The 60,948-nt window shown below is 35.7% G+C and overlaps 2 protein-coding genes across 2 annotated transcripts; one reads left to right on the top strand and one right to left on the bottom strand.

Moving 5' to 3' along the window:
* Nucleotides 1-3,882: 3,882 nt before the first annotated feature.
* Nucleotides 3,883-53,302, bottom strand: Fam133a (family with sequence similarity 133 member A). Its single transcript, XM_047536463.1, is given in 5 exon segments — nucleotides 3,883-6,619; nucleotides 6,622-6,869; nucleotides 25,390-25,480; nucleotides 52,801-52,870; nucleotides 53,279-53,302. Coding segments are annotated over 2 exon segments (726 nt in total). The 5' UTR covers nucleotides 6,770-6,869; nucleotides 25,390-25,480; nucleotides 52,801-52,870; nucleotides 53,279-53,302; the 3' UTR covers nucleotides 3,883-6,041.
* Nucleotides 53,303-53,897: 595 nt separating this feature from the next.
* On the top strand, nucleotides 53,898-56,678 carry Nap1l3 (nucleosome assembly protein 1 like 3). The gene is given in 5 exon segments (XM_047536048.1): nucleotides 53,898-54,301; nucleotides 54,304-54,412; nucleotides 54,414-54,820; nucleotides 54,823-55,610; nucleotides 55,612-56,678. Coding segments are annotated over 5 exon segments (1,572 nt in total). The 5' UTR covers nucleotides 53,898-54,261; the 3' UTR covers nucleotides 55,840-56,678.
* The last annotated feature ends 4,270 nt before the right edge of the window (nucleotides 56,679-60,948 follow it).

Here is a 60,948-nt window from a genome sequence, read left to right as displayed (position 1 = left end):
AGAATGGGCCTTTTTCACATGTGGATCTGCATGGTATATCAATACCACTAAGAGATGGCTATGAAACGCAACTGGTGAAAGAAATTTTTCCCAGTGGGAAGAACATTCAATAGTATGTCCAATGACAAGAAGTCATGGCAGGGAGGTATTTGGATGAAACTCCTGGAATGGGCTAATAGTGTGAAAATATTCATGGCCCCTGGAAATGCTGACCAGAGGATTTCCATATCAGAGGAATGTCTCAATAATCAAATGGAGAAGACGATCTGTTCTACAGGTTAGTTAGCCTCTTTCCCTGATCACCTTGACACTCATTCAATGGAATAATGTACAGAACGCACATGGTAGCAGAGTTAGAAGCCATTTATGAACTCAACAATATTATCTTTGTCAGAGTTGACTTGATCATTGCCACCGCTTCTGAGTGTCCATCTGCTAACAGCACTGGTCAACACTTAGCCTCTAATATGGAATCATTTTCAATGGGTTAGCAGGCAATCGTGTGACAGATTGTTTACATTGGACCTTTCCCCTAACGAAAGAGGCAACACTTTGTTCTTGGTAGAATTGGCACATATTCTCGACATAAATTTTCCTTCTTTGCCTGGAGAGATTGTGTCAGCCCTATTGTTCATGGATTTATAGAATGTCTTAATCCATTGTCATGGTATCTATCACAGACAACATTATCTCTAACCAGGAGATGCATTTCACAGTCATGGTTTCATACCCACATAATTAATTGGTCTTATGTGCTTTATGTGACTTACTGGAGACTCATTTTTATGCCAAATAGGAGAAAACAACCTGTGAGTAGGATCTTACCCTAAAGGATGCAATATGTATCTACAACCAGTGACCAATTAATGTTGCCATTTCTCTCACAGTCAGGAATTAAAGGTTGGGTGGGATTGGTCCTTCTTACTAAGCTCATAACTTACTTGGCTTCCCTTTCTAGTATCTTGGTCTGAATGTATTTGGAAATCTTAGTGTAACAAGTTTTTGATGCAATTCCACTGCCTAAAACTACCAAGGAAAGTAGTCTTCAATGCAGTGAATACTAACCTCATACTCTGCAGGCTTGTCACAGAGTAAGATGCACAAGTCAAATGTAGAAACTATCAAACTACCTGGGCTTTTCTCCTTGTATGGATTTTATAAGGTCATATTTTCACTGGATATTTGACCAAGATTTTTTGAAAACTAATGTCAATTCAAATGGCAGAATGGATTATCACTTTGCAGTATATAATTCTACATATTCCATTTAAACTCAATTTCAAGGAAAAAAAATAAAAGACTTATTATTTCCTCCACATATGCAAAAAAATACTAACTCAATCAATAAGATTATTTCAAATGGCAATGTTACCAATAAATGATAATTACTAATTTTCATAGTCTCCATAAAAAGACATGCCAAAACACTACATAGGGTTCCTGATTAAACGAAAGTAGTAGTAGTCTACTGGAGGGAAAATCAGCATATTCATGCTCTCCTTAAAACGATTTTATACTTGCCAAATTTCTGAACAGGATTCATACTCATGCCAATTTAATGTTATCAGCCTTCATTATAAAAATGATCCCAATTTCTATGAATCCTCATTTGGACAACTTTATATCCAGGAAATATAACACCTCAATAATTTTCTGTATAATTCATATCTTTAAGTAGTGAAAATGAAGTTACTCACATATGTAAATATGGAAGATGGTGTTTCTCCTGGTTCTAGTGGAAATTCTATAGGATACACTAGATTTTCTTTCACTTTATCATTGTATAAATTTTCTGATACATACTACAAAATGGATGGAACTTGAAAATATTATGCTAAATGGAAGAAGCGAACCACAGAAGTTCACATATGGTATGATTTCACTTATATGAAATGTCCAGAGAAAAAGAGACAGAAAATATATCAGTAGTTACTTAGAGCTAGAGAGGCTATGGGAGTGGGGTCAAAGAGAATAAATAATATGGAATTTCTTTTTAAGTGATTATAATGTTCTAACATTGACTGTGGACTATGCTTGGATGTATTTGTAAATACACTGAAACCACTGGGATTTCTCTCCTTTGGGAGATAGCCCACATCCTTCTATAAGTATGTGTTCCTTGGTTTACTCCAAAAGTCTCTTACTCAAGATGGCTGGCATTCTCCCTTAAACATGTTATTTCTTCCTTTACACCCCCCCCAAAACTGTCTATTCCCTGAAAACCCACATCTCTCTTGAATGTGTATCTGCTTTCCTAAATAAATGTGTCTCAAAAAAAAAAGCAACAAAACAAACCATTGAATTGTATAAAGAGGTGAATGTTGAAGTGTATATCTCAAGTCATTGTAGAAAGTCAGGGAGCTAATATATAACATCTAACACACTGTATTCATTCAGTCTCTTTTCTCCCAGGGCCTGAAAAACTGCTTCAATTTAATGAAATTTAGGTGACACCCATCATAAGCAAAATATTAGGTATCATCATTACAAGGATTAAAGATGAATAGCCTCTACCTTTGTGTATGAAGTGACAATGTAATGATGATGATGATGATGATAATAATGGGAGAAGGAAAAAGAATAACATTTCGTGTGCATTTACTATGTGCCAGGCACTGTGTAAAATGCTTCAAGGGTTTTGTCTTGTACTAATAGTCTTAGAGATAGATAGATATTTCTTTCTTCCTGCTTCGGTGTATGAGAGGATTGAATCACAAAAAAGGTGAAATAATTTACTTAGGGTAACATACCAAGAAATGGTAGAAAAAGAATTTCAACCTAGTGCTTAGCTGAAATCTAGAGTCTTAACAACTAGAATCTGTAAGTACACAAAATACATAATTCAAGGCAAACTAAGTTAAGTGCCATGAAGGAGTCAAGAAAAAGTGCTAGAGCTATTTGATGAAAGAACACACCTTATTTGCAACTCTTGTTTGCATGAAAGACTGGTAAGTCAGTTCAGCACATAGGTGACCTGAAGGTCTGATAACAGTTTTCAAGGGGCATTGAATAGCTACATACAAATATCTCAGATTAAATATTTCTTTTAAAATAAATATGACAAATCATAATCACTACAGAAATGTCACAAGGTTGAATGTTTAATTTCCTCCTCAAATAAATTTTTATATTTTTATTACAAGATATAAAACCAAACCCTGAATTTTTATTCATTTTCCTTTTCCCTAATCTAAACCTTCATCTTTAGCCTGAGATTTTTCAGTCTTGTGATCTCAATTAAATTCCCAGTCTGGATTGAATCAATTTTTCTCATCTCCCTTCCTTTTCTTATTAACTTTCTCACTATTTCCCTTTCTATAGTTAAAGATACTTGAATCTTATGGCTAAATTTATTATTCTTTCTAATTATATAAAACAAATCAGTAATAACAACTTTAGGGCTTTTAACATAAGGAAAAAAATTTTGCTTTCAATCTGCTGGTCATGGCTTAAATATTCACCTAAACCTTAGTCTATTGTTCTTTATATATTCTTATAGTACTTTTCTCTATCAGAATTTCTACACTTAGATCTAAAAAATAGAATTCTTCTTCTCTATTAAGACTCAATGAGTGCTCTTAAAGTATTCTTCCTAAACACTTTACTGGAACATTGGGCTAATCAGAAAAATGAAATATGGTGCTAGGCTACCTCCTTCCTCAGTCAGCATGTAAAGTTCAATGCAAATGCACTTAACATTTCCTTCTACAATGGCATAAATTATCTCAGTGTGAACTTGCAAACTACAGGAAGATGTGATAATAGATGAGTTCCTTAAATGTTAACAATGAAAGAGACATTGCGAAGTCTGTGTTATTGGTCATATTAGGTTAGGTGATGCTGCAACAATAAAAAATGACCCAAAATTTCAATGGCTTAACACATAACTATTTATTTCTTATTCTCAAAAAAGTCCACTGCAAGTCCATCAGCTTTCCAGGGCAGGATGCTTCTAAACAAGGACATAAAGATACAGGTTGCATCCATCTGAAGGTAGGTGTCATTACTTTCAGATCATGGTGGCAGGTAAAGAGAAAGCTGGAGGGTCATTGCAGGACTTTTAACTGCTCCAGTATGGAAATGACACAGCACTTCTGTTTTCAATCCCTCTGCTAGAAGTAGTCAAATGGCATCACCTAACTACAAGGGTATGGAAAGTGAATGGGAGCACACAGATATATGATGAGCTGTAGGTGTCTTTACCATATTCTACAAATAATATAAGATTTTAAAAAACATTTTAATGAACAATAATCTTGAAAAACTCTATATGGATACAAAATATCCCTTAAATGTAATAGTTTTTATCAGCATATACATATAGATATATTTTTAAGAAAGAGCTAAAGTTACGAAGCTCCAAGGTAACCTAACATGGCATTACTATAATGCTCCAACAAACTTACTGAGAGATTCTGGTATTGTCACTGGAAAAGTTTTGAGAGCCAATATGTTTGTTATTCATCTATTAGATGTTTTCTGTCTTTATAATTTTGTGATTTAAGGAAGCCAAAATTAAATCAGCTATTGAAAAATAGCTACTGAGTCTCTCATCATATCAACATACTTTGTACCTAGGACATTACAGTTGGCATATCCTCTGTAATAGGTATTTTCAAGACATAAATTTATAATTTGTTACTCTGATATATAAAATGTAAAGTAAAAATAAGTTTTTCAACTAATTTTTAACATTAGTAGTAAACATGAAACAGGAAGAGACACAAGGCACCAAATCTTAGTAAAATATGGACAGAGGGAGATAAAGAATGTCTTTATCACATGAATTTAACTCCTATTTTAATTCAATATAAATGCTTAAGACAAGAAATTTTTAAATAACATACTAAGATTTTGGCAGTAGTTTTATGTAACAAGATACACAGCGTACTAGAGGTCTGGCACTCAACTTGCTTACAGTAAACCAGCTTCAATATGAAGGCATTAAATATTTTTTAAAAACCTTCTTTTACAGGCTAAGTGTTTTGGCAAGTGTGCAATTAAACACAGAGTAATGAAATTAATATAGCAAGATTAAGAAACTACAAACTTGAAATTCTTATCCTAAGCATAAATCATATTAAAAAAGGATCATTGGTTATAAAGAATAGTATTGGATAATTAAAACTTAACTGTATAAAAAATGCAAAAAAATTTCAGAATTTTGCTAAGCAAAAATACCAGAAACTGTTTAAAATGATTCCCCTTTGGTGGGTATCAAAGTTAATTCAATCTATGTAATAACCTAATGCTAAATATTATTCAGTACTATATAGTGAATAGTGCTAAAATGGAGGTAAATGTCACAGTTTGGGGGGCTTACTTATGCTGTAACTTGCTGATTTTCTTGTTCACCTGAAGCAGCATACAACAACATCCCAGAACTTCACTAAGTAAGAAAAAAATGGCTGCTGCACTGGCAAACATAGGATGTTAAGGATCAAAGGCACACTATTCAGCTAGCCAGAGTAGCAAACACACTCCCCCATTGCTTGCTGTAAGCCCTTTCTCCATGTAAACAAAAATTTATCGAAGAAAAAACAGTAAAATAAAATAAACATCTACAAAAGTAAGGATTTTGAGACATCAATATTAAGTCCTTGCTTCAAAAATGTTAACTATATTGTCAGGATAGTTCTGATTATATTTTAAAGATGTATACAAATTAGATATATTTAACCTTAGACACACTTTTTTGGTCAGGATTATTCATTATCTAAAACATTTTACTTTCATTCTAAATGTTATAACCACTAGTATTACAACAGAGTTTTAGCTCCCATAGGAATAACCACTGGGAGGAAAGACAAACAAACAAAACCCAATAGTTAAGTTGCAGGCAAAAAGTATGGCCCTTTCTGGCACAGTGGCATTTGAATGGCAACTCAAAGTTCAGGGATAACTCTACTAACACAGGGAAACTCATGCATTTTGGTAAATATGCCCTAACTTTCACAGTTGAAGTTTCCTTCAGACTTTGCTATTTTTAAAAAATATATGAAGGTTTGCTTTTTTTCTTGATGTTATCCTGACTTGTGACTTTAACCAGACTTCTTTTTCTTCTTTTTACTACGTTTCTTGTGCTGTTTCTTTTTCTTCTTCTTTACTTTTTCCATTGCTTTTTCTTGCTCTTCACGCTTTCTCTTCTTTTTGGCTTGTACCTCCTCTTCATGATCTGATTCTAATGAGGACTCTGGTGATGATGGTTTATCTTCAGGATAAGTCTTCTTTCTCTTTTTGCTGAGACTTCTAATATACTTTTCTTTCCCTATTTCTACCTTTGACTTCTTTTTCTTTTTTACAGATTCCTTGCTCTCTGATCCTGGTTCAGATGTAGAGCATTCTGATGATTTGTGTGATCTGTTCTTCTTTTTCTTTCTCTTTTTTCCTTGTTTCTTTTCCTCATTTTCTGAATCTGAAGAACTGCTTGAAGAATCAGCACTTGATGAAGAAGATAACAACCGACAAGATTTCTTCTTTTTCTTTTTCTTTTTTTCTCTCTTTTTGGATGAGCTCTCACTTCCACTTAATAATTTCTCTCTGCTTTTTTCAAGCTCTTTCTTCCAACTTTCATTCATTTTTTCTTCAAATTCAGCTAAGGCCTTCGAGCCTTTCTTTTATTTTCTAATTGTTTCTTTACTTCTTCCCAGGTGGGCCTTGGTCGATTCAGATAATCTTGTATTGTTGGGCCTGCAGACTGAGTTGGGCCCCTCCACCTGGCCATTGCTATAGGATTCATGTAGGCCACCCGGTTATCCCGCTTCCCCATGGTGCCTGACCGTTCTCAGAGCAGACTCAGTTGCCAAGGAGAACAAGATAGACACTCTCCTTAAATTCTTCATCTGATAGTATACCAAGCATGTTCCATTCTGTGAAAGAAGCAAATAGAATGATTACAAAACACCTTTAATATAAGACAAAATAAAAACACAAACTTTATTCTGCACTGCCTATCATGTATAGTATGTAGAAACTTCCAAAATCTTATGTATTGGGAACAAACAAAATATACATTTAAGATTTTTGCAATTACAGACACTATGGTATGAATATAGCATAAAGTGTTTTATATATTTCATGTAATGTTCTGACAGGTATCTAAAATGTTTATTTCCTTTTATATGATATGACAGACACATATCATTTTCCTCTCATTCTTGCCTCATATGCTACATATGGGTAAATTTATAGAGTTAAAATCTGTACCAGTTAGACCTTCTCCAATTTAGGAAATTGCAGCAAAATCCACTCCATAACATTTGACAGAAACCTGAGAGTAATACCAGAAAAATCCTTCTCCCTCAAATCTCACATCCAATACATTACTAAATCTTGCTGTTTAAACTTCTATGATAGTTTCCACATCCCTTCACTTCTCTCTAAATATATTTTCATCAACTATCATCTCTCACTTGGACTATTATTTTTTAGTATCTATTTTTTATTATCTGACAGAGACCGCTTAGTGCTTTGCAATGGATTATCTAATTCAATCACTAGACTAAAACCTATGAAGTCAATTCTATTATTATCCCTATTTTATGGATGGAGAAACTGAGGCTTGGAGAATTTGGTTATAACTTGCATAAAGTAAAGGGCTAATAAATGAAGTATTCAGGATTTAAATCAAGGTTACCTGATTCCAGACCCATCACATATAGCACATTATATTGACTCTTTACATTAATCATAATTGGCAGTTCTATTTCTACGCTCATTCCCTTCCATTTCAGTCCCAAACTACAATTACAGAGATCATAAAACACTCCAGTGGCTTTGCATTTCAATGAGAATCAAATAAAAACTCCTATAAATGTCTTATATTATCCTCTTTTCTTCTCTTACTTACTTTAACCTAGTCAGTCACTTTTCTCAATTATATTTCCTCCTGTCTTCTCCTGGTTTGTGAAACATGCCAATCTCCAAGCTTCAGGTCTCAGTTTAAATGTCAGTGCCTCAGAAGGGCAACTATTAAATTTAATTACATAAACCATCTTATTTTATAAGACATAAACATTTCAAACATCAACAATTTCATATAGCTCAACCTTACACTCAAGCAGGTTCCCTCTGTCAATGCCTTACCCTCATTCTTTACATCCTAGCTCTTTGTTTCTTTAATGTAAAAAACTTATTAAATTGGTAATTTCATTTTTTTCTGTGGTTGTGCATGTGCATTGATAAATGCAAGACCAAGATGGGTAAAAGCCATGTTTGGTCCATCTTATTCATCATGATGTTCCCAATATATAACAGAATGGGGCTCATTCTAAATACTTAATAAATATTTGCTCAGTAATAAACAAATTGATGGATGGATGGGGTAAATCTGGGAGAGAGGAAAATTCAGAGGAAGGCTCTGGAGTTAGTGGCCTCTGTACAAGATTTTGAAGGATGAACAGGAGTTTACCCAGGAAATATAGAATTGAAGGACCTCTCAGGAAGAGAAAACAGTATGTTGATAAACATAGGGATTTGAAAGAGCATCATGTAATTAGTGTTGATGAACCCTAAAGTGAAAGAGGGCAGGGACAGGATGTAAGGCTATATAAACAGGAAGAAGTCTGATTATGGAGGCCCTCTTGGGTCATTTTAACTCATGTATTTTGTTCTGTAGTTGATAGGGAGCCAACAAAGTATTTTTTAAAGAGAAAGATGGTCTGAAATAGCAAATATTTTGCTGTCAGTCTCCCATCTTGACTCTGACTCTTTAAGTCAACGTGACATACCTACCCTTCATAAGTTCAATGCCACAAACATTTCAGTAAATTTGGTGATGCTTTCCTGTATTTGATTTGCTGTTTTCTTCATCTTATTCTCCTTCCCTTCAGTTCTGTCCAGTTCCTCTTAGATCTTTCTGTTGTTTTCATTCTTACTCTTCCCATCAAATATTATTGTGTCCTTGCCTTGATCAACATCAGAAGCCCTTAAGGATTTTAGTTTATATTCAACTTGCTGGTTCTTTCTGCTACTTGACATTTACAATAGCATTGTTCATTTTAATTTCAGTTCCTTTGGACCTAATCCTGATATCATCTAGAAAGACAGGCAAAGGCCAGTTCACAAAGGCCTTGGATGCTATACTAAGGACACTGGAATTTACCCTGTGGGACTTACAGGGAAGCTAATGGTGATAAATTAATTATTTTAAGCAGGAAAGTGATATGTCATCTTTGAGTATTTAAGAAACAATTATTTCAAGTTGAAAAATGGACTAGAGTCAGGTAACACTTGAGGCAATGAGACCATCTAATTATTCATGTAGATAAGAATAAAAAAGTCTGAATTAAAACCATGATGTTGTGAATAAAGAAAGGAGAAAATATATGAGAGATAAAGACTATTCTATGAAATTAGTGACCAATTGGATACAAAGGATGAGAGAGAAAATGGAATCTAGGGAAAGGTTCCAACTTGAGACACTAGATAAAGAAAATGCCAAAGACTAGATGATATACATAATGGCAGAGACTTTGAGAAAAGGTTCTAGGTTCCATTTTGGTTCCACAAAGTCAGAAGTACCTTTGAGACATCTGGATTAATCTGTATATAAGAAATTTGAGGTATGGGTGTTGGCACTCTGGAAAGTGATTTATGTTAGAGATATAGGAACAGCAGTCACAGAGTGATGGTGGGAGTCATGAAAGAAAAAGTATCTTGAAGAAGGGATTTAACTGAAAAAGAAATGTTTAAGCCTTATATCTAACAAACAACATATTAACAGTGAAAGAAAAGCCCATTAAGACCACTTTAGAAAATTATTCAGCATATAAAAGCTATATCAGTATCAGAAAACAAAGTAAGAAACACAGAAACATAGGTAGAATAAAGTTTCAAAGCAATTACAATTATTCCTCATTACTCTGTGATTCTTACATGTTCTATTAGTAGCAGATATTATCTTTTTTTGTGGTACTGGGGATTGAACTCAGGGCCTTGTGCTTGCAAGTTAAACACTCTACCAACTGAGCTATATTCCCAGCCCACAGGTATTATCTTTACCTTTTGTTCGAATCAGTTTTTTCTCCACTGTGATCCCCCCCACAAAAAAAAACAAAAACTGAAAAGAGTAATTATAGAAGGAAAAGCTTATTTGGTTCATGATTTCTGAGGTCTCAGTCCATGAATGGTAAACTCTATAGATTTGGGCTTAAGTGAGGCAGAACAACAACACAGAAGGGTGTGGAAGAAGAAAACAGCTAATGGCAATCAGAAAGCAAAGAGAGAGCTCTGCTACCAGGGACAAAATGTGAACCCCAAAGGAATATATCCAGTGACATACTTCCTCCAGCCACACCCTGCCCTCCTACAGTTATCACCCAGTTAATCCACTCAAGTAGATTAGGTTAAGAATCTCATAACCCAATCATTTTACCTCTAAATTTCGTTGCATCATCTCACATATGAATTATTAGGGGACACCTCATATCTAAACCATAATACATTAAAAAATCTAGAAAAAAACAAAGAAAGAATGTCATAGACACCAATATAAAATGTAAAATGTAGATCAAGTAAACTATAATCTGAAAAATTCATTATACTTAGATACTAAGAAGTCATTAGTAATCATTGATAATGCAATTACAAATAAGTAGTGAGGAAAGATGACAGTGAGTTAAAGAATGGGAGGTGAGAGGATAGAGATCTAGAGTACATAGACTCAATAAAGAAGGAAAATAAGGAGAAGGTAAACATGATGAATGCAGAGTTAGAGAAAAAATTTGTTCTTTGTTTTTAGCATGGAAGAGAATTGAACACATTCACAGGATATTTAGAATAGGAGAGTACAAAGAGAAAAAGGTAAAAAAAGGTAAGAGAGGGGATAACTGATGTGACAAGAAAAGAAAGTATGGATGCAGGTATTTTTTGATAAGTGATAGGAGGTAAAAGGAAGAAAACTGAAGTATTGCTCATATAATAGCCTTTGTTTTCACTCCCTGGTAGGTGCTAAGTTCATCTGCTAAGACCAGAAGAGCATAGGCGTTTTCGGACAGTAATTAAAAGTTGGAATAATAGCAGAGGCTAATGGGAGAGGGAAATGACAGTATGCAAGTGTTTCAGAGGCCTTTGGAATTGCAGAGTATATGTGATCCTTTCCCAAAAGATAAAGAGAAAATGACATCAACAAAGTCTCTTCCCAGAAACACTGTGTTTCTCTACTTCTATTATAGAACAAACCCCCCCCCCTTGATTTATATCTCTACTGGCATGGAACATGGTAACATACCATATTGCTTAAATTGTGACATCCATCCTTATAAACAAGGTGTTATAATAGAGTGTGTTTACAAATTCTTATAACAATTCTCTTTGTATCACCTATTATATGTCAGATGCTATGTTATATGTCATGGAGAGTATGGTCTGGTAATTTATACAAATATAAAACAAATGAAGATATAATAATTGTGATTGGAAATATAAAAGTACAAGACACTATTAAATAGTACAAGATACTATTATTGATACATAATGTGAGACCTAATGGGTATAATCAAAGCTAGCAAGAAGAAGGGGTTAAACAGAATGGAAGTAAAAAAGAGCCATAGTTGATTGCATATTCCAAGCAAAAGAAATATCTCATGCTAAGGCTTTCAGGTAAAAACCAAAAGCTGAGGTCAATGCAAAATATTCATATACTATAATAAACTAGTTCATCTCAATTTCTCCTTCTTTTTATCACTTGTCACAGAACATGTTCAGGCAAATGTTAATATGAATGTAAGCTTATTAAAAGCATATTTCAAAGCTTTATATTGTAGTCTCTATTGCAAATACCAACAAATCTAGTTATTTTATAGAGCTCTATTTTATAAATCATTTCATTGAATTTTAGTGAGAGGTATAATTGTTGATGAATTCTCACAGACACATGCACTTGAGTGAAAATCTTTTTCAATCAAAATGCAGTCTGTGAAAAATAAAAAAAATTAATAAAAGATACTTGACAAATCTCACTGATACTTAATCTAAAGCACCCAACTCTTCTATAAATATCTGGACATTTGAATGAGGCCCTTGTGATAAAAATCATAATTTTTTTTTGTTCCTCCTAGCTCATATAAGTAACATGCTACTGAATGAAATGCTTTTTGGAAAGTTATTTAAAGAATTCAACGTAGCAACATATCTAAATTTTAAAATGATAACAATTTTCACATATATACTAATAAAACCTTTAATTACCATACATTTGGGCCACATTTTGTTGTGGATGACAACACAGAGAACAACTACAGCCCAATCTAATTCAGAAGCCAAATAAGAGATAAAGAGCATTTGTAGTGAAACTTAATAATGCTTTGCAAATTCCTGGAAATACTTAGATACTTAGCTCTAGCAACCATGTATAATATGACATCTTTTCTACTATATAAAACTCTAGTATGAACACATCCTATTTTAATTATTAACACGAGTGTTCTGAAGGAGGAATCATTGCTCTTATCTTGAGAGGGATCAACGTGATAGAAAACTATACTGTGTTGAAGCTATCCTCCTCAGGTGAATTCCCTCCAGCACAGTTGTGTCATGGAGCATTTGTCATTCTAGGGAAAATAGCAGAATTTAAAATGCTGCTTCCTCTTTCTTCCCTGTACAGAATTGTCTTCAAATGACAAGGGATGGTTCTGTAATCTTAAGTATGATACCAGAAAGCTTAGAGCAGCAAACAGAATACTACAGACGCAAGTGATAAAATAGAAAAGGATGGCTTTAGGAGAGGCCCCAAATACAAATTTTATTCAAGTGTTTGTTGTAAGAAAATGAGTATATAACCCTCTTATTCATCTTAACATTGTAATTTATTTTTTATTTTATAGTCATAAAACAATCATTATTGTTTAGTTTTAATGCTAATGAAGCAAAATGCCTTAAACTACAAAAAAATATTTTAATTTCAAAATTGACAAATCATAGGTGTATAAACCTATGGGGTACAAAGAAATGTTATGACTTATAAAAACAATGTAGAATAATTACCTCAACATATCCATCACTGCAAATACTAAACCAACTTTTTATTTAAAATGGCTTTAGAATTACTGGGAAGACAGGGCTCAAGAGGTTTTAGAGGAAAAGGAATACACAATTGGTAACAGGATTAGAGACCATTCATGTTACATTCTGGCTGAGAAGTTGCCTGCATTTTGTCCATGTCCTGAGACTTTCTGTGAGGCTGATTTCAAAAGCCACAATGAACTCTTTAATCTGGAGGAAGAAATTTCTAGGCAGCATAGCATTCAGGTGATGGCATGGATATTGTTGGAGGCTTTTAGCCAAGTTTATTTTGATATTCAGGAGCAGAAAGCAGAGCAGAAATACTTGAAAAACTTGGACTTGATGGGTGGGAATAAAACAGGCACTAAGGAAGTAGCAGTTATTAAAGACATTATTGCCACCTTAAGAAAGATGGCTTGAGGGCATCTCAGGAGCTGACAATACCACACCATCTCAGACTCATACCACACCATCTCAGACTCAAGGAAGTAAAAGTAAAAATTCTCTTGAGAAGAGACCAGTGGAGTGCTCTTCTTGCACAAGGGGGCCTACTAAGTTCTTTCAACATGCTCAGCTACCCAGGAACTCAGAGCTACTGCAGCCAAGGATCCTGGAAACTTGGCTACTGTCAAGATGGACACAAACCTTGGTGTCAACCATGTGGTGCTTGTTATGCAGGAATGCAGGAAGCTGGAGTTAGGGGTCATGGGGGCTTCCACCAAGATTTCAAAGGAAGGCCTGGTAAGCCAGGCAAAGTGCAGCAGGGTCAGAGTCCCTGAGGGCAGTCCCTGAGAAAGTGAGGTACAGGGAGGTGAAGAGGAAGCCAAAGCTGCAGTGGAGATCCCTGAGATTAAGAAATACCTGTAATGTGGGAAACTGTCCTAGGAAAGTTGCAGGAATTGAGCAGAGGCAAGACAACAGAAAGACCACTTGGGCCATAACCAACAAGGCCACAGGGGAAGAACTACATAAGCCTTTCAGAGAGAACATTACGATGCCATGTGTTCCAGATGCTGAACATGGAACTATAGGCTTGTTTGCCTGTAGTCTCAGTCTTTCTTTGGTCCCATCCCTTCTTTCGATGCCCCTATTTTTGTGAATGTAAATGTTTACTCTGTACCTTTATAAATTGGATACTTTAAATCACTTTTGATTTGTACAGGAGCTCACAATGAGAGCTCTCCCTGAATCTCAGAGGAGACATTAGACTTGGGCTTTGGGGCAATCTTGGAACTGTTGGGACTATGGGGACTTGTAGATATGGACAAAACGTATTTTGCATTGTTAGATGACCATGAGCTTTTGAGGGCCAGGGGTGCAATGTTATAGTTTGGATGTGAGGTATTTCTCAAAAACTCATGTATGAGACAAAGCCAGATGACTTAGAGTAGAAATGATGGGTTATGAGAGCCTTAACCCAATCAGTGAGTTAATCCCCATAAGCGGTAACTGAAGGTGGGTAGGGTGTGGCTAGAGGACATGGCTCATGGGGGAGTGCCTTTGGGGTATATTTGTTTATCTGGTGAGTGGAGTCTCTCTCTGTTTCCTGATTGTCATGTGAGCTGTTTCCCTCTGCCATACTCTCCCACCATGCTGTTCTGACTCACCTCAAGCTGTGAGGAATTGATCCGCCTGTGTATGGACTGAGACCTCTGAAACCATGAGCCCTCAAATGAACTTTTCCTCCTCTACAATTGTTCTGGTCAGGTATTTTAGTTACATCAGTGAAAAAGCTGACTAAAACACTCCCCTAGTCTCTCATAGTTTCTCAGAGTGTCATTCTGATGAACAATGATCAATTACTTATTTTGTAGCATGTTTTTATATTTGAATTTTACTGATTTTTTTATAGTTAGGCTTATATTTGAAGTTCTTAGGAAGAACACACAGGTAAAGTATCATTCTCATCATATAATATCTAGGATACATACCACTAATGTGACTTATCACTAATATTGTTATCTAAGGTAATATGTCTTTTTTATACACTTTAAGTTTATTTCTCTTCCCTTTCCCCAATGTACTCCTCTGGGAGGAAGTCACTATGTGCAGTCCATACTTAGGAATGGGGAGTTAGGTTCCATCCACTGAATGAATGGAAGAGTATCTACATATATTATTTGGAATTCCTCTGTATAGGAGACTCATCTTTTCATCTCCATTAATTAATTCATTCAATCATTTATTTATATCACCATGGATTCATCATTATTCACTTCATCCTTTGGGAAATACTATTTTATTTTGTTTCTCAAATTGTTCCACCTTTGGCCATTCGGAGTTTTTTTAGTTGGCTCCCTTTGACATATCACCATTATTTGTTTTTAAGCAATTCATTTTCTTGCTCTCAAAAGGATCATTTTGTATATGTCTTACATTGGCCCTAGAATAAGCCATTTCTACAAAGATTTCTTGTTCATTTTAGTGTAGAACAAATTTATAAAAGAAGACCAGGGTACTGGTGTGCTCATTGCTTTTAGGGTATTATTTCTTTAGGCCTTGTCAGCAGACAGAGCCAGGAAATACATGATATGCTTTTAATTTAATCACAAATTAAGTTTGAATTAAATATCTGGCACCAGCAATAAAGATATGAATTATTTATAGATAGTATAAGAACCCTATGCTGACTAGAATGAAATACCTAGTTGACATGACTGACTTGTCATCAACAGAGGAGAACTTACAGGAATGGATCTTTTCTACATACAGTTCTGGCACTGTTTAAAATGACCTGGAGCACAAACTAAACATCAAAGGTCTTCAGAAGAAATAAATTCATATGATTTGTACATTTAGCATTTTGCCATAATGAAGAAGTGTTTTAGTCAGCTTTTTTGTTGCTGTGACTAAATGATCTGAACAGCAACAATTATAGAGGAGGAAAAGTTCATTTGAGGGCTCACAGTTTCAGAGGTCTTAGTCCATAGAAGGCCAGCTCTATTTCTTGGGGTTCAAGATGAGGCAGAACATCATCGTGGAAGAGTGGGGCAGAGGGAAGCAGCTCACATCATCAGGAAGCAGAGAGAGAGAGACACTACTTTCCAGATACCAAAGCCAAGCCCTAATTCCCACTTCCTCTAGCCATAACCTACCACTAGGGAACCACTCAGTTAATCCCTAACAGGGGATTAATTCACTGATTGTGTTAGACTCTCACAATCCAATCATTTTTCCTCGAAACCTTCTTGCATTGTCTCACCTATGAGCTTTTGGGGGACACCTCACATCCAAACCATAACAAGAAGTCAAGAAAAAAAGTAACAGTATTTTCTATAGTGCCAGTGTCAATGTTTAAGAAAATCTACATAAAACGAGTATATGCCTAAGTACCAAATTCAATTAAGCATTTGTCAAGAAGGTAGTTATTTCATTAGTGCATTAGATATGTTTTGGACACTCAATGTCATCTTTCTTTATTCTTCCTTAATAACTGACTTTTCTCCAGAATATTGTTTTTAGAAGTGTTAAGGCTTGACTTTGCAAGATATACCAAAATGTCCTAGAGTCCTGGAAATACCAATCCCTTTAATCAAGGGGTTATCTTACATAAGCCAAAGCTAAATGAATACTAATTTCTTACCATATGTGTGATATGAGTACCACTATAAAAATAAACCTTAAAAATAAAGTTTGTCCCATATACTATGCCCATTGTCCCAGTTTCTATTTAACAAAAATGAACTTCGCAGAAATCCCCGACAAGATCCTCAAACCAGAAAGCTCACTGAGTGAGTGTTGTTGAGCACTGAACATCTAAAATCAATTTAATTCATGAGCAATATGCAAATGGAATATTACTTTTGACTTTCAAAGTGAGATAAAAATGTATCTTTCAGTTATAATTTTATCTACATTTTGGTGTTAAGTTAAAGTGATATATTTTATAGTTGAAGACCATATGATAACCCTTGAAGCAAGGCACAGTACACCCAAACTGATTTATACTAAAAAATCTGTCAACTTTTCCCTAGGATCTAGTTGTACAAAGATGCGCTTGTCATGTCCTCTAACAATGCATAAAAGATAAGGCCTTGGGTACAGGAAGCAAATTACCAGGGTAGTTCCTTACTATTTTTCCAGAGAAAACAGTTCAAAACACATGTATTTATGCATGACTTTGTACAACCTTACTTGGTTTTACATTTGTCAATGCTTCAATATTAGCTTCTGAAACTTATCACCCATTCATGAGTTTTTTATTTGTTTCTGAAAATGGAGAACAGAAAAAAATGTGATGTGTACGTATGATTATACTGGCTATGAAACAGTTAAAACCACCAGTTATTTATTAAAGCGAGGTACACTTACATGAGTCACATATCTTATCATATTAGAAATGACTATGTATATGAATTTCCTTAAAATTCAAAGGCCAGAGCATATAGACGTATTTGATTAAATTACAGATTTCTACTGGAAATAATAGTAGGGAGTGAACTAAAGCATCATAAACTATGCAAATTAGTATTAATATACTTTATTAAGCTGGAATCAAAAGGGACTATACTTCCATGTCTGGCCTGGTTTGAAAAACCAAGTGGCAAGATCACTCACTATTCCTCAGGGGGGAAAACAGCTTTCAATTCCAGGAAGAGCTCTAAGGAAGAGATGGCCAGATGAAGGGAGATAAAAGATCTTAAGAAATTTCACTATGCAGCTATATTAACTTCACTCATGCAGCAAATCATCATTAGGGTTCATTATCATTAAAGTTAAGGCCCAGTTGCCCCATTACTTGCTGAGTGCTCTCAGGCAAATCATATAACCTTTCTGTGTCTCAGTTCTCATTTGTGAAAATAGAGTTCGTATAGGCTAATTTTCTTTTACAATCCCATTCCCTGCCCCCAAGTTCAAATAAATACTCTTTGGGCATGGTTTGAAATTTGTAAAAGTCTATAAAAATGTAAAGATTTGATATTCCTATGGCTATTATCATTAATCATATAATAATGACTTTATGTAGCACTCACCATGAACAGGTACTATTCCAAGTGGTTTGCATACATTATCTCATTTAATTCTTAACACCAACATGAAGTACTTACTATTATTTTCCCTATTTGTAATATGAGGAAAATGTTTCATAAAGGTTAAGTAATCTGTCCAAGGACACACAGTTAGTAGGGGCTAAAGACAAGATTACATCTCTAGTAGACTGACTTAGATCCTATACTATTAAAGAATGTTAGAATAGGAGAAGTGGCTGTGTTACAGTTTGGATGTGAGGTATCCCCCAAAAACTCATATGCAAGAAAGTTTAGAGAATAAATGATTGGATTATGAAGCCTTAACCCAATCTTTACATTAATTTCCTGATGGGAAACAACTGAGTGGTAACTGAAGGTGAATACAGTATGGCAGGAGGAAGAGGACGTTGGGGTATGACTTTGGGGTATATATTTTGTATCTGGCAATTGGAGTCTCTCTCTCACTGTTTCCTAATCATTATCTGGGCTGCTTCCCTCTGTATTACTCTTCCACCATATTCTGCTTCACCTCCAACCCTGAGTAATGGAGCTGCCTGTCTATGGACTGAGAGCACTGAGACCATGAGCCCTCAAATGAACTTTTCCTCTTCTACATTTGTTCTGGTCAGATCTTTTAGTCATAGCAGCAAAAAAAAAAAAAAATAGCTGACTTAAACAGGCTGTGAATCCTATCTGAGGATATTGAAAATAAAATAGTTATTTGTAGCTATACTCATGTTCATGTGATATGCCAAATGCTCCCCTGAAAGGGAATAAAAGAGTTGTTAGTGGCCAAAAATGGCTATATTTAGGCTCCCTTGCTCAGGTTTCTGGTAGGTTATGTTATGTTTTAGTGTGTAGCCAGGGCTGGGAATCAGCTGTTAAGTCAGTCAAGGCCAGAAACCCTCTGATTCACCATATATGCTCAAGGTCATAAACATTAACTTGTAAACATGCACCCAATGACATGACCTATTGTCAGTGTGCCTTCTTTGGCCTGCATATATAAAGGGTCTATGGAAAAGACTGGGGGCTAATAGGAGGCTAAGTGGAACTGACCTGGCCTAAAGCTGAAGCTGGAGGCTGGAGGTTATTACTACCTCTGAATAAAGCATGTCTTCTTTACTATCCTATTTGCAACTTGCATCTTCTTCCACCTGCCAGGTCTCTGAATCTGTTTCCTGGGTCAGAGACCTCACATGATAGTTGGTGTAGTCAGCAGTGTGTTCCACAGATTAGGGATCTGATGTATGGTTTCTCTGTGAGAATAGGGAAGACTTCTGATTGCCCTGTAGTGAACATGGATCCAGCATAACAGCCTGTGAACTGAGCAGGGGAACCCAAGTACCAGCCCATAGACAAGGACAACAATGGCAATGGCAGTGCAGATGAGGCAGAGAAATGACCTGAAGAACTGTGTGCACAGCTGCTGGGTCCATGGGATAAATGTTTCTTATAGTTCTGAGAGCAAAAACTGATTAAGTTTTACCAGAGACTGCCAAGACGAAGGAGCTACAAGATAAGGAAGAGACCTTGAGAGCCAGAGTATGGTCGCTGAAGGAGGAGTTCCCTACCTTGAAAATACCCTCTGGCCTCCCCCATAGTGCTGATGGAATTCAAGGAGGAGGAGGAAATTTAATACTTGCAAATGGTAATGCAGAAAATGAAACTGTAGCAGCTGATGGCTCTGATGGGCAGTGACCACCAGGGCTGCCCAAGTATTCAAGTTCACCATGTACCACCTGTCAAGTGGAATTGGTGGACTTTGGAAAATAATTTGGACAAAGGCCAAGAGAGTCCGTGATACTTTGTTATTATGCATGTGAGATTTAGGGGTGCCAGTAGCTGACAGGAGAGAAAATACTCCATGTGGTATGTATTATTGATCCTGCCCAACCTTGTGAAAGTGTACCAGAAGCCAGCAGGGGCCAAGAAAGCCTAGTTGTGCTGGAGGCTTACAAGGGTCAGGAGAGTCCAGAGTACCAGAAGCTGGCAGGGGCCAAGAGGGCCCAAGTGTACTGGGAGTTAACGGGCTAAGACAGAGCCTAAGTGTGCTAGAAGCCAGCAGGGGCAAGAGACTTTAAGAGGTCCTAAGACTGTTACCTATGTAGGGGAACCAGAAATAAGCCTATACCTTGGAAGTAAGGCAACTATACTGTTCGGTGTTTGGTACACTCATGATTCCAGCTGTAGACGACTGCCTATGTGGATGGCAGTGGCTGTGCAGTTGGAAACAGACACTGTCTGGTTTGATACCAGTACAAGACAAAATAGCCAGTGAGCTGAGCTGAATTGTGATAGCAAATGAAGCATCCCCCATAGTGATATGTACCGACAGTTGGGTTACGTATCAGGAATAAGTTCTGTGGCAAGAGCTTTGGGAGTTAGGCTACCAGAAGGAACAGACAAATATAGGGCATGTTACTGCAACCTGACTAGTTTAGGGAATGATGAAGCAGATTCTTTAGCTAGGGTGCAGTGGTTAGAGCAGGCACCTTCTATTGACTTGGTAGTTTGGTTGCTCTGTCACCTGCAACATGAAGATATGCAAACCATGGAATATATTCAAACAGAGGGGTCTGCCTTTAACACGGGATGCCCTTGTAGAGGCTTGACAGACATGTGTGATTTGTGCTCAGAAATATTCACATCCCCAACACCTTAGAACCACAGATGGCCATGTAACGTGGGAATGCATCCCTCTGGCACAATGGCACGTTGACTCATTGGCCCTTTATCCAAGTCAGAAAGGGTCACGTTTGTCCTGAAGGTTGTGAATATGACTACAGGCTTGTTTGCCTGGCTCAGAGGTCAAGCACATCAGTATGTTAAGATTTGTGCCCTGACAGTGTTAACAGCCTTGTATAGCTGGCCCATCACAACAGAAAGCAGTCAAGGGAATCATTTTACAGGTCAGGATGTGCAGCAATGTGCAACTCAGTTACAGATTCAATGGAAGCTGCACCTTCTGTCTCATATCACCCACAGGCTACAGGAATGATAGATATAATGACCTGCCTACGCAAAAACTTAGGACAGTGAACCCACCTTCCGTGTAGGGGTGGGCACAACATTTGTAGGTAGCTGTGAAAACTCTGAATGAGCATCTGTGGTAAGGGGGACCAGCTCCTATAAAAGCTTTGCTGCATTGCACAGCAGCACCAATACAAGTCCAAGTGACAACCAAGAATGTTGTACATAAGTCTGGAGTTCCTACTTGGTCGAATAGAAGGTGAACTGTGGATTGGATATGGCCCTGGACAATAAAGACTTTTCACCTTCACTGGGTAGCCCTGTTAGCCTCATGAAGGAAGGTTTGGACTGTGATCTTCTTGCAACTAGTGAATCACCACCTGAGTACAGGTGAATTGGCCAGGTTCCACAGATGGGACACAGATTTTAAAGGACACGTTTTTTATTTCCCTTTGGCCAATTATGAGTTTCCTGGTGCTGGTACACACCAAGCCTGCTGAAGTTCAGCAACACCTGTACAAGTGTGATGTAACTGCCCAGGGAAGCTGCCTCAGGCAGCCACTATGTTTTCCAGGGACTCAAATTTGGCAGGCATTTTCCTGGATGAATGTGATTTACTTGTACTAATGCCTGTAACTGCTTTGTCTTTTCATTTTTAGGAGTGTCCTCATCAACGCCATTGTGAAATGGACACACAATTACACCAGAGGTGTCTTCTGGGCACACACTGAAATGCCCTTGAGTTTTGATGTACAACCCTGGTGAATCCAGTCTGTCTATGGACAATTAGACATGGCTAGAAAAGACTTTTATTGCCACCTCAATGTGGGATGAAATTGGTAATGGCTTTTAGTAATCATAAGTGAGGGGGCTTGTTTTTTGGTTATATGTTGTTACAGTTTGTATTGTTATGGCCTGTGGATACAGCCTCTGCCCTCCTTGCTAAGGGATCACTGCAGAAGATGTCAGATGCATGGATTTTACAGTGAGGAATCCTAAATAGGTGCATTATTGGGGCAGGCCCCAAACTGCTATAGTGAGACTCACTTGCTGAGGCTTCTGGTGGTCTATGTTGATTTTAGTGTGTCGCTAGGGCTAGGAATAAGCTGTTATGTGTTAGTCAAGGCCAGAAATGCTTTGATTCAGCATAAACACAAGATCATAAACATTAACTTGTGAAAATGCACTCAGTGATGAATCCTGTTTTTTGCTTTCTTTTTTGGCCTGTATATAAAAAGGGCCTATGGAAAAGACTCAGGGCTAATAGGTGGCTAAATGGAACTCACCAGGGGCTAAAACTAAAGCTGGAGGCTAGAGGCTATTACTACCTCTGAATAAAGCATGTCTACCATCCTAAGGCATCTTCTTCTCCTGTAGGGATGCCAAGTCTACTTCCTAGGTCAGAGCACCCACACAACAAGAGTCTAATGCTGATAAAATTTAAATTAGTTGATAAGATCATTTTCTATAAACTGGGACAACTTAAAGCATATATTCTGCCAATTTGTCAAATAAAACTGAAATTTTCAGATCTATGCATCATAAATGTTTGTTGTGGGAAAGGGGTAGAAATGAGTGTCTATCCTAATCAATGAATTTTTCTGCATTGACTTGAATCTAGATTCAACTGATATTTACAAATGAGGATAATTTTAGAAAATGGAAATATACAGAAAACTCAAACATTTATTATTTTCTATTTCTTTCCTTCCTCAACCTGTTTACCAGAGCTGTTAAAATGAACTGATTCAAGTTTTCCCTTCTCTCTTCTGTCCTAAGAAAAGGGTTGCTGAAGGAACAGTGTTATTATAATCAGTAACAAAAAAATGAAAGCTATCCAAATCAGTCTGAATCATCTATAAGCTCTACTAGAAATAGCTTCTGCTTATAGTATAGAAAATTTACTACTCAATTTTGTTCATTCACACAGTTGTGTATGTTTCTGTCATTTATATATGTAGATTATTTTTTCTAAATTTCTTTTGCCTCATTGAACTGCAGATCCCTAAACATTTAAAGGGATGAAACACTGGTTTTGTCCAAAATACTATGCAGTGTCCATGGCTTTGATAGATATACTGAATCACAGAATTTGCAAACTTGACAACATCATTTTATATAGACCTAGCTTAGCAGTTAATTTTATTTGTTTACTATATCATTACTAGCAGCAGGTGTCATGAAATAATCAGGAACATAGGATAAATCCATGTTGTATATTAGCTCTTTTCACCTGGACTAATCTGAACCTTCTTCTTTCATCAACTGACACTAAACTAACCTGTACATACAGTTGTCTAAATCAGGGCTCTGAATATTACATTGCATTTTTTTGATATATCCTAGACTCAGCAACTCTAGTTAGCATCTTTGCCTCTATGGAAGAAGGTAATTTTAATCTCTAATCCCTCAAAAGCCCTGAATGTGAGCATACACATTATTTATACAATTCCTTAAGTGTTCTGATAAGCAGTCCTATCAAAAACCTTATAATATATTTGGTGCAACCAGTTCCAATGATTTCACGTGAAATTCATTATCATGGCAAAAGTAAGTGATTTATTCATGCAGTGCACAAACACTAATTGAGATCCTACTTGTTGAGATCCTAGTCATTGAGATTCTACTATGAGCCAGACACTGGCACTATACAAGTAAAACCCACTGCTTTATGTGTTTAAATTTCAGAAAAATAATTTTAACAATAATTAGAAAATTGAGGTTTTATTCTAAATAAATGAGTCACAATGAGTCCAAACAGGACTTTCACAGAAAATAATGGGGTTGGGGAATGGTGGGTATATAAGAACAAGTTACAATAAAATTCAGAATATGGGAGATTTCATAAAAATCAATTTCAAGAGGAAAAATGACTGTTTCAGGAAAAAAAGAAGATTTAAAGAAACAATTAAATCCATGCCTTGATTTTATTGTGGTTCAATAAAAAACATGTATATGAGGTTTCTTTTGGAGTGATGGGACATTCTAAAATTAGATTATCATGATGGCTGTACAACTTCAAAATTTTCAGCAAATCGTTTAACTGTACCCAATAAATCTGTTAAAAGTTTGGACTACATCTAAGATATTTAATACAGTTGCATATTAGATAATAGTAGGAAATTATTGTCAAGTAGTTCAAATATGATCATATTGAGATTATGGAGAAGGCCCTTATTCTTAGGAAATTCATGCTGAAGCATTGGCATATGAAGCATCACAAAATCTAGTAACTTACTTTCAAACTGAGAAGCAAAACAAAGAGCAAATACAGCAAAATGATAAAAGTTCTTGACCTTAGATTGTGGGATTATAGATGTGTATAATAATAGTCTTCGATTTTTACAAGTGCTTGCAATTTTCATAATAAAATCTTGGAAAATATATTGATTTTAAGACAGAAAAAGGGTTTTTGTAGGATATTAAGTAGGGATGACATAATTTGTTGTACTTGTTCATCTTAATAAATCTAATCTGCTTATTGTATGATTTGATTGGTTAGAATTCACTCAACTGCTGAAAACTGAATAAAATTAGTACATAAGAAAATAATTGATTATGAAGATACAAATATACTTGGCCTAAAATCATATCTACAGCACTATAAATATTGGTCATGCAATTCACCTTTCCATTCTGCTTCGTATCTGTTTTGCCTGGGTCACTTTTGGTGTGCCCAACATATAAAGGCAATGATTTCCAGTGTTCATGGCATAAAAACCACAGATCACAATTGAGTCTATAGGGTCCAACTAAATAATATGGTCACTGTTTACCTTTTCCAACTTTCCTTTTGCCACACTCACCTGTACTTCAAACTCAATTGCCTTCTTTTGATATTTCTAATAAATCATATTCTTTCCACCTAGGGCCTTTGCATGTACTATTTTCTTCCCTAAGTGCAATCTGAAAATCATTTATTTAGAAAAGTCTTTTTCAATGTCCTTGAAAAAGTTAGGATTGATAATTATACTGATAGGACCTTGTGCTATTTTTCATACTCATCACATTAAAATTATTTAATTTTTGTGTATCCATTTAACACCATTTCCCCTATTAGATTATGGGTTCTGTAAGGAAAGAATCCATGTTCATTTTGCTCATCATGGAAGCTCTCAAAAAACTGGCATACTAACATCTTATTTCAAAAACAGAGAAACCACCTCCCAATCCAATTTCTTCTGTTGCTATATTTATCTGCTTCTGTATTTAGCAAAACTTCAGGAAAGAGCTGTTTGTACAGTTTTCAATTCCTTTCCTAATGTTTCTTTAGCTCATACCAATGGGGCATTCACATGAACCATTCCACTGGAACTTTTTTTATCTAAGTCACTAATGGCTTCCACATCACAAAATCTAAGGATCAATTAGCATTCCTTATCTTAACTTCATAATCAGCATCGTCTGACAAAAGGAATCACTCCCTCCTCCTTCACTCACTTACCTCAATTGGATTCCAGGTTAACACACACTCTTGGTTTTTCTCTCAACTTTCCAAAGGTGTTTCCTTTCAGATTCCTTTTCAGGTGCTACCACTTTGACCAGAGATAAATAAGAAATGAAATAATGTTTTTAAAGCCTTGTAGCAAGTTGGTGGTAAATTTTAGGTTCTAGAATTTAAACTAGAAACAACAAAAATGGTAGCCAAATTTGAAGAAGTGTGTTGACCAGGAACAAGGTTCTTTTTATTCAGGCAAAGCAATCACACACTTAGAAGGTGGGTGAGAACTTTCTCACCATAATAGTTATTTATTCAATTGTAAATATTTACTATATATGACTACAGATTGCTTCCTGCTCTCATTTTTTCTACCTATAATTGCTCACTCACTATATTCTTTGCTCATTGCCTCTTGAAACTTCTCCACAAATGATTGTTCTAAAACCCAGTTTCTTTAAACAAAAATTTGCCCCAACATCTAGACAGCTATTTTATATTTCTACAGTGCTTTAAAATGGACAAAGTTAAAAAGAGTGATATAATGGTTATACTCACTTATTGCAGTATGGGGCATTGAGCCCAGGGGCAATCTACCGTGGAGCTACATCCCCATCCATTTCTCAGTCTCTTGCTAAATTGCCCAAACAGGCCTCAACCTTGTCATCCACCTGCCTCATCCTTCCATGTTGCTGAGATTATAGGTGTGCCACCACTCCTGGCTCAAGGGTGATATATTTTTTACAAAATAATTTTCCCAGTCAGGTGTGGCAGCACTGCCTGGAATCTCAGTGGCTCAGGAGCCTGAGGCAGGAGGATCACTAGTTTAAAGCCAGCCTCAGCAATTTAGCAAGAATTTATCTCTTAAAAAAAAGCAGGGGGAGGGACTGCGGATGTGGCTCAGTGGTTAAGAACCCCTGGGTTCGATCCCTGGTACTACTACTATGACTACTACTAGTTTTCCCTACCTACCATAAACAACCTAGGGAATAAATTAATTTTCTATTTTTGTTGTGTCCATATACTCTGATGACCAACATAGACTAATCAACATAGAAATTCCTGATAACAATTACAGCTAATACTCTTAAGGTTAAACTCGAAGTATAGTCAGAGGACCCACTGAGGTCTCCAAGAGCCTTTTTTGATGTCTGTAGGGTTCTTTTTTCCCCCTAGGTTGTATGCATGAGGCCTGCTTTTCTCAAAATACTTCATTAAAAAATCACATTACAAGCCTGTATGCAGAAGTAGATATGAGAATTATAAAGTCAGGTATTAAGGAAATTTGAAGAATATAAAATAATAATATCTTCTCACTAAATATTTTCAATTTGTAAAATGTAGTTTTTTTAAATATAATTTTATCTAGTTAACATGCAATGGTTTTATTCTTGATATTTTCAAATGAGTTAATACACATTTTAAACATTTCTCAGTCAAGCTAGGCATGGCACATGCTTTTAATCCCAGCTCCACTGGAGGCTGAGGCAAGAGGATTAAAAATTCCAGGCCAGTCACACCAATTTAGGGAGACCCTCAGCAACCTTGCAAAACCCAGTCTCAAAGTTAATATATATATATTATTAAAAAATATACATATAATAAATATATATGTATATTTTTTATTATATATATATTTTTTATATATAAGAAAATGGACTGGGGACTTAGCTCAGTGGCAAAGATCTCTTGGGTTCAATTCCCAGAACCAAGAAAAAAAAAGATAAATAAATAAACATTTCTGTTTTAGCTTTTAATACCATAAATATCAGTAGCTATTATATATCAGATATTATTTACCACATAAGCAAATGCTCTTTATCGTCCTCAGTAATTTATAATAGTGTGAAGGAATCCTGAGATCCAAAAGATTGAAAATCATTGTTCTGAAAAAAAAAATGTTTCTTAAATAATGTCCACTGAACACCTTAAAATCATTGTTCTGAAAATCATTGTTCTGAAAAAAAATATTTCTTAAATAATGTCCACCTGCACCAGAGTCATCTAGGATACTTGTTAAAAATATAAATTTTGGATTCCATCCAAGATCTACTAAATTATAATTTCTGGGAACAGGTCATGAATTACATTTTCAACTTGGCCCTCAGGTGATTCTTAGGCACATTAGTTAACAAAATCAAGTAAATAGGTATATCAGCTTGGAATCTCATGGATTCAAAACCTAGCTCGGGGCCATATTTAACCACTGTTAACCAATTCCCTGCTTTCATTTTCCCCTCCCCCATCTCCTTAGCCATCTTCCAAATAAATATCTTTCAAATAATATTGAGCCATATCCTTAACAAAATAGTTGCTTATTTCCCAAGGAAGCTCAAATATGATTATACCACTTAAATTTTAGGGACAGTAATCTGGGTCTTAGAAAAAGGGAACTTAAAGTTGCATTTCCGCTGTAGTACCTACCACCTACTTGGGAGAATGAGACAGGAGGAGTACTTAAACTCAGGAGTTCCAGGCCAGCCTGCACAACACAGTGAGACCTCATCTCAGAAAAATAAGTTAAAAAAAAATGTTGTATTTCCATAGAAGTACACTGCTTTCATTTAGACCATTTCATTGGCGGTAGCAATGAGGAGATAATAGCGTTAGGAAGTCTATTCCCAGAGCAGAGGGTCGGGTACAGGCTCAAGGGGATAATGTCTCCCAGGCTACTTTTGTCATCACCACTTACCTATTCGCCTCCGTTAATAAACAGAGAGGGCCTCCTCAGCGGATTTTATATTCTGTTTTTCAGCCCCGAAGCACATGGTGCAGCGAAACTGGCAACCATTTTGTCTTCCCTCACGCCTAACCCGTTATTCTTCCTGTCTACTTTTTCAGCGCCCCCTTGAGATTTCAATACACAATTCTGACTAATCATAGACCTGAAACTGATTATGGTGTTCTCAATATTGTCAATTAACAAAAACCTGAATGAAACAAAATGAAATTTTACCAAGCAGTGAGCGAACCCTTTAAGAATCATAGAGTTGTTTTAAGATAGAAAAGATCTCTGTAGAAAACTGTTGGCTTAAGGTTTATCAGGGTCAGAATCACATCTCTTTTTTAAAAAAATGCCTTTTCTGTGGGCTGGGGATATAGCTCAGTTGGTAGAGTGCTTGCCTTGCAAGCACTAAGGCCCTGGGTTCAATCCCCAGCACCACCAAAAAGGAAAAAAAAAATTGACTTTTCTGGTGCTCCATACTGGATCAAGTATATCAGAATCCCTAGGAGTAGGATATAGGAATTTGTAATTTAAAATAATTTCCAGACTGGGGGTTTAGGTTTAGTGCTAGAGCACTTGTCTAGCATGCTCAAGGGCATGGGTTTGATTCCCTAGCATCCAAAAAACAAGGAGGGGATTTTCAGGTAATTATGTCATAAACTAAAGTCTAAACCATTACCAAAGGGAAAATTTCATCAAGGAAACAATAAACAGGGGTTATGGTTATGGCTCAGTGGTAGATTGCTTGCCTATCATATGTGTCACTGAGTTCAAACCTCAGCACCACATAAAAATAAATACAATAAAGGTATTGTGTCCATCTATAACTAAAATTTTAAAAAAGTAAATAGGAAGTATTTTCATTCTCTGTCATGGTGTATGATGTTACCTATATGATGTTCCATTTGGACTTAATATTTGCTTCTTTTCATGGTGACACTATCTACCATTCTATCAGTTCACCAGTAGTATCAGGATCCATGAGGCTAATTTACAGTAGCTAAAGTCACAAGATATTGAAGTATAAATCAGACTGTCCATTCATTAGCTTATAATGGGATATATGGTAAAGGCAGGGATGCTAGCTTTGAGAATCAGGAAGTTCTGTCTCTATTACAGGCAACACATACAAAAAGCAAATTGTACGCAGATATTTCCTTGGTGAGCCTAAAATTATTAAATGGGAATTCAGTACCTGCTCTTAGTGATTACTGCCTCAAGGTTTAATTTGATTTACTTACCCATTCCTACCATTGGGATGAGGACTGATGCATTCCAGTTTGCTAATCAAAGCACTCTCTCTCCTGGACAATGGTAGAAACACACAACTAGTTCCCTGACTTTCCCCTACACAGCAATGTTCTTTCTAGTAATCCAGTCTCCTGATTATATTTTACCTTTTCAATTTATAATCACAGTCTTTTCATGCCTCCTTTAAACTCACCTGAAACTGTGACTATTTCCATAACAAATTGTCTACTCACAAGCAGAAACCTGGGTTAATTTTGCAGGCAGTTTTTCACATTGGATTTTAATTTTTCCTAATTCACCTAATTTATGGCTCAATCATATTAGTTTTATAAGAAACACAGAAATTCTAATATATAGGTAGTAAATTTTAAGTTCTTAATAATGTTCACTATAATATCTGTACCACATAATGGTAAAAGTGTCATGGCAGAGATTTTACATTGTAAACGTTATAGTAACTGTAGACTATTTCCAAACTGTTTTACTGTGTTCCAAGACATTTTGAATTAAATTATAATGAACAGAAAGCATTCAATATCATGTTTCACAAAAGATGTTCAATAATATTAGCATTTCCATCTTTTTGCATCTCTACTGCAGTTTCTTTTGGATCTTTCCTTAACCTTCTAAACATAGTAAAATGATCCCTGTTCTACCAACCCAATGTTTCTTCTCTGGTCACAGGTTTTTTTTCCTTTTTAAAGAAAATAACCCTGTTTCCTAAAGGCTTAAAATATAGATATATTTATTATACTAGATACAACTGACATTTGGATTAAATGAAGATTACATTTATGATCCACTGATTATCTAGGTAATTCATTGCTCAGTCTTTATTCAAGCCTTTTCAGATTATGAAAATACTTCAAAAGAAAAACTTGAGGGAAGCAAATACTTATTGTCACAATGTTTAAAATATGTCAAACACTAGTTGTAAAAATTAACAAAAGTAAATTAATACTAAAATGCAAGAATGTGTGTTGCACTGAGAAGGGCTCTGGACTTCAAAAAGGGTTCCAATGCTGCATCTCACCTATACTTGTATAACCATAAGCCAATCTTCACATTAATAAATAAGTTGGCTCTATTTTAAAATAAGTCCAGTATTCACATTAATAAAATAGGAAAGTTGGCTCTAATTTATAGGTTTTTGTGAAAATAAAATGTGGTACCATACATGAACATACTTCAGAAGGATAAATGTGTTGCACTGATACAATTTCATATTGTTAGAATTGCTAATATTAACAATTATTGCTGGGTTGGGTGAGGCACACCTGTAATCTCAGCAACTCAGAAGATTGAGGTTTGAGGATCATAAATTTGAGGTCAGCCTGAGCAATTTAGAAATACCTGTCTCAAAATAAAAAAATAGAAAGGTCTGGGGGTATAGCTTAGTGGTAGAGTACCCATAGTTTCTATACCCAGTACCAAGAATAAGAAAAAAAATAAAGAATTGTCTGTATATCATAGAAGCATAAAAGGAGACCCATATAACTCCAACAAAAATCCCAAAGAAATTTTTGAAATTAGAGAACACATATCTGAATGACAGATTGTATAAATAAAACAGATTGTTATGTAAATATTATGTACTGGTTGCACCCGTTGTGCATACACTATTTAATTCTCATAGCTTAATAGATATTATGTCTTAGGTCTTTTGGAGTTAGAAGTGATTGGAACACAAATCCTCATAAAAATACAGATTGAAGAACTTCTGGCTATGATTAGGTAAGGAGATGAGAAAATCATCTCCCTCAAAAGAACTATAAACCTGGACAAAATTAACAAAATATACCATTTCATCACTCTGGAAATTAACCAAAAACATACATCCATTTGAGAAGCATTTGCACTTGAAACATCACTGACCTAGGGTTAAAAACGTTGGGTTTATGTTTCATAGAGCTGCTCCCATACTTACTACTCTCAAACCATTTCAGTTTAGAACTTCTGCTATGTCTTGTACGATGAAAACTGTAAAACATGGCTTAGAGAAATTAATGAATATCTAAGTCAATGGAGAGAGAATTCATTCATGCTTTTGGATAGGTAGACTCAAAGTATCCAAATGGCAATTCTCCTCAAAGTTACTGATAAATAGAACTCCTATCAGAATCCCAGCTGGCTTTGCACAAATCTAAAAGTAGATAATAAAATTCATATAAAAGTACAGAAGATCCAGAATAGTTGCAACAATATGAAAATACTCTTCATGCCATATACAAAAAACTAACTCAAAATAGACCATAGGCCTAAATATAAGACTCAAATATATGTACTAAAATTATAAAATTCTAGAAAATATAGGAGACAAGTTTCATGGATTTTGTTTGTGAAAAGAATTTTTAGAAACAAGATTTAAAACATGATCAATAGGAGCTGGAAATGGTGGTACACACTGTAATCCAAGTAACTTGGGAGCCTGAGGCAGGAGGAGACAAGTTTGATGTCAATCTGGATAAGTTAGAAAGACCCTATCTCAAAATTTAAAAAAAAATAATAAAGACTTTGGATTGAGCTCAGTTGTAAAGAACTCCTGAGTTGAATCCCCAGTACCATAAATAACAACAAACCATGATCCTTAGAAAAAATTTGATAAATTGAACTTCATCAAATTTTGCTTCTCGAAAGCCATTATTTAAAAAATTAAAAATTCAACCTTCAGACTAGGAGAAAATATTTGCAAACCACAGACCTAATAAAGAGCTCATATCCAGAATATTTGAAAATATCTCATAACATATTAATTAAAATATTTTAAATGGGCAAATGATTTGAATACATATTTCACCAAAGAAGGCATACATATGACTAAACATAACATGAAAAGATGTTCAGTATCATTAGTCATCAAGGAAATGCAAATAAAAGCCCCAACAAAAATTACTACATATCTATTAAAATGACTGTAAAAATAGGATACCAAGTGTTGACAAGGAGGTGGAGAAATTGGACCACTTGTGCATTGCTCATAGGAATGTAATATGGTACAGCCAGTTTGGAAAACATTTGGCAGTTTCTTAATAAGTTAAACACAAATTTACCATATGTTATAGTTTAGATGTAGCATCCCACAGTGTGAGACAATCTAAGAAGGTTTAGAGGAGGACGGGGTTATAGCCTTAACCTAATCAGTGAATTAATCCTGATGGGATTAAGTGAATGGTAACTGGAGGCAGGTGGAGTATGGCTAGAGGAAGTGGTTCACTGGGGGCATGGCCATGGGTAAATATTTGTATCTGGAGAGTGGAGTCTCTCCCTCTCTCCCTGTCTCTTCCTCCCTCTTTTCCTCTCCTCCCCTCTCTCCCTCCTTCCAAATCACCATGTAAGCCACTTCCCTCTGCCAAAATCTTCCACCATGATGTTCCACCTCACCTCAAGCACTGAGGAATGGAGCCAGACTTCTATGGACTAAGACTTCTGAAACCGTAGCCTTCAAATAAACTTTTTTTTCCTTTGCAGTTGTTCTGGTTTGGTTATTTAGTCACAGCAGTGAAAAAGCTGATTAAAATACCATACAATTCAGTAATTGTACTACTAGGAATGTACTCATAAAAAATTAAAACATATACACACAAGGACATAAATGTAAATATTCAGAGAACCATGAATAATAATAAGAAAAAAGCTGGAAATAAACCAAATGCCCACCCCCTAGTGATGGATGCAAAAACTGTGATGTATCCATACAAATGAATACTATTAATCAAAAGGAACAAAATATTGATCTATAATGGTTTGGATCTCAAAAACATTATGCTTAGTGAAAATAGCCAGATGAAATGGGACACATATTGTATTATTCCATTTATTTGAATTGTATAGAAAAAGCACATTTATGGAAACAAAACAGAAGAGTGTTTGCCTAAGCCTGTTTATGGGAGCAAGGGTTAACTAGTAACAGACCCCAGAAATATTTGTGGGGAGATGGAAAAATTCTAAAACTGAATTATGACAGTTTGCATGACTCAATAAATTTACACAGACCATGGAGTTATACACATGCAGTAAGTGAATATTATGGTATGCAAGTTATATCTCAATAAGGTTATTGTTTTTTTAAAAAAAACACAGATAAGTGGAAAATTTTGGTGGCCTTCCTTTAAGGTGCGATGTTCTTTAAACCCACAATATGCACCCATTTAATTTCTCCAACTGTACTAACACTTTTTACATATAAGCCTGTATCTCTAGCCCTGACTACTAAGCTCTTTTCTAGTTTCTAATCTCAAATATCCAGTAACTTCTCATACTACTCCCTGCAAAAGTTAACTTCCATCTCTTGTTTTCATCTCAATTTCCCCCTATTCTTATTTCTCACAACTTCAAGTGCTGTTTTCAGTCTATCTTACTCACAAATTAAATTGGAAACCTAGTCAAACTGAAGCAACAACTCCTTCCTAAGATGTTTTTTTATCTGTTAATAGCTGCAACCCGCTAGTTTCTGCTTCTATAATCATGCTTGCTCAGCAGCTATGGCAGGGACCAGAACTGCCTGAAGAAAGAGGGAGAAATGAAAGCTACTTGCATGGGAAAGTCTTGAAACCTGGAAGTCTGTACTGTAGAAAAGATACTGAGAACAAAGGGCTGTGCTCAGTCTTTGCAAAGGACTCCATTGAACTCATGCAGGTGCTGAATAAACCCTGCAGTTCTACATCTCCAAGTGCTGTTTGTCTCTTTCCAGTGCCATAACTTTGTTTCTTCAAATAATATACTTTGGTGCATTGGCTGGGAAACCAACAACCAAGATGTCCTTTGGGCCACTGTTGTTGGGGAACTGGAAAAAGCCATGGCTGCTCCTGTGACTTGCCTGATTCTGGCTCTCATTACTTCCCAAACAGAGTCAGAAAGAGAATGAAAGCAGGTTTCAGGACAAGACATCAAACTGGTAAGTTCCCTGGGTTCATCTGCTCAAGTCAGGTTCTTCCCTAGGATGGATGCAGAACCTGATCACTTCACAGTAACTGGAGTATCACTCGGTACAGGGTTTGCTTACTCAGGAGGTCTGATTGCCCATTCTTGTGTGTGTGTGTGTGACTGGAGTGACTCAGAGTCTGTGCTCCACTGTCTTCAGACTATGGAGACTGAGTAAGTCCTAACCTGCAGTTTTGTGGTGACCTCATAAGGCTAAGGCAGCACCAACCCCAGAGGATCAAAAGTCCCTCCCTACAGAGTTGGTCCAGGTCAGGGGCTTATACTGACCTGCCATTAATGCAAAGAGGCACTAAAGTCTCTGTGAAGAGAGCAGACAGGCAGATAAAGGTGTGTGTTCCCCCCTTATCTTGCTATACCATCTTAGGGTAGGAACTTGCAAATAATGGGCAGCTCAGCTTCAAAACCTTTAGTCTAGAGAAAGGATGCAGGGAGGGGAAAAGATACCAAAATTACCCCGAAGGCTCTCTGGGCCTTGTTAAATTTTTTTTTTTCCAGTTGTAGATGGACACAATACCTTTATTTTATTTATTTATTTATTTTATGTGGGGCTAAGGATTGAACCCAGTGCCTCACACATTCAAGGCAAGTGTTCCACCACTGAGATACAATCCCAGTCCCTTGTTAAAATACTTTTTAAAAGTCCTAGGATAAAGGAAAAAAGAACACAAGAGATGATAAAATCCTGTTTTATTTGGACTCATGAAGTTATCCAAAAGCCTTTAGTGTTCGAACTCAAACTTTAGGCCTCTTCAAGGTCAAAACTCCCTGACTTCTGCCTCTAGAAATGATGCCAACAATGAAGGGGAAAGAAAATTTAAGCCAGCTACTGTGGCTCCCATTCTTCCAACTGCCCTATATCCTTCACTATCCAAATTAAGGAAGGAATTAGAGCAATGCCAAAACCTTATTCAGATTTTATTTTTTGGGGAAAAATAAGGAATGATTTGAAGGATATCAATAACAGCTTGGGAGTAATTATGACCATGTCATTTTTTTATTCAAAACCTGTCTTATTTAAGTTTATGGTTTCTATGATAAATTCACATTTGTTCCTACATGCCTGAATTAATACATTTTGTTCCAATTAGTCTTGTTTTGTCCAACTGGAGGGTTGACTCCTCTACATGTTTTTCCTGCTGTCTCTGTTCAAAGGTCAATTATTCAAGAAAAAACTATAAAATCTTTGTTTCCTGATGGTTTTTATATATTTGTGTACATCTGTGTATTATATGTTGTATGTCTCTCTATATACATACATATTATGTACATGGTGTCAAAATTGGCTTATGGATAAATGGGTACTCCTAAATTTAATAATTGATCCAAATATGACTTTTTAGTCATATGACTTAAACATTTTTTAAAAATTTCAATTTAAATTGGTTAAATAGATAAAAATAAAAATGCCTTTAAAATTACTAATTCACACGTTTTTCTAGGTGATTCAACAATCAATAGAATGTTAGTTTCTATAAAATGTTTAAAGTAATATACATTGCTTCTAGGATTTTTCTTCAGCAGAACAGATGATTTGTACTGTTAACTACACTTGTGTGATCTCTTAATTTTTATGGGTAAACTAAAGTTAACAATTAAAATTGGGTAAATTAGATTAAACATAAATGAGAGTTTTCATTAATGTATTTGTTAAAAAGACATTTAGTTAATTTATAAAGTTAAAGTACTAAAATGTCAATTGCTAAATATAAATTTAAGTACTCCTGACTTCTTAAATTACATAAGGTAATGTATATTTGAGTATTAGGAATATTTTTATATATTGGTAAAGAAAAAGAAAAATGTTCCTAACATTTCCAATGGAAGCTACACATGGTCAACAAAACTGTGACCCATCCTAGTCTATGGTGCAACTGGTTAAAAAAAAAAAAAACTAATGGAGATAAAAGGCTTCTCACTAGTGTCCAATAGTATTCCCCTGAGAAATCTCAGCTTACTAGTCTACACCCAGCAAAAACTTGAAGAATCAACCACTGACTGGGATAAATGGACTATTCTTATTTTCTGTATTGGTCTATTTACTGTGCTGCTTTGGCACTGCCACCCTTTCCACTATTAGTTGCCACAGTCTTAATTTTCTCTGTAGGATTAACAGCAACTGCTCTATCTGGTTGGCATTGGGTTTAAAGCTTCTATTAGCAGTCTTTTACCTCCTTTTAAAGATACTTTGTTACTATTAGTTGTTTTTTATCTGGCTCTAGGTTTGTAGACTTGAGCCTCTCATCTTGTAACCTGGAACTTCATATGACTCAATCAAGCCAAGGTATTACCACAACCCTACTTTATCATACCCATTTCTCCTACCAGGAAACTATCTCAGGAACCTACAGGTTGGATGAAAAGGTCACCCACATCCCGTTCTAGACCTATAAAGGTTGAAACCCCAGGAAATTTTTTTTTTTTTTTGCGGTGCTGGGTATTGAACCCAGGGCCTTGGGCTTGCAAGGCAAGCACTCTACCAACTGAGCTATATCCCCAGCCCCCCCAGGAAATTATTTAAAAGATGGTATTCAACTTTTGGGGAAATTCAAGAGTCTTATAAGTATTGTGGGTTTTATGCTAGGGTTCTGCCTTCTCCTGCCTTGCCTTGTTACCCCTGGTTATAAGTTCTATTTCTAGTTTCATAGAGGCTCTAATTAAAAAGAAAAGGGCCACTCAGGTAATGATGTTATAGAAATATAAACCATTAAATCAGGATGATGCTCTTTAACCCTAAAAGTATCCAAGCATCAAAGTGGGAAATACATTAGAGATTTTCTCAGAACACAAAAAAAGATAATATAATGCAATCAGAACTCCCTTCAGTCTTCTGTGGAGCCTTAGTCACTGACTTGGCTGGGTTTCCATGACTCCTGTCCTAAACTGTGTCTTGTTACAATATGTTGACGACCTTCTACTGGCCAACTTGACCCAGGCTCCATGCCTACAAGGAACAAAAACCCTCTTTTCCCTACAAATAGAGACAATTTTTTTTATTGTATCAAAAGAAAAAGTCTGTCAGAAACAAATACTTAGGTTTTAACATCATGCGGGGATGGCAAATGCTGGGGACTAAAAAAACCAAATGTAACAACATCCCTACCCCCACCACTCATCAAAAAACTCCAGAGCTCCTAAGAACAAAAGGTTTCTGAAGAATATGAACCCCTGGATTCTCAGACTTGGCCAAACCCCAGTATGAGGCCTTAAAAGGAGAAAAAAAAATCCTTAAGTGGGGACCAAAACAGGAGATGGCCTTTCAGACAATCAAAGCCAAACTCTCTGAGGCTCCAGCCCCAAAACTTCTTGATATAACCAGAGGGTTCAACCTCTTTGTTCATGAAAAGAACAGAATGACTTTGGGTGTCCTAACTGAAAAATTTAGACCCTAGTAAAGGCCAATGGCCTATTTATCTAAACAAATTAACTCCGTGGCAGCTAAAGGGCTGCCCTGCCTCACAGCACTGGCACCCACTACTTTCCTGAAAAGGGAAGCTAAGGAGCTGATACTGGGACAAAATGTTATTGTTAAAAAAGTTCCACACCCTATTTGTAACCTGGATAAGAAATGTTACCCATTGGCTCACAAATGCTTGAATGGCTCAATATTGAGAGTTCCTATGTGAGAATCCATGGATAAAATGAAGTTGTCTGAACCCTAAACCCATCTACCTTCCTACTGGACAAAGCAGAGCCCCCTGACCATAAGTGTTTAGAAGTACTGGATAAAATATTTTCCAGCAGTCCAGACATGACTGATAGACCACTCTAGAACACAGACTTTGTCCTATATACTGATAAAAGTAATTTTATGAAAGATAAAAAGAGGATGACTGGGTATGCTATGGTGTTCTACTCTAAAGTGGTGGAAACTTCTGCTCTTCCCCATGGATGATCAGCACAAAGAGCAGAATTATAGACATTAATCAGGACACTAGAAAGCCAGGTGCTAAGCAACTCAGTGAGACCCTGTCTCTAAATAAAATACAAAATAGGGCTGGGGATGTGGCTCAGTGTTTGAGTGCCCCTGAGTTCAATCCCCAGTACCCACCCCCCAATTTTTTTGAAACTTCTAGAAGTAGTATGGAAGTCAAAGGAGGTGGCAATTGTCTAGTGCAAGGGTCACCAAAAGAGAGACAACCTGGTGATAAAAGGGAACCACCATGCTGATGTCACTGTCAAACACGCTGCCTAGAAGCAACCACCAGAAAAATCCAAAGTCTTGCTAGCCCCAGAAATGCCAGCTGTTCCCAGGTACTCTCCTGAGAAAGAGAAATCAATAAAAAAGGAAGGAGAAACCAAAGCCTAGACAAATTAATGACTCACATGAGACTAACAAGTTTATATTCCAGAACAATTAGCTTACAGATTGGTCCACCAACAACATGATCTGACCCAGATAGGGAAAACTGCCATGGAAACCTTATTAGTCTAGTGCTACCTCATTATTCATCTCCCTGCTCTCTGCTCCTCTGTCTCCTAGCATTGCATGACCTGCTTATAAAATGGTGGTTGCCAGGGGTCTAATAAACTGGTGGGAACACAGCACTGTAGACTGTACCTGTTTGAGAATATGTAAATGGCCTTCATTGAAATCACCCTGAGTCAAAGATATAAATACTTATTAGTTTTGTCTGCACATAAAATGAATGGAAGCCTTTCCAAAACCAAACTAAAAGGACAAAAGAGGTAGCTAAGGCTTTCCTGAGGGATGTTTTTTCCCAGATATGGAATGCCTCTAAATATATCGTCAAATAATGGACCAGCATTTATGGCTGAGATAGTACAACAGGTGACAAGGGCTTTAAAAATTCAGTGAAAACTACATGCTGCCCATCACCCTCTTAAAAGTAAGATGTTCACACCAGGAAAATGTAAGATTTTCACCATTTAAAATCCTGGATGAGACCTTAAACTATACTACAGAACAACAGTAACAAAAACAGTATTGTATTGGCACCAAAATAGACAGGCAGATCAATAGTACAGAATAAAAGACACTGAAAAAACACATAAATACTGTTATCTCATATTAGACAAAGGCGCCAAAAAATATACAATGGAGAAAAGATAGTCTCTTCAACAAATGGTTCTGGGAAAAATATAAATCCATATGCAGCAAAATGAAATTAAACCCCTATCTCTCACCATGCACAAAACTCAACTCAAAATGGATTAAGGACGTTGGAATTAGACCAGAGACCCAGCAACCAAATAGAAGAAAAAGTAGGCCCAACTTTGTCATGTTGACTTAGGACCAGACTTCCTTAACAAGGCTCCTAGAGAGCAAGAAATGAAAGCAAGAATCAATAAATGGGATGAATTCAAACTAAAAAGCATTTTCTCAGCAAAAGAAACAATCAATAATGTGAAAAGAGCGCCTGCAAAGTGGGAGAAAATCTTTTCCACACACACTTCAGGTAGAGCACTAATCTCCAAAATTTATAAAGAACTTAAAAAATGTTACATCACAAATACAAAGAACCCAATCAATAAATGGGCTAAGCAACTGGGCAGACACTTCACAGAAGATCTACAAGCAATCAACAAACATATGAAAAAGTGTTCAACATCTCTAGTAATTAGAGAAAAGCAAATAAAAACAACTCTAAAATTATTTCACTCCAATTAGAATGGCTATTATCAAGAATACAAGCAAAATAGATGTTGGTGAGGATGTGGGGAAAAAGGTATACTCATATATTTGCTGGTGGGATTGCAATTGGTGCAGCCACTCTGGAAAGTAGTATGGAGAGTCCTTAGAAAACTTGGAATGGAAATACCATTTGACCCTGCTATCTCACTCCCTGGTCTATACCCAAAGGACTTAAACTCAGTCATACTACAGTGACACACACATCAATGTTTATAGCAGCTCAAATCATAATAGCTAGATTGTGGAACCAACCTAGATGCCCTTCAATAGATGAATGCATAAAGAAACTGTGGTATATATACACAATGGAATATTACTCAGCCATAAAGAAGAATAAAATTATGGCATTTGCAGGTAAATGGATGGAGTTGGAGAATATCGTGCTAAGTGAGATTAGCCCATCCCAAAAAACCAAAGGCCAAATGTTTTCTCTGATAAATGAATGTCAATACATAATGGGGGCAGGGGGGTAAGGGAAGAATGGATGAACTTTCAGTTGTGTAGAGGAAAATTAAGGGAAGGGGGCAAGGGGTAGGAAAGATGGTGGAATGAGTCAAAGATCATTAGCGTATGTACACATATGATTACACAAATGGTGTGACTACATCGTGTACAACCAGAGAAATGAAAAGTTGTATTCCATTTGTGTACAGTGAATCAAAATGCATTCTACTGTCATGTATAACTAAATAGAACAATAAGAAATAAAATAAAATAAAATAAAATCCTGGATAGTCAACCCTCTCTGTTGGTCAGCTTAAGGGGAGACACCAGAGAATTAGGAGACCTAGATTTTCATAACCAGCTAAGAGATTGGAGCTCACCATATCACAAATACATAAGAGGATCACAGATAAAATAGTCATATCCTTGGACATAGCTGTTTGCCCCCCATAAACCTGTTTATACATAAACATATGAATAAAATACTAAAACAAGGACCCCTTAAAACCAATGTAAAGGGACCCTACACTGTAATCTTAACCTCCCCTATTGCTCTCAAAGTAACAGGAATAGATACCTAGATCTACCACTCCAGAGCCAAACCTTCTGGCCCAACTGAGGAGAGGGAAAATAAGGAACAGTCCTTAATCCAGAGAGACCTGGCACCTGACATTACAAAGGAGACAAAAATCTCAAAGCTGTGCTCTGGCCATACCAGAAGCTGGTCAGTGGACACATGGCTAAAGCCTGAGGAATTGACTGCCTAGTGAAGGAAAACAAACTATTTTATTCTCTATGAACATTTCCTTACTATTATATATGGTCTTCCTTTCTCAGTATGTGTGCTTATTGTGTGCTGTTACTAATCTAGTCCCTCACAGTCTTGCCTGATTCCACATCCTCCTGTGACCCATGTATCTGAGTAACTCCAGTCAGACCAGGGAGTTACATGGACTTGCTCTATTTCACTCATTTCTCCTGCCCAGAAGAAATTCAGGAAGGCTGCATTCACAACAGAACTATGTATTCCATTTGTAAACACAGGGCACCCAGGAAAACCAAAGGTCCCTACAGATTGGTGATTGAAAAGATGACAAATGACCCCCAGAACATATTAGTCAGTACTATGACTTCTACTTGTGCAGAAGATAGGTCTTGTGGATATCGTACCCCTATCTGTATGTTAAATCACATTATCACTGCTGTAGGCAGTTTTGGAGATTATAACAACAAATTTGCAGAGGCCCTCAATATATTGGCTCAACAAAATCTAAGATTCAGAATGCCATTTACCAGAACTGTTTTGTCTTGGATTACTTACTTGCCTCTTTAGTAGGAGTCTATCAAAACTCAACTTAAGTAACTTATTTACAAACAGATGACACAGGGAAAGTTATAAAAGTTATAAAAGAGATCACAGATCATATGGTAAAAATTGCCCATGTGCTCATACAGACAGAATGAATGGAACACAGACAACCTCTTCAGAGGATGGTTCTCTTGGATAAGAGGAATTAAGACTATCATTGGGGTGATTATGGCTATATTTACTGGGTGCCTACTTATTCCTTGCCCCCTGCCCCTCCTAATCAGAATTATAAGAAGTATTATAAAAACAGTTGTTAAAAAAGAAAGATCCTCTCATCTATTACTCATGAGAGGATACCACAAATGGTAAAGTCATGATCTCTGAAGGCCGAAGATGCATCAAGAGGGTGGAATGAAGCTGAAACTCCTTTCTAAGATGTTTCTTTTTATCTGTTAATAACAGCAACCTGCTAGTTTTCTGCTTCTGTAATCATGTCTGCTCAGCAGTTGTGGCAGGAACCAGAGCTGCCTGTACAAAGGGGAAGAAATAAAGGCTACTTGCATGAGAAAGTCTTGAAACTTGGACATGTGTACTGTAGAAAAGATACTGAGAACAAAGGACTGTGCTCAGTCTTTGGAAGACTCCACTGTGCCCGCACTGGTGCTGAATAAACCTTGCTCTTCTACATCTCCAAGTTCTGCTTGTCTCATTCCAGTGCCATAATTTTCTGTAACAAAACTATTTTGTTCTCCAATACCATGACTTATTATTGTCAGACCTTTAATCCCAGAAAAGGCAATCTGCTTTTTATGTCTTCTTGTATCTTTAACACCATCCATAAAATTTTCACATGGTTAGTTTTTTACATATTTATATAATTACTGCTGGGGTGCTTCATGCTTTTTTTCTACTAAATTAGACCATGAGGTACTCCTAAGGCAACTTTCAAGTTTTCTTTTTTTTTCTGTACACTCAAGACAATCACTATATTGCTGAGTATATAGTAAGTGATCTTTAAATCAGTGTAGGTTTAAATTAGTGATAAAGGAATAAGTGATATGTGATATGTGAATAAGTGATATGTGATCTCTCAAAGAGTTTATACTCTTGCTGGGAGAAGTAAGGCACATGAATGGTTAGAAAATAATGCAAGATTAACATTCTAAAATGATATCAAAAAGAAATATGTGATCAAGGAAAAACAAACAGAAAATCAGGGATTCAAAGATTAGAAAAGGAGAGCTAAACTGAACCTTAAAGATATATTGTGTGAATTTCAGGCAGGAGAAATAGACTGAGTGAGAAGAGAAGAAATGAGAATTCAGGGTTTATGCAGATGATTTGAGAGAAAGTTAAGTTTGAAAAGGTTGAAGCCTAAAAGTAAATAACTCTGAATGCCTAGTAAAGGAGTTTATATTTCTTTAAAATAGCCATTCACTGAGCACTTATGTGACTGGTGGTTCATGCGAATGGTGAGCACCTCTTGTGTGCTGGATATGGGGCATCAATTTTATCTGTCTCATGGCATTAATTTTCTTTTGATGACAGTCCATTGAGACTATTATCAGAGGCCTTTCCCTCCTATAGCTAAGTAGCAAGTAATAAAATTGAAAATGACTGCAATTTACCTTAGTTTTGAGATCCTTATTAGACTATTTTGGCAATGGAGGCCTATTGTGTTACCTACTACACAGATACTGTGACACTCTGATATTCTTCCAATGGATTAAATTTTGTGTAAGTTAGCCAGGGTCTATTTCTATTGCTTGCAAATAAAAAGTCCTAATTGACATAGTAGTATATTATTTTCTACATTTAATTGATAAGGAGACTGTGAATTAGTGAGATTAAGTAAATTTCTAAGGCTACATAGCTAGCAAGTGGTAACTCAGAGTATGATTCTATAAGTTCTATAAAATTATTCACTCAAGATTGTGTGGTATGGTCAAAATTTAAACTCTAGATCTTCAAACCAGTGTTCTTTTTCCCTACACCATGCTGCCTTTCATGAGAAGTCACTGCAGTTTTTGAGGAGGAAGGGTCTCACATAATGAAATAGCATTTTAGAAAGGTTAATTTCACAGCAGCATATAGGCTGGAACAGAAGCAAGAAAGCTTGAAGTAGGATAAATGAAGAAAATGGGTTAAAGAATCCAGATGGGAGATAACAGATATCTAAATAGTGAAATGACAGTAGGAATGCAAGAGAGTATAGAAAGGAACAGTTACTAGACTATTCTATCAGTTGCCATAGCTCTATGTCTGAAATGTTAATCCCATTAGTGGAGTTTATACTATTTTATAATAACTTCAACCCAATGATTTAAATTTCAATCCAGTAAGTATAAGTCGTACTAAATTAAACAATCACTTAGTAAGCATATTATAAACTTAAAAGCAGGCATACACCATTTGCAGCTAAATTAGGTGCAACCTCACTTGCAGAAAAATTGAATATGCCTAGTGATTTTGTAATCAAGCAACATTTTATGGCTCAAAATTTCTTCAAATCACCACAAAACCAGGAAAAAGGATTTCATGAAATCTAGACAGATGTTTTTAGGAATGGCTCCAAGTTTTTCCCACAAGTGTAAAATAATCTTTGCAGAAGAAAGGTTGGCCCACTCATAATCTTCATTTTTCAAGAAGCAAAAGTCTCCAGAGATAAGAGACATTTTCTCCTTTAAAATAACTGTACAAGTCAATAGGTTAAAAAATATGAGTTTTGAAATAAAGAAAAAGAAATAATTCAAATGAAAGAAATTTCACTATACTTATACTATGAAGATATTGCTGAGAAAGAGAATAATATTGGCTCTGATGAATTTATAGCCATCCAAACAAAATACCACGTTTGGGAAGAACACAATGTATAAACAAGCTTCATATACAAATCAGAATTAAGCATGATTTCATTGATAAATAGTGCTGCTCATATGAAAGAAAATTTCTAACTTTGCAAAAGTGGTAATTAAGACACTATTTCAGCTCTCTGTATAAAATTCGCCCAAATTTGTTCCAATGCTATTCATTGTTATCTTAAATTTTTGTTTAATCACAAAAATAATATAAGCTCATTGTTTAAAATTCATAATGGTAAACACAGCTTTTTCTATCTTTTTGTTATATAAGTTTCATGTGCATGTTACTATTTTCTTTATACTTATGAAGACATACACATGCATACATAATATGTCAATATCTACACTTTTTAAAACAGATAAATAATAGTAAATGTATTATTTTGCAACACACCCTTTCACTTGAGCATTTTATGGGACATAGTTTGTGCATATTGAGAACTCACCATTTCTTTTTTCGAGGTTAGCAAGACAGATATACCCTCAAGTTCTTCTTTGGGGCATTAACCTAACTACCTTAATCTTTCAAAAACTGCTTTTGCATAAAAACTTTGACTATCCAATAAAAAGTACTTTGAAGCAATAAAGAAATGGGTGGAACATTATTTTTAATAATTCATAAAAAGAAAATTCATGTGGCATGTAGATGATGCTTAATTCAAGCAACAAGGGTATAATACAAAAATAATACAGAAACCTGAGTATTAAAAAGAGAAATTCTGGTAGTGTTGTTAAGCCTTCGTTTTTATGTCCATTACATGTAAAGTAGTTTTCAAATAATTATTATCTAGAAATGTTATAGAAAGAAAATACTACTGAAAAGAAAATTTTAAGTAAACAGATATTTTATAAAATTAAATGTGGATCCCCATTAAATTCAAGGACTTTTTCTGAATACTCTGCTGCCAGCCTCCTAGCTATTACTAAGGGTATGTGTAGTGTCCCTATTTAGAAGTGATTGCTAAAATGATTATTCTATAAACCTGAAAATTTAGTAACTGATATGATTGTTGTGTGGCAGTTATGCATCCCTTGACACATAGGAAACAAAATTTGGAAAAACAAAATTATGATGTAATCAAAAGCTACAAGTGGTTTTTTATTTGAGTAGTGTGTAAAGATAGTCCTGTTGTAAGGAAGGTAATTAATTCATTTATTAGAGAGTTAGTCTATTAGAAATAAGTAGTTTATTAGAAATAAGTGTGTTCTTTTGCAAAGGAACATATTGTGTAGGGTAGAGGATTATACAGAAGAAAATATTTTGGTCCTATTGTAGGGAAATGTGAAATATACTAGGAAATTAACATGGATATGTACACATAAGAAATGATCTACGTGGCTCTGTTACAGTGTTTTCTCATAGACATACACAAATGAAGTGCAGTCTAAGTAATTAAGCCTTGAAAGAAAAGAAGAGTAAGTGTTCCTGGATAATATAAGTTAGTAAGGACTAATTGAGTATTCCACAGGTGTTCTAAGAGCTTTATATGTATTATATCATTTAAAGCTCACCTTAAAGCTCACAAGCCTTGATAAAATAGGTGCTATTATGATTCTTCTTGCATACATGAGGAAGACTGAAGCAAATGGGTTTAAAAAATTGCCCAATATTGCCAGAGGTAAAAAAAAAGAACAACAAAAAAAAAAACATGGCTTATTCACAGGTCTGATTCTGGACATGAGTATCACTAAAAGTTTGGGATTACAAGTAGTGATCTAGGAGGGTTGTTGTTGGGAAATTTTTTTCCAAAAACTGTGAATGGCATGTATGAAAAACTAGGGAAGTAGCCGGAGGCTTCAGCCGCAGAATGGTCAACTAGTCTAATCATTTATGTAACTCTGTATGTCATATCTAATCTTTCTTATAGAGAAGGCTAGATATATACTCACAATTTCAGATGATGAAATGGTACTAACTGAAGATTTTGCTAAACTCTAAACAGAATGTTACTTGAAAAAGACGGTTATAAGGGAAGACAGAAAAACCTGCTCAATATAACAAATTTGAAATTCTGTTTACATTTGAGAAAGTTACTAAAACAAATAAAAGAATCTGAAGAGTTTGTAGTTCTATTTCTTGTCTCCTCTTTATTAAGCAGATTTTTATAATAACTGAAAGCAACAATTAGCTCATCAGAAATCTTGCTGATTTATTCACTTCTAGTCAGTCATGATGCAGTTGCCTCTCTTCCTCTTTCATTGCTGAGTTAGAGAAGAGTGGAGCATTAGCTATTTTCACCTTCAGAGTACTAATACTAGATTTGCTGAAGCACTAGTCTTTACAACATGCTAAAAATATATTCTAATAGGAAAAACCTGACAGAGTAGAGAAAACTGAACCAAAGATATTAGTTCCCATCTTAACAAAATGTGACTTTGGATCACAAGGCAAATTTGACTTACTTCCTAAATTGAAAGAGATGGCACACATATAAAATACAGTAACACAAACCAATTAAATTTACTAGCCTTAACCTTGGATCATGCTTATTTAACTGAGATAGGAATCCTTATGTAGCTCTGAGAAGGGTGTAATAGATGATACTCATTGAGCCATCTTTTAAATATTTTATCACCTTTTTATTTGTTTATATTTCTGGTACTGGGGATTGAATGCAGGGGCGCTCAGCTGAGCCACATCCTCAGTCCTTTATTATATGTTACTTAGAGACAGGGTCTAGCTGAGTTGCTTGTGGCCTCACTAGGTTGCTGAATCTGTCTTTGAACTCAAGATCCTCCTGACTCAGCCTCCAGAGCCGCTGGGATTCTAGGTGTGTGCCTCCATGCTTGACACCTTAATTCTTATATAACAAGCTTATGGAACAGTTTCTATCATTATTTTTCTTTTATAGATGAGGAAACTGAGGTTCAGGGAAGTGTGACCTACCTAGGTTAAACACGCAGTAATGTGGATTTAAATCTAGGTGGTCTGACCCCAGAGCCTGTACTGTCACCTGAAACTCACAGGAATAGGTATCATCATAGTGCATCTTGTTACAATCCGGGATAGATCTTATCCTATTATAAAATCAACATTGTTAAAACAGTAGAATATAATTGAAATTCAAAAGAAATTTATAGTTGCAGTATTAGATTTCAGGTAGTTTCAATGCTTTCAATGAGTAGCTTCAAATCCCTCAAAGTATAGGTTCCTCTGTTGCTATGGGTACTTAAATGGAAAAACAACTAAGATAGTTTTCCTTTAATTCTAAATAGGATACTTTGGCATTAACTTTAACCTCTGACCTTCTAGTGTTTCAATGTTAATGAAATAAAGTCTTTAGACTGTAATAATTAACAAACCCATCTTTTTCATTAAATTAATTTGTTATGGTATAACTTGTCATTCCAAGCAAGAGTCTTGTGTAAGACAGAGCATTTTAGAACTGGTGCTCCAAATTTGTTAACACTGAGTATAAAACTGCTATCAAAGCAATGGAAGAGTGGTCATGGCTATAACTCTAATTTTACTGCCTCTATCCAGGAGTTCATTCACATTTGTTCATCAAAGCTGATATGGTAGAGTGGTTAAGAACTTAACATCTAATATCAGCCCATCTGGTTTTACATCTGGATTCTTCCAATTATAACTATGTGACTTTGAGTACCTCAATATGATTACAATATCATGAATATAATATGAGGATAGTGTAAGGATGATAATGAACCCCTCAACAGATTCATTAGAATGAAATCACAAAAGCAAAGAACTTGGTTCAGTGTTACATGTTTTTTAAACAATTTATATTTTTTAAACATTTCACTTTTATGTATACCTTAATTTATTTTTATGTGATACTGAGAATCAAACCCGGTGCCTCATATGTGCAATGCAAGCACTCCACCACTGAACCACAACCCCAGCCCCCAGTGTTACATTTTAAGTGATAAAATTCATTATTATTAGTGACAGCTATGAACACTATATAATACTGAGAATAATATCCATTATTAGAGGATTGAAATTATTTTCATTTATTTCTTAATCTGCTCCCAAACCAAAACCCTAAAATGTGTGAGAAAGACCTTTTGAACAAATAATTTATTAAAAGTGTGTTAACTAAATACTTTGTAGTGAGGAACACCTAGGATATCTAGAGTTTCTATCAGCATGGAAATCCTCAGTTTTTTGTGTGTACAAGGAAATTACACTAGATGATCTCTCAAATTCCCTTTCACCTCCAACAAGGAAATATTTCCACAAGCCTATTAGACTTGGGGCCATTACGCGAAGCATAGAAAAGAAACAAAGAAAATCTAAAGTATTAGGTGAGTATTTTAACTTAAGTCTGTCATGGTTTGAATATGAGGTGTCCCCAAAAAGCTACTGTTAATACAGAAAGTGAAATGATTATGAAAGCTGTAACCCAGCAGTGGATTTGAATAGATTATTGGGTAGTAACTGTAAGAAGGGGGCTAAAGGACATGGGTCACTGGGAGTGTTCCTCGGGATTATATATTTTCCCTACTCCTTGCACTTACAGCCTCTCTCTGCTTCCTGGCTACCATGAGCTGAGTAGCTTTTCCTCCATTATCTCCTACTACAATGATGGTAGCTTCACCTCCAGCCCAGAGTAATGGAGTCAGTTGGCCAGGGACAGACCCTTTAAAACTACAAGACATAAACTTTTCCTTCTCTAAGTTGTTCTTGTTGTGTATTTTGGTCACAGTAATGAAAGCTGTCACAATACCTAGTACCCCAAACTAATATACACAAGGGAAAAATTTATATCTAGAACAGAAGATATTACCTAACAAATTTAGAGTTATTAAATTTTAAGATAAAGGTAGTTAATTATATATAAGTTTTATACTTCATAATGGAATAAAAATGGGATACAAATTGATACAACATACAATGAGTTTGAGATTTAGAAAATAAGGTTTGTATAATTTATAACTGTCAGGTAATTTAAAAGTTCTTCATGAGGAAAGGGAATCATATGGTATAAAATATTAAAGTGATACCTGAATTGATATTTATATGAAATGTGTTTTTTCTTCATTCAAAGAAACAGGAGATATTCCGTGGGTGGATAATGTTAAGCAGGATGAGTGTCTATTTGACCTTAGAACTATCAGAACCAAGTATTATTATTAGTATCAAGGAGTGGCCAACATCCTTGAATTGCTACCCTCATACAAATTAGACCTGGAAAAATATCTATTTGTATATTTCCATGCTGCTTCTAAAATATAAGTCATAGCATGAGCTGGAAGAAATGCTAGTAGTGGATTGAGACTATATAACAAAAATGGTCTTTTACATACAATCTTGATAAACAATACATAAAATAACAAATAATATTAAATCTGCATTTTATGTGCCATTATTAGTCCCATTTCAGAGATGTGGAACAGAGACAATTAAAATGAAATAACCTATTCAATATCTAAGTGAGCTAGTGGGGTAAAAAACAGAATTCAAATCTTGGAATTCTGGCTTCAGAGTGTATACTAAAATCTGATATCATTTATATAAAATTCTAAAAAATGCATATTAATCTATGAGAACAAAAAAAGATTGGTGATTACCTAAGAATAGAAGTAGAATTCAGAGGGGCATGATAAAAGTTTGGGGTTATAAAAGTTTTCATTATCTTAATGTTAGTAATGCTTTTTCAGGCATATACATTTTTCAAAATGTATAAAATTGTATAACTTATGTACAACTATTATGTATTTATATTCAATAAAAAAGGGATCAATTTGTATATTTAGATAAAATCTGCCTACATAAACAAAAAAATGAAGAAAACGAGTTAAATGAATGAATTTTCAGTGTTTAGCATTTTAGATATCTACAACAAAAGATAATATTAAGATACTTGCCACTGTATAATTTGTATGTGTGTGAGTATGGAAGGGATTCTGTATATGTCCATCTCAGGGAAAGTGTAAACAGACATCAAAGAGCTATATTCAGTCTGAGTTTACTAACAGATTGTGTCTGATGCAGCATCTCATGTAGAAGCATGAACATTTAGTTCACCCAATTATAAAATAATTGAACACAGAATGTATTGCTGTGCAAGAAATTTATATATAACCTTCTGAAGAAAAATAAGCTTATGATATGCTAGAACTAATATTTTAAATACATTCACGGTAGAAATTCTATGTTATAATGTAAATTAAACTGATTATATAAAGAAAATTCATTTTATTTCAGGGACCTACTAAATAAAATTAAATAATAGACAAAAACACAAAATAAAAAGTATATTATGAGACACCCAAGGAAGTATACACACTACAAAATTAAGAGTATTGCAACTGGAACAATCTCCTGCTTTTTAACCACTGTCATAGCCTACAGCTAAGGAATATATACTTCTGAATTGCATATCGCAATAATTAGCACATTATTGTTGTATGCAGTCTTTTACAAATATTTATTCTCTTTTTATTATCCAAACATTTCTAGTATCAATGGGAGTGATTAAGAACTAAATTTGAAAAGCATCCAAGAAATCCTTCAAGTAGATAACTTGGGAATGAAAGCTATAATTGAGTCTAATTGAATATATTAGGAGTCAGAACAGAGGTATTTTATAAAGGAGTCATAGTTGCCTTAAAAGAAGGTCACAAATCTGTTTACCTCTAGGATTTCACCAGCTGATTCCTTCTTAATTTCATGGAATACAAGCAAAGGACATAAACAACACTCAATGGACAACAAATATGAAAAGACTATCATACCACTAATAAGAAATATAATACCAAGAATTTGTAGGGACATTTGTTAAAAATATGAATTGTGATTACCTCGATATATCTCGATTACTTTTAATTGCTTAATTATTTCATATACTGACTTTTAAAAATTCATATATATTATTTTCACAAAATTCAAGTCATTTTAAAGCTGCCTTATAAGGTTTTTTGATAGAAAAATTAATGGCCAAATCATCAGAAGAGAGAATTTTGTAATGGACCAAGTCAATTCAGTAAATGTGATAAAGGTGGCATTTCAAATAAATATAGGACAGAAACATTATCATGGTTCTGTATGAATTAATTGGCTAATAAATAATTGTTTAAAAATCTAAATCCCTAACTCATTGATTAAAGAACACTAATGCTTGCTGGTACAAACCTACATGGAAATGAAACCATTAAAATATTATAAGAATAAAAGAACAATCCATTAAAAAAGTCCATCATTTACCTAAAGATAAGTTGCAAAACAAATTTCACTGTATAACCCCATTAATTAAATAATTCTTCTATGGTAGATGTTTTGAGTAAATTATGAAATGAAAGGATACATACTCATCCAATAAGTTTTATTTACCATTACCCCCGCCATCCTCTACAGTGTGCGTGGCACATGCTTTGGTACTATGTATAAAATGATAAAATAGGTATTACAATTTAGTCTACCACCCCTATGTCTAGTAATTATACTATATTGATTTTCCTCAAGTGCATACATATATATATATATATATACACTAGGTATCCAGTGACATTTTTAATAACAGGGAAAGAGTGTATTTATAAATAGAGAAATGGGGTGGATACAGCTTCCGCTACAACAGAAATCTGTTAAATAAATTAAGGCAATTATTTCCATGGAATATGAATCTATTAAAAATAAGACACTGATTATTGGCCATAAAAATATACCCATAATCATTGATAAATTAAAAAATTACAAAACATAATTTGATGAAAGCAGGCAAGCGTAATATGCACAAGGAAATTTCTGGAAGGAATACATCAAAATGCTAATATTGGTTATTTGGTGTTTAAGATAGTATGTTTTTACTATCACTGTAATTTTCTATATTGGAGTTTCATCTTTGCAATGCTCATGTACTTTGACAATTGGAGATAAACAATAAAAGTAAATTCATTTACAAATTAGAAAGCATTTCCTAACTTTCAAAAACATGTGAGTAAATGACAAAGCACAAAATCTACAATAAGAAGTAATATAATGGTTAATCTAAATTTAATCTTTCCTCATTTGAAATGAATAATACATTATATTTCATAATTTAATATACTACTTGTATTCCATAACCAAGTTTAGATAGTGACTGGGGTTTAGTAGATTACTTCTACATTACTATTCCAAATCACTTCTGTGGATTTTTCTTCTTTTGTAGAAATATAAAAATATCTTCCAATTAAATCTCTAAAAGACTATATCCTGTGAATTTCTATTCAATACAGTTGGGTATTTTTATGTCATTCATAAAAATGGGCTAAATATCTTCCTTACCTTTCAATGAAAATTAAACACAGGTCTTTTTGTTTGTACCAAGGAAGTTGTTCTGTAGCAGAAAAGAATCCTGTAAATAAAAACAACAAATATCTGGTTTTAAACTTCATTTTACAAAAGTTTATTCATATACTCCAGGACTTGTAAATCGTTCTTCAATATGGCTAAAATTTACAATATAAGAAGGAAACTGGTGGCAGATGACATCGTATACACTGACAGAGGATGCACTTTCATTAGCACAAATTCCCCCTCCCATCCTGCAGTTCGTGGAATTGAAACCTGCTGCACTAAAGTATAAAACAAACCATCTGCTTTTTAACAATACTACTTAACATTTGAATACCCCATTGTTTTATCTAAAAGGTTGTTGCAAGCATTGAAAAGGGCTTCGTGGCAATTTAGCAGCAATGTTGGGGTATATTATATGACAGCTTAAAAAGAGAAATATAATAAAAAAATGGTGTAACTGACTCACGGCAACATGGGTTCGCAAACCTTGTAGTGGATATAAACCAGGCTTGCCAAACATCACAGACAGCACTTATTAAATCTGCTTACGTGGAATGCAATATGCCTGCTGTCTAGCCCCTCCCCCCTCTGCCAATAAACGACTCCCCTTTTTATCCAGTGTAAAAACACATGCTCACCAGGATATTTAGAGGAAATCAGGTTTGTTTTGTAATCACCCAGAGTCATACTATCCAATGACGCCATTCAAAGCATTTTCAGCCAATTATTTTAAAAAACCAGATTTTTGTTAAGAGGCCCGTGACTAACCAAACGGGAATTCAGGATGGGTGGTTGGGAGAGGGAAAACACTCCTCTTCTTCCCTTGTTAGGAACTATGGCTGGCATGTTTAACCTCATGTAACGCTTTTTTTTCTCTTTGAATTATAAAAGTATAAAGAAAAAAATTTTGGGGGAAAAAAAAATAGAACGTCTTCAGGGGTGTGTACTTCAGATACCAAGGAGCGTCTGGGAAGGTGGGAGGAGCCGGAGCAGTTGCGGTTGGTCATTCGTTGGGCGTAGGGTTTGTCAATCAAAATTGCCCACAAATGAGGAACGAACTAAAGGCACACTGGGAACGAAATTAACGGGAGGTCTGACTGCAAAGGGAGGGGGGCTCACGATTGAGTCCAGTGAAAGAACTCCGGGTCTCATACTGCGCCATTCGACTGCGGCACGCCTCGGTCCGCTTCTGCTGCAGCGAGGAGAGGCCTTGCCTCCGTGACTTTCGCCCAGGAGCCTCCGCTGCCGCTGCCATCTCAGAAGCTGCCACTACAGCACCGCCGCTGCAGTCCCGCCCCGCCCTCAGCTGCCGCTGCGGTCGCCACCGCCACCTCCGCAGCCCGGGCCTTCACCGTCGCCAGCCAAGCATCCGTGAGTCATTTTCTGCCCATCTCTGGTTGCGCGGTCTCTGCGGTAATCACCACCTTAAGAGGTTTGCAGGATTGCAACATGGCAGAAGCGGATCTTAAAATGATCACGGAACCTGCCGCCAGGGGGTTGCTGAAGAGGAGATGGCTAGCTCTGCTAGTGATTCTGGGGAAGAATCTGACAGCAGTAGCTCTAGCAGCAGCACTAGTTGCAGCAGCAGCAGCAGCAGCAGCGGCGGGCAGCAGCGGCAGCAGTAGCAGCCGCAGCCGCTTGTATAGAAAGAAGCGGGTACCTGAGCCTTCCAGAAGGGCGCGGCGAGCACCGTCGGGAACAAATTTCGTGGATAGGCTGCCCCAGGCAGTTAGAAATCGTGTGCAGGCACTCAGGAATATTCAAGATGAATGTGACAAGGTAGACGCCCTGTTCTTAAAGGCAATTCATGATCTTGAAAGAAAATATGCTGAACTCAATAAGCCTCTGTATGATAGGCGATTTCAAATCATCAATGCAGAATATGAACCTACAGAAGAAGAATGTGAGTGGAATTCAGAGGATGAGGAGTTCAGCAGTGATGAGGAGGTGCAGGATGACACTCCTAGTGAAATGCCTCCCTTAGAGGGTGAGGAAGAAGAAGAAACGTCTAAGAAAAATCTGAGGTGAAGGTTGAAGAAAATGAAGTTCCTAAAGAAATTCCTGAGGTAAAGGCTGAAGGAAAGGAAGTTCCAAAAGAAAGTCCTGAAGTAAAAGCTGAAGAAAAGGAAGTTCCTAAAGAAATTGTTGAGGTAAAATCTGAAGAAAAGGAAGTTCCTAAAGAAATTCCTGAAATAAAAGGTGAAGAAGAAGCAGATTCTACAGATTGTATGGAGGCAACTCCTGAAGAAAAAGAAGATCCTAAAGAAGTCCTCCAGGCAAAGGCAGAACATAAAGAACAACCTAAAGTAACAGAGTCAAAGGCAAGGGCTGCAGTAAGAGAGGCTCATAAAAGAGTTCCTGAGACAAGGCCTAAAGAAAGAGTGAATCTTAAAAGAGCTCGGAAGGGAAAACCTAAAAGAGAAGATCCTAAAGGCATTCCTGACTACTGGCTGACTGTTTTAAAGAATGTTGACAAGCTTGGGCTTATGATTCAGAAGTATGATGAGCCCATTCTGAGATTCTTGTCTGATGTTAGCCTGAAGTTCTCAAAACCTGGCCAGCCTATAAGTTATACTTTTGAATTCCATTTCCTACCCAATCCATACTTCAGAAATGAGCTGCTGATGAAGACATACATAATAAAGTCAAAACCAGATCACAATGATCCCTTTTTTTCTTGGGGATGGGAAATTGAAAATTGCAAAGGCTGCAAGATAGATTGGAGAAGAGGAAAGGATGTTACTGTGACTACCACCCATAGTCGTACAACTGCTACTGGAGAAATTGAAATCCAGCCAAAGAGTGGTTCCAAATGCATCATTCTTCAATTTCTTTAGTCCTCCTGAGATTCCTAAGATTGGAAAGCTGGAACCACGAGAAGATGCTATCCTTGATGAGGACTTTGAAATTGGCCAAATTTTACATGATAACGTCATTCTGAAGTCAATCTACTATTATACAGGAGAAGTCAATGGTACCTACTATCAAGATGGCAGAGATTATGTAAATAGGAAATACCGAAAATAAAAAAAGCTGGCTGAAAAAATTTCAAGAATCTCAAAAATTCAAGCAAGCAGAAATGAAGCAGGTTCAATCAAGTAGACTTGAAATAAATAAAAAACCTGCCCTATAACCTGAACACTATTACTCCTTATAAGTCTTGTGTTTTCCTATTTTATTAACCCATTTAAAAATTGTTCTAAAAAGTGTCTTAAGTATCAGTTTATTCTATTGAGCCTGTTATAGTGTAATATTCTTGAAAATAGGTAAACCATTGTTAATTATTAAAGCATGTTTGGTGCTACAAAGTGTTGATTTTTGTGAAATCCTTTTGTCATGTTCCTCTTAGATTATAGCTGTGAAAACTGTCAGAATTGTTAGACAAATATTTGCTTGAAAAAAAAAGTTTCCTGAAATATCAATGCAAGTATTTTTTTTCTTTTTCCAGCCCAGAAGTGTAAGGGTTTAAATCTGCTTGCACTAGCTGTGCCTTCATTATTTTGCTATAGAAATACACTGCTTATTGCTAACTAGAATAGTGCATTGTGAAATTTGACTGCTTGAAAAAAATGAGCATACTTTTAAGAATGTCTTTCAAAATCACATTTGATTTCTATGAATTTGTTTATGTGACATAATGGTTTATAAATCACAATGAAGTTATTGTTTACCACTGAGGTGTTAATAAGACAGTATTTAAAAAATGTTTCTCACATTGTGTAATTATAAAGTAAAGGTATCACATTTTCTTTGTAATATGTTCTACTTTATCTTTCACTGAAAATGATTACATCATTTGATACTTGTTTCATGTTCTTTTATTGCAACCTAAAATAAATAAATGTTAAATAAAGTGTATGATGCTATTAAAATCTAGCATTTTCTCCTAATTATAAAATTATGGTACTTAGCAGAGAAAAAGGAAAATTTTAAAAAACATAACTTTTTAAATTCTGATATATTTCCCAGATCCTAGTTCATCTTTTGGAGGATGCACATTCAAGTTATTGAAGAGAAATGGAACAGGGAGGGGAAAGAGGAAATGGGAGAAGAAGGTGGAAAATGGAAACAGAGGAAGGAGTCGAAGATGGTGAGGAAGGGGAAGATTAGGGGAGGGAAGGGAGAAGAAGAAAAGGGAAAGGTAGGAGAGGAGGGTGAGGATTAGAAAGAAGAGAGGGGGAGAAGATCTCTGGGGAGGACAAGGGAGGAAGGTAGAGATATCTCACCCCAAAAGGTCATCTGTTTAAGTTGATTTTTTTCATGTGACCAGAGCCACCCTTCACTTTGACTTGATTTGACCATGGCTCTGTTTTTTTTAAGGTGACATCATGGTCTCACCTCCTTTGTACTGTACCATGCAGCTGGTCACAGGATAATTATATCCTGAAATTTTGGTTTGAGACTACTAAGAGGATAAGGCCCTTTAAACTCAAAGCGTCTTGAAAAGGGCCTTACCAAAGAACTTTGTACTAGGCATAAAGTCATAAGCACAATGAATGATAAAGTACTCTTATTTCACATTCTGGTACACATATATTTTCCTTCAAGATTTTATAGGAAAGAACTATGACAGAAGGATGACAGAATTTAAGACTTTTTGGGTCACAAGTCAAAAGTTACCTAATAATCTTCCCAAATCCCATCATTTATAGTTTGACATCTTGCTTTTTATCTTTGCTTAACAATATTCTCCCCTCCTATGCACATAAATGTAAAATCATTTATACCCATGATATTGTATTTAACCCATAATGTATGTTTGGATCTTTATGTTCTTTGTGATTTAAATATCAGGGAGCAAATTATTGATTTTAGAGAACTATTGCACTTTGGAGAGAGCTTGTTTTACTGCTGAGATTCTTGCATCCATCAAGTATCCACGCGGGATGAATCTGGAGACCATCATGCTAAATGAAATAAGCCAGACCCAGAAAATCAAAGGTTGAATAATTTCCCTAATATGCAGAAGCTAGTTCAAAATAAGGAAAAAAGAAATGAGAGGCAGGGGGTATGTCCATCAAAACAGAAGAAAGATTAGTAGAGAAGAGGAAAGGGATTGAGGGGAAGGGAGGAGGGATAGGATAAGGGAATAGCAATGGAATGAATGGGACATAGCTTTCCTATATAGATATATGAATATACCACAGTGAATCTCACCATCATGTATATCCACAAGGCACTAATTTTTAAAAATAAATAGCAGAAGGATCAGTAGAAGAGGGAAGGGAATGGGAGAGGGGAGGAGGGGAGGGAAGGGGAAGTGCTGGGGATTGAATTACAACAAATTATATTCCATGCTTTTATAATTATGTCAAAATGACAACTAATGTTATATATAACTAAAAAGAATCAATAAAAAAGAATCCATATGGCAGATTTAATTTTTGCCAGAACCAAAGAGACAACTATAATAATTATGATGTACCTGGATCCATGTGGCTGGGTATGTTCCCAAATTATGCCATGCTTGTCATATGTCATAGATAGCAGAACCCTTAAGACTTCTACATGGAATGCAAAATCCTTATAACCTCTTAGAACCCTTACAAAAGTATTTAGCACCTCCCTATTTTTTCATAATTCAGAAAAGAAACATCCAGAAGCACACTACACTAAGATATGCCCTGCTTGTACACTGGTGATTTTTCTCTCCTTCATTGGCTCAAATCAAAAGGTAAATTCAAGTTGGAAGAATGTAAGAAAAGCTAATTGAAAAGACAGTTTACCACTATTTTAACTTTTAGGTTGAAGGCTAGGGACGCGAAACAAGTAGGTGCTCAGGATTTCTCCATCAGTAAAGTTAAGATTCTGGAAATGCAAGTAGTCTGTACTGGCGACTTCAATCATTTCAGCAAGTTGAAGAAGGTGGGTAGAGCCAGGAAAGTGGTTGGGCTGAAACATTCATTGGGCTGCTTGTTTGTTTATCACACCTGCTCAGCCAATGAGTGATGTTACAATGAGAAGCCTGGTGGGAATGAAGCTAAGGACCAAGGGCAGGAGACTTGAGAAGTGCTTAACCGGGTGTTTTCCTGCGCGCCCCATGTGGTGCGCTGTTTCTTTTGCTGTGATCCAAGACCGAGGTCAGCTACCCGCTTCACTGTTCCCAGCCGGACCTAGGAGGTGGCGGCTATCTTACCTCCTCTTCCTCTGCAGTTGCCACCACCTCCTCCTTAATGAATTCATTCCTGTCCTTAGGCACTGAGTATCCATGATTCACTCTAAAATGTTTGTTCTTTTCCTTTAATGTGGCTAACCCAGATAACAAGGGCAGCGGCAGCAGAAGCTGCTGAAGAAGTAACGCAAAAAAAAAAAAAAAGCACAGAAAATGTCAACACAGTCAAATGATGCAGAAGTCTCTTTCTGACACGAAAAGTGTTTGAAGCCCACTGTGCCACACTGCCTCCCCACGCTGACCCTTAAAAACTGCAGGAGTAATGTGATAAGATAAAAGCTGAATCTGATCAGGAATTGTAGGTGCTGGGGGAAATGTATAAATCCTCTCTTGTGTTTGAGCCCACCAGGGTGTGTAGGAGGACAATGTCAGTTGTGCCTAAAGAGTATTAGTAGAATATTATGGAAGTGAAGAAGTTTTGAGTAATGGGGATCCAGATTTTGAGGTGACTGATAAAGTTGAGAAACAAAAAGAGGGATAAAAGTTGTAAAATTGAAAATTAATTAGAAAAAAATAATTTAAGTACAGAGTATCTGCTGACTTAAAAAAGATACTTAATTTATATTACATTCCAATGAAATAAATATTTCAAAACCAAGGTGTTGAAGAAGATAGCTATTGTTAGAATAAAATTTGATCCCTTCCTCTTTGAACATTCAAAAACAAGAGATTGTGATCATGATTGAGATTTGTGAAGAATGTCAGACCACAGGGAATAAAGAATACCTTTCTAAAAGCCAAAGTAATCACCTTTTAAATGGAACATTGGAACCCAAACAACAGGTTCTCAAAACCTCTATTTTCTTTACTTTATTTCCTGTAGTTCTCCTGAAATCTTACTGTGCATAAAAGTGGAACTCATAAGGAAAATAATCTTATTCATTTATAATGTAATGACTGGAACTTAATTAACTGCTTTTCTAATTCAGAGACAAGAATTGCCCTTAACAGGAGAGTCTCTTCAGGAAGAGAGCAAAGAAAAAGGTTGGCTGAGATCCTGATCCAACTATTTATGAGATGGGAAAGCTTAGTTTTCAAGGTCTGGAAAATATTTTGAACATGAGTTTAGAGAAAAGATATGACTTGGTGAAACAAAGTGCATAACCTGTAGTATAATAATTTCAGCAAAATTTATATTATTTAAAATTTTGTTTTGTTTTTGCAGAGTAAATTTTTAAAATATCAAAAAATTAAGTATTAAAAACACACATCACTTATAAGTACACCATTTTTCAAAAGACATAGAATGCAGAAAATTCTTTAAAGTATCTTTATTTTTTGCTATGTAGTTTAGTCATTCTTGTTATATAACTATTAGGGGGTAACAGTGAAAATTCTTAGTACTCATCACTGAGACTAATACTTGGGAAAAATATGCTGGAAGAACCAATGCAAGTGGGTATTTTACCTCCAGCTCAGAAATAGGAAGGGTTTATGTCAATTTGTATGCAATGTTCCTTCATTTTCATTTGCTTTGAAAATGTGGCATATAAAATACAATGGCACATTATAAAATTTTACCTTTTAAATAAAGCAATGTAGTGCTAAAACTTTTAGGAACACATTAATATAAATTCTCTTAGATTGCTTATGGTTTTGAATTTTGCATGACTCAGGGATTCACAAAGAAGAAAGCAATCAGAATAAGCTATTTCCCACCATGGTGATAATAAAAGTGTTGTGTTTTTCTCTTTTACTCTTTAGGTATTTAATCTAAGATGATTAAACTTATTTTCTTTACACCATGCTTCACAAAAAGTTATCATAGTATATTTTGTTATAGTTTCTTCTGATTGTAAAATTTCTTCTGATATAAAATGTGTAGATATACTGAGGAGAATAAAATAATTTGAAGCAATTCTACATTAAAAGATAATCACACTTAACGTGAAAATATCTTTCAATGTCTTTATCAGCATGATAACTGCTGTCAGTGTGAAAGCATAACTGTCTTAAGGAAATAA

Source organism: Sciurus carolinensis, chromosome X (assembly GCF_902686445.1).
Source record: "Sciurus carolinensis chromosome X, mSciCar1.2, whole genome shotgun sequence".
Classification (NCBI taxonomy): Eukaryota; Metazoa; Chordata; class Mammalia; order Rodentia; family Sciuridae; genus Sciurus; species Sciurus carolinensis.
This window is presented reverse-complemented; position numbering and strand designations above follow the sequence as displayed.